The sequence below is a fragment of the Gossypium hirsutum genome, chromosome A13 (assembly GCF_007990345.1).
Source record: "Gossypium hirsutum isolate 1008001.06 chromosome A13, Gossypium_hirsutum_v2.1, whole genome shotgun sequence".
In the NCBI taxonomy this organism is placed as follows: Eukaryota; Viridiplantae; Streptophyta; class Magnoliopsida; order Malvales; family Malvaceae; genus Gossypium; species Gossypium hirsutum.
Genome location: NC_053436.1, coordinates 80,302,837 through 80,374,925, shown reverse-complemented (window position 1 = coordinate 80,374,925; position 72,089 = coordinate 80,302,837). Strand labels below are relative to the sequence as shown.

The 72,089-nt window shown below is 33.5% G+C and overlaps 4 protein-coding genes and 1 long non-coding RNA gene across 8 annotated transcripts; 1 reads left to right on the top strand and 4 right to left on the bottom strand.

Annotated features, from left to right (window-relative positions):
• Positions 1-21,106: 21,106 nt before the first annotated feature.
• Positions 21,107-25,810, bottom strand: LOC107893741 (uncharacterized). 3 transcript variants are annotated; one of them, XR_005908039.1, is made up of 5 exons: positions 25,430-25,810; positions 24,930-25,036; positions 24,306-24,454; positions 22,289-22,330; positions 21,107-21,406 (listed from the first exon to the last, which is right to left on the bottom strand). It is a non-coding gene; the product is annotated as an uncharacterized lncRNA (long non-coding RNA). The 3 variants fall into 3 exon arrangements; XR_005908038.1 differs by having other exon boundaries at positions 22,289-23,914; positions 25,430-25,795; XR_001682945.2 differs by lacking the exon at positions 22,289-22,330 and having other exon boundaries at positions 21,114-21,406; positions 25,430-25,809.
• Positions 25,811-42,868: 17,058 nt separating this feature from the next.
• LOC107893742 (alkaline/neutral invertase A, mitochondrial) lies at positions 42,869-46,161 on the top strand. The gene is made up of 6 exons (XM_016818810.2): positions 42,869-43,740; positions 44,341-44,500; positions 44,574-44,785; positions 44,865-45,358; positions 45,448-45,496; positions 45,591-46,161. The coding sequence occupies exons 1-6, from the start codon at positions 43,078-43,080 to the stop codon at positions 45,915-45,917; spliced, it is 1,905 nt and encodes a 634-aa protein (XP_016674299.2). The 5' UTR covers positions 42,869-43,077; the 3' UTR covers positions 45,918-46,161.
• A 105-nt stretch (positions 46,162-46,266) lies between these two features.
• On the bottom strand, positions 46,267-47,514 carry LOC107893744 (uncharacterized). The gene has a single exon (XM_016818814.2). It carries the CDS (start codon positions 47,008-47,010, stop codon positions 46,558-46,560), a length of 453 nt encoding a protein of 150 aa, XP_016674303.1. The 5' UTR covers positions 47,011-47,514; the 3' UTR covers positions 46,267-46,557.
• A 402-nt stretch (positions 47,515-47,916) lies between these two features.
• LOC107893743 (intermediate cleaving peptidase 55, mitochondrial) lies at positions 47,917-54,224 on the bottom strand. 2 transcript variants are annotated; one of them, XM_016818812.2, is made up of 14 exons: positions 53,821-54,224; positions 53,173-53,247; positions 52,674-52,937; positions 52,296-52,388; positions 51,956-52,162; positions 51,574-51,677; positions 51,362-51,428; positions 51,132-51,239; positions 50,761-50,853; positions 50,049-50,139; positions 49,836-49,906; positions 49,531-49,586; positions 48,875-48,935; positions 47,917-48,393 (listed from the first exon to the last, which is right to left on the bottom strand). In XM_016818812.2, the coding sequence occupies exons 1-14, from the start codon at positions 53,866-53,868 to the stop codon at positions 48,298-48,300; spliced, it is 1,434 nt and encodes a 477-aa protein (XP_016674301.2). In that variant the 5' UTR covers positions 53,869-54,224; the 3' UTR covers positions 47,917-48,297. The 2 variants fall into 2 exon arrangements, with proteins under 2 accessions (XP_016674301.2, XP_016674302.2); XM_016818813.2 differs by having other exon boundaries at positions 52,674-53,082; positions 53,821-54,177.
• A 356-nt stretch (positions 54,225-54,580) lies between these two features.
• Positions 54,581-58,138, bottom strand: LOC107893745 (rhodanese-like domain-containing protein 6). The gene is made up of 9 exons (XM_016818815.2): positions 57,881-58,138; positions 57,617-57,778; positions 57,338-57,443; positions 57,006-57,204; positions 56,650-56,731; positions 56,387-56,469; positions 56,090-56,222; positions 55,798-55,963; positions 54,581-55,436 (listed from the first exon to the last, which is right to left on the bottom strand). The coding sequence occupies exons 1-9, from the start codon at positions 58,028-58,030 to the stop codon at positions 54,694-54,696; spliced, it is 1,824 nt and encodes a 607-aa protein (XP_016674304.1). The 5' UTR covers positions 58,031-58,138; the 3' UTR covers positions 54,581-54,693.
• Between the last annotated feature and the right edge of the window lie 13,951 nt (positions 58,139-72,089).

The window sequence follows — 72,089 nt, the reverse complement described above, 5'->3', positions numbered from 1 at the left end:
TATATGCTATGTTTAATTATTTCTTTTATGTGCTATTTTATGATATATATTGTTGTATAATTTTTTGCATATATTATGTTTTCTTTTAGTTTACTCATGTTTTTATTTGTTTATTATCTTATATTTACCCTAGTATGATTTTTTTCATTAAACGTATGTTCATGTTATTTAGTTTTGTCATAATGATATTATTTATGTTTGTATGGAAATGTTAGAATATTTTGTACATCTATGCTTCATGATGCATTAATATGTCATTCTAAAACGTCATTTAAAATAATATTCCAAGGTTTTTTTAAAAGAAAAGAAAAGGCAATGCTTGATGTTTGGAAACTTCGAGAAAGGTAGTGCCCTAACTTACTGGGTTGCGACTTTTCTCGTTGAATTCAAATAGTCAAGCACCCTTCTAAGTGATTTTGAGTTTTCAAAACTTAAACAATTATTTCGAGATTTCAAAACATAGTGTCCTAACTTACTGGATATGGCGTTTTGTTGTTTCGAGATAGAAATTTTTGAAAGACGAGCTTAGTTTCGAAGGTTTTAAAATGTTGCGTCCTAACTTACTGGATGTGATGTTTTGACTCGTTTAAAATAAGTGAGCCTTAATTTTCAAAATTGAGACATTCTAATTAAAAGAGGTTTGCATCTTAAAACTTTCAAATTTCCGACATTAAAGACACTTGATAATCAATTAGGTACCAATTTTTGGGCGTTACGAGGGTGCTAAACCTTCCTCGTACGTAACCGACTCCTGAATCCGTTTTCTCGACTTTTGTAGACCAAAATTAATGCTTTAAAACAAAATTTTATAAGGTGATCCAATCACACCTAAAAAGATTGGTGGCGACTCCCGTTTTTGTTTTTCTTAAAGTCGATTCCCATTTTCCAAAACTCGATTTAAAAATGGTTTCGACATGGGGTGTTTGAAATCTAATAGCTTTAACACTTTTAATTCAACCCTTCCAACGAGTATTAGATAAAAATTTCATAGTTAATTCAAGGACATTATCAACAAAATTTTTCATCTTTTTGTAGAACTCGAAAATAATGAATATATAATTTGAACAATTCCAAAAAATGAAATAGCTCTAATGTAAGAATGTGACATATCACTAAGAGTAATATTCAGACTATGACAATCACAAGGCATATATAATGCTCTTGGGTTTATTTCAAGAAATCGCTTTTGAACACCTTGGTGCTTCCCTTTCATATTGGAACCATTATCATAACCCTGACCCTTTACATCATCAGCATTAAGATTAAGAGACTTCAAAACATCTTGTAATTCATTAAAAAGTCTCAATCCAGATGTATCATCCACCTTCAAAAACTCTAAAAAGTACTTTTCAATTTTTATTTTATTATTTTGCATATTCACACATCATACTATTACAGTCATTTGTTCTTGATGACCAATATTAGGGGTACAGTCAAGAATTATAGAAAAACATTTCTCCTCTTTGGTGGTCTTAATTATAGAACTTTTAACACTATCGACCAAAAGGGAAATCAACTCATTTTCAATTTTATGCCCAAGATAATGATAATGAATTTCACGGTTTGAATGCGTATAACATGATCTTGCATTATCACATCAAAATTTACAATCATTTCAATCAATCCTAGGAAATTACCATTGCTATCTTGATAGAGCTTTTCATTGGATCCTCGAAAAGCCAAATTATGAGTAGTAAGACATTTCACAGCTGAAAATATTCTAAGTAAAACTTACCTGCATCGCTCTTTCTCTTTCATAATTTGTTCTTGCAAGCTTTTATCAATTGTCTCATTTTTATTCGACCTTACTCTCATTTCATTCCAAGTATTCATATTAGTCATATATTCATCAATGTTTTCATGTTGTTTGAGCCTCTCTCTAATATGTCTCCAATCACTTAAACCCTTATTTGCTAACAAAATTATTTAGTAATAAATTTAAACAACTTACAACAAAAATAAAACACTTTGTCAACATGTTTGGAATAAACCAACCATTTTCTATCATTAATCTCATCAATGCTAAACTTCCTAGAAAAATAAGCATATGAAAAATGCCTATTATTATTGAGAGGAAAATCTAGATTCATTTATCTTATAGACCCCTTTTCAACTAAAATGTCCCTTATTTTGTTATCAAGATTAACCCAAATTCTAGGATCATAAATATCCAAAAAAAGGAATTTTTTGTTCTTCATCACTGTCAATATCAGGAGGAATTGTTTGTTTTTCTTGAAGACCAAGATTTTCTATATTGGATACTGTTAGAGTTTGTCTGACCTGAATCCCGTCACTTGTTGAAGAAATAAATACAGTGGAAAAATAAGGGATCTGTGGGGGCGAGAGGTCAAGGGCATAAGCTCAAGTTCATATAGATGTGTAGACCATACCACACAAGTTGAGTCTGTATAGAACTATACTTCTACTATTTGAGTTTGATTATAATAGGGTTTTCAACCCTTAAATAGATGTAGTCAAAACTCCTATTGTATCATTCGTTATTTAACATTAGTGAATTTTTCTCTCCTTTAGCTTTGGTTTTTTCTTCGAAAGGGTTTCCACTTAAAATCTGCATGTTTTTTTCTTTTCTCATTGTTTTGCGATTGTTCTACCGTCATTATTGACATTTATTATAACAAATTGATGTTAGAGCTTTTTAGGTTTCTTATCTTAATCACAGTAATGGCGTCATTGAAGTATGATATTCCGCTATTAGACGCTACACCAGATTCGCTTTGTAGCAGGAAATGATACAAGTAGTTCTTGCGCAGATGGATTTAAAGGATCCCCTGCTAGGGGTAGATAAGATGCCTTCGACATTAACCAATGAAGAGAAACATCATAAGGATCGAAAGGCTATAACGCAATTACATCTGCATCTGATGTGTTGAAGGAGAAGACAGTTGCTGCATTATGGGCAAAGCTGAAGCAGCTATGCATGTCGAAAATATTAACTAGCAAATTGTATTTAAAGTAGCGTATTTATTCCCATCATTTGGAAGAATATACGTCTTTGGTCGAGCACTTAACTTTGTTTAATGAAATTATCTCGAACTTAGAAGCCATGGAGGTTCAGTTTGATAAAGAAGATCTAGGGTTAATTCTACTTTGTTTGTTGCTTCCGTCTTATTCAACCTTCAAAGATATGATTTTGTATAGTCATGAATCTCTCACAGTGAATGACATCTATAATTCCTTAGCCTCGTATGACAAGATGAAACATCTTGTGGCTGAATCTGACTTTCAAGGAGAGGGTCTCATTGTTCTTAAGAGAAAAAAATAAATACTAGTGATAATTGTAGGAAGACATAAGAACAAAATCCTAGTAATAAATCTAAGGGTAGATCGAGATATTCAAATAAAGGTAAAACTTGTAACTTCTGTAAGAAGAAAGGACACATTAAGTCTGAGTGCTATAAGTTACATAATAAGATCAAAAGAGAGGCTACTAATCAAAATGAAAAATAACCAGAACAATCTGATGAGGCTGATGTATTAAAAGACTACATCAATAGTGAACTCCTAGTTGCTTTTTCTATACACTCTAAAGTGAACGATGAATGGATCCTTGATTCTGATTAGGCATTCTATATGAATCCCAATCAGGATTTTACAACACATGAAACAGTGTCTGAAGGTGTTATTTTGATAGGAAATAATGTTTCATATAGAATTGCAAGTATTAGCATGATCAAAATTAAGATGTTTGATGGAGTCGTAAGAGCATTTAGTGATGTACAGTATGTGCTTGAATTGAAAAGAAATCTAATTTCATTGAGTACTCTTGAATTAAAAAAGTACAAGTAAACAGCTGAAAGTAGGGTCCTAAAGATTAGCAAGGGTTCTCTTATGGTGATGAAAGGGCAAAGAAAGACTGCCAAATTATATATTTTGTAGAATTGCCAAGTTCGATTCATCAGATGAATCTACAACATGAAGCAAATGCTAGATTATATTCATTCAGATCTTTAGGGACTATTTAGAGTGCCTTGAAGGGGTGACACTAATTATATGTTGACGATCATTGATGATTTTTTCAAAAAAGTTTGGCCATTCTTCCTAGAGTAGAAAAGTGATGTGTTTCCCATGCTTAAGAATTGGCAGATTATGATCAAAAAGTAAACAGAAAGATAGATAAAACACCTCTACATAGATAATGGTTTGGAATTTTGTTATGATAAGTGTAAAGAGTTGTGGGAATAAAAAAGTATCATGAAACACTTGACAGTTCGTCATACTTCACAGCAAAACGGTATTGCAGAATGAATGAATAGAATAATCATGGAAAATGTTTGATGTATGTTGTCGAATACTTGTTTACCAAATTCGTTTTGGGCTAAAATGGCTTCTACTACATTTTTTTGATTAACTGGTCTCCATCTATTGTCATTGAGAAAAAGACTTCACAAGAGGTATGGTCTGGTACTCCTGTTGATTATTCTGATTTAAAGATTTTTGGGTGTCCTACGTATACTTATGTTGATAATGGTAATTTGGAATCTAGATCTATATTAAGTTTGTTTTTCTTGAATATAAAGCTGGTGTTAAAGGGTAAAAGTTATGGTGTCCTGAAAATAGAAAAGTTATGATTAGTAGAGATGTTATTTTTGATGAAATTGTTATGCTACCTAACTTACCTCTTAAAGACTCTTCTGATAAAGACTAGTAGAAATCAAATAGTAGAAATCAAACACACATGTGAAGTAGGTGGACCTTCAGATTGATCCAAGATCGACAATAGAGTCTACTACTTAGGTTAGTACAAAAACTTATAGTAGAGTTGCTTCTTCAAAACAATCAGCATCATAATATTCTATTGCTAAGAACAAACCTAGAAAAGAAATTAAACCTTCAAAGAGTTTTGTCGAGGCTGATCTAGTTGCTTATGCTTTAAATGTGGCTGAAGATATAGATACAAATCAAGAACCATCTACTTATTCCAAGGAAAATAGCTGAGAAGATTCAGGAAAGTGGATGATTGCTATGCAAGAAGAAGGTTACAGTCCGGTTCTAGGTGTAGACTTCACATATGTCTTTTCTCCAGTTGTTAAGTATAGTCCGATTCAAGTCTGGCTTAGTATTGTGGCCATATATGGTTTGGAACTTGAGCAATTAGATGTAAAAACAACATTCTTGCATGAAGAACTTGAGGAAGATATTTACATGCAACAACTAGAGGGATTTTTAGTCTTAGAAAATGAGGACTTTGTTTGCTTCCTGAAAAAGTCCCTTTATGGCCCAAAACAGTCACCTAAGTAGTGGTACAAGGGGTTTGATTCATTTATGACTACTCATGATTTCAAAGAAGCAATTTTGACAGTTGTGTTTATTTTAAGAAAAATTATGGTGGTTCATCTGTATATCTACCCCTTTTTGTTGATGACATATTGATAGCAACCAGAGATAAATAAGAGATAAGAAATGTCAAAACCTAGCTTAGTAAAGAATTTGAGATGAAAGATTTGGAATAGCAAAAAAAACCTGAGATGGAGATTCTCAGAGATAGAAAAGCATGTAAATTGTACCTAAATCAGAAGGGGTACATTGAGAAAGTTCTTTGTAGGTTCAATATGCAAAGTGCCAAGCCTGTTAGTACTCCATTAGTAACCCACTTTAGAATTTCATCGGCTTTTTTCTGCAACTAGATGATGAGATTGACTACATATCTCGTGTTCTTTATTTTAGTGCAGTGGGATCTCTAGTGTATGCTATGATTTGCTCACGTTCAGATTTATCATTTACAATTAGTGTAGCTAGTAGATACATGACGAATTTTGGTAAAGAACACTGGAAAGTAGTTCAGTAGATTTTCAGATACTTATAAGGTACTACTGATGTTTGCTTACAGTTTGGAAGAACTAGAGATGGAGACATTGGGTATGCTGATTCTGATTTTCCTAGAGACCTTGATAAAAGAAAGTCACTCACAGGGTATGTCTTTACTATTGGGGGTTGCGCTATCAGCTAGAAAGCCACTTTGCAGACTACAGTTGCTTTGTCTACTACTGAAGCTGATTAAATGGCGATTACTAAGGCTTGTAAAGAAGAAATTTGGTTAAATGGACTCTTTGGTGAACTCAGTAAAAGTCCTTCAGATCAATATAGTGTTTTGTGATAGTTAGAGTGTGATCTTCCTTACGAAGGATCAAATGTTTCATGAGAGAACAAAGAACATTAATGTTCAATATCATTTTGTGCTTAATATTATTGCTTATGGTGAGATTATTGTGAGCAAAGTTAGTACTCATGATAATCCTACAAATATGATGACTAAGTCACTTCCTATAACCAAGTTTGAGCATTGTTTAAACTTGGTTAGTGTTCATTGTTGAAGAATACCTCTTTAGGGGTTTTGTGGAAGAGGTGGAGAACTTGTTCGTTGAGAATTCGTGTCAAGGTGGAGATTGTTAGAGTTTGTGACTCGAATCTCGTTACTTGTTGAAGAAATAAATATAGTGGCAAAATAAGGGTCTATGGGGGGGAGGTCGAGGGCCGTAATGTAACACTCCTAACCTGAATTCGTCGTTGGAATAGGGTTACAGAATATTATCAGAGTTTATAGATCAAGTAACAGTCATTTCATAAACCTTTAGCATTCATATCAGATTTTGATCAAATTTAATCGTATAGTCCCTTACATGAGCTCTCGAGGCCCAAATCATTCATTAAAATCAAGTTGGGACTAAATCGGGTACTCAGAAAATTTTCCTATTTATATTAAAATTTTGCCAAGGTGTAGGGGTTACACGCCCGTGTGCTAGGCCGTCTTACCCACATGGCTGAGACACACGCCCGTGTCTCTACCTGTGTGCTCAATTCTGAACATTCTGTTTCTAAAATTTAAGATGCAGGGGACATACGGCCAGACCACACGCCTATGTGCTAAGCCGTATGTCACACACGGTCAAGACACACGCCTGTGTGGACAAAATAAAGCCATTTCCTAGCTTTCACCCCTTTTAGCCTTGCACCTACACCAACACTTATACACAATTTATCATATTCACCAACCACATTTTCATACCAAAATTTAAGTCTTATACATGTTAATTTATACTCATATTTATCTAGAAACCATGTTCACATTTGTGCATATTGTATCAAATATGCTAATTTAATTCATTCATACAAATCTCATTGTGATTTCTATTAATCAATCATTTTCAAACATATACCATGATATAGTCTTTTATACATAAACACCAAAACATGTTCATAACTAGCCATTCTAATAGCTAGTCATTAACAAATATTTATATATCATTTCTTGGCCAATTTAACCTATACATGCCATTATAACCACAATTGTTTTACCCTATATATCAAGTTGAGTCGATAGATAGTGTGAGTGATCTCCTTCGAGCTTCCAATCCAATGAGCTTCCAATTTACTATTGAACAGGGAAAAATAAAATAGAGTAAGCATATAATGGTTAGTAAGTCTGTATATAACTTGATAATTAACTTACCAACTATTCATATTAAAGATAAACATGTAAATCACAATCAACCATTCGATCCCAAGCCCTAACACATATTCTCATCACTCTTGTTAGTAACTTATTTCATATAAACATCAAGAAACACATATATGAGCTCAACAATATTTGGAATCTCATACACATGTTTTCCACCTCATGTATTCATATAACATATATACAAATTATTTCCATATTTTTCAGGCACATTCTATAATAATTCATCTCGACTTTTAATATATTTCATGTCGGAACTTTGCTCATTATTCAACTGAAATATTGATAATCACACAGATAATACACTCAAGATGTACAAATCTATTCTCATAGATGAATGTATTCATCAAACAAATTTCCATGTTCATATATCATAATTTCATACTTCTGTATTTCATATAACATCATTTTCATGTACTTCAGGCAGATACATGTAAAAACCCATTTCTTTTCATGTCAGGATTTTACCCGTTGAATTTTTTAAAATATTGATGGATACTTAGGTAGTACACACAAAGTGTACAAATCAGTAAATCTGTCAATTCATATTCAGGAGTACCCATTAGGGCACTTAATCAGGAAACACACTCTCGAGCCACATATCATATAACAGGATTACCAGTCCAGGCTAAATCCTTTCTGTAACATATGCTCGAGAGAGATTATATTAGGATTACCAGTCCAGGCTAAATCCTATCTATAATGAGGTCAATAGGATTACTCGTTCGAGGTAAATCCCGTCAGCAACAAATGCAGGACCTCATTCATTTCGGGAAATCACATATCCATCGATTTTTCATTTACTCAAACAGAATTTGACATTTATCAGGCAATTTTTGGGTATGTGATCAATCTCATATATTTATGCATTTATGCAATTCAAATATTCACATTCAACTCAAGTATAAAAATAACATTTTTATCATTTATCACTTATCGGGTATTATCATTTATTTCAAACGCTTTCATTTATCATGCTTTAACAAATATGTGATCATTTCACATATTTATGACATTTATACAATTTACATACACAACATTCAATTCAAGCATATAAACATATACAGTTTAGTTATACGAACTTACCTCAATAAGTGTTCGTGTACATAAAGTCTACTAATCCGACATTTTCTCCTTTCTTCATTCTAACTCCATATTCGGTTTACCCCGATCTATACGAGTAAATTTAACATCAATTTAATGTGATTCATACTCAATTTAGTCCAATTTACACTTTAGGAAAATTACTATTTTGCCCCTAAACTTTTAAAAAATGACGATTTAGTCCCTAGACTTTGAAAATAAAATTCATGCAATTTAATCCTTGTTCCGAGCCTAACCAAATTTTTAATATAATACTTAAAGCCCATATATTTCATAAAATTAGAAATTTTTAATGGATTTTTCATTTTTACAATTTAGTCGCTAAATCAAGTTTTCATCAAAATTCACTTTGTAAAAGTTGTTTATCTATCAACAGCCTTTCATTTTCTACAATAAATTTCATAATTTCAGCCATAAATTTCATAATTTCAGCATATTCATCCATGATAAAAATTCTATACTTTAATATATTTTCAAATTAATCCCCAAAATAAATAGATTAAGTTGCCTCGATCTCAAAAATATAAAAATTACTAAAAACGGGGCTTCAATACTTACCTAATTTGACCAAGAAAGCTTGCTTTCTCTTTCCTAGGGTTTCCATGCAAAATATTTGGGGAAGATGATGATAAATGATAATATTTTCATCTTTTATTATTTATCACCTTTATTTTTTTATTCTTCCAATTTTGTCCTTTTCTTTAATTTTATTTTCCATGGATGAATCATCATCCTTAATGACTAAGCATTTTTAATGGTCTAATTACCATAAAGGGCCTCCAATTTAAAGTTCTATAGCTATTTAATCCCTTTAGCTATCAGAACTCAACTTTTGCACTTTGTGTAATTTGGTCCTTTATTGATTTAAGCATGTAATCGATAAGATTTGTTTATGAAATTTTCACACAACATTATTATCATATTATAGACCATAAAATAATATTAAAATAAATTTTCTTTCTGGAATTGGATTTGTGGTCCCGAAACTATTGTTTCGATTTCTTTAAAAATGGGTTGTTACACGTAAGCTCGAGTCTGTATAGATGTATCGACTATGCATACAAGTTGAGTTTGTATAAAACTATACTTCTACTATTTGAATTTGATTAGAACATGATTTTTCAACCATTAAATAGATGTAGTTGAAACTCCTCTTGTATCATTCATTTTTCAACTAGTGGTTTTTTCCCTAAAAAGGTTTTCACGTAAAATCTATATTTTCTTTTCTTTTCTTATTGCTTTGCGATCATTCTGCCATCATTATTGACGTTTATTATAACAGATACATTTGACACATCATTAGGCTCATTTGGATAATTAATTTCATCGTTCTCATTGACATCATTATGCAAACTTTCATTTGATTGATCCAAATTTTCATAAAAAAACTACTTTTTGAAAAACAAATTTATCAATAGCATTTTTTTAAAAACAAATTTATCAATAGCACCTTACTGTGATTTTTTAACTCTTCAGCACGTTTTCTTTTTTTCCTTTTTTCATTTCCAGATAAATATTTTTTAGGCAACATTATATATAAAAGATAAATCAGATACTCAAGTAACACAAGAAAATAAAACAATAACACCTGATAGAAGAATTCCAAGTTGAATAGCTTTTACATTTGCTAATTCCAAAAGTCAAATTGAGTCACTGGAAATCTATAAATATAATTATAATAATCAATTATAATTAGACACTATAATTAACAATATCCAATTAGTTGTGAGGGAAATGCAACTAAAAAATTAAATGAGTAACAAAAATAATTAAAATTCAATTGCATAAAGTCATAAAAAATGGTATGTAGTAGTATATTGTACTATGGTTCATCAAAAAAAGGAATTAGGGGGAGAAGCAAAATATAAGGATGACATAATGACTTTATTAGTTAAAACCCAAAGATGTCATCAAACTAAGAATGAAAAGATTACAAGAAAGAAGAGGAAGGGGGGATAATTATACCTGCAACAATGGTATATCCAATAGACCATAGACGGGAGGCTCTCAATTTCTAAGATATAAAGTAAAAATTAATAACTTTAATTGATTGATTTTGATGACTGATGAATGATGTATTAATAAAATGAATTTTGACCCTATTTAACTTGTAGAAAATTTCTCTAGTTGCCATGGTTATGAAATAACAGAGAATGTTGAATGCTAGTAACCATTGATTATTTTGGGAAAAATTGAAATTCTCCATTAGTTTTAATGGTAGGAGTTGGAATTTGGGAACTAGAGGAGGTTTGGAGAAGCCAAGAAGTTGGAGATGAAACATTTATGGCGAAGAATTGAAAGTCTCTTTTCTTTTCTTTTTTCCTGCCTATAATGAAATGTAGATTAGAAGACTTAAAAGCTGAAGATTTTTTTCCCACATTAAAAGCTGAAGAAATAAATTTTTTGAGCCCATTCTAGCCATGGGCCCTAGGCGGCCGCACTCCCAAACTACCCCCAAAGCCGAGCCTGAATATATATAGAACTTCTAGAGATTATTTTTCCTTTCTTTAATTTATTTGTTATATAAACTTTATAATTATTTTATTATTTTTAAAATATATTATTTTAAATTTTAAACTTGCTACTTTATATTGGTTAAAGTTAAAAACTTAAAATTTAAAGTTTAATATAATAAAAAAAGCTAAATTTGATAGAAGAAATATAATTATATTTATTTAATATTATTCATGCACTAACAGATGCAAGCAGAATTGAACGAAATGAGCTAATGTCTGGTATGAACTGAAATTTTAGTGCTGGTATGAGCTGAAATTTTTACAAGTAAAAAAAAGAGAATAACCATTCCAATTTATTATTGGAATGGTACGTATCGACTGGTGCAATCAAAACTGATGTGGGACTGACTAGTTTGGATAAAACTCTTTCAATATTATTTTATTCATTCACAAAAATCAAAATTCAATATTTTACTTAAAAAAAATTTAAACCCTTTACCATTTGATTCAATTTGTTAAATTTGAACACAAATTTTAAGCTTTAACTCTTATTGCATGTATTATAATTAAGAGGCACTATAGCAAAATTGACTTTTAGCGGCGTTTTTCCCACAAACGCCTTTAAAAGTCATGACCTTTAGCGGCGCTTCTCCCAAAAACGCCGCTAAAGGTCATAAAATTTAAAAAAAATAAAATATTATAAAAGTCATGAAAAATATAAAAAATTTAAAATTCAATATAAATATATATCCCACCAAACAGAAAGTTTATCAATAACAATCAAACAAAATACCGCACTTATCATACTACACCAGAAATCTAACAAATACAAATAGAACAAAATAAAGATAGAATGCACACTTTAAGATCAACAGTTAGCTCAAACAAGTCGTCACTATGCATGAATTCAGCTAATCCTAGACCATGCATCCAACAAAAACTCAAACCTGAGAAAAAAGAAACAAAAGTTAATAAATGACATACGAAGGCAAGAACCAACCAAAATAACAGAATCAGATTCCAATTACTATGAAAGTAGATAACTTATCTTAAGATAAGGTTCTTCTAAATTCAAAACCCTAAATCAGATTAATAATAAAATATGCAATTAACAAGTCAACATTAACGCCACATATAACATCAAATTGCACAACTTAATATACTTAATACATTAGCATAAATAACATCACATTGAACAATGAATTTAACAAATTCAAATAGATCAATTTTAAGCTCACTAATGGTTAATTTAGCATGTGAACAGCATATAAATGTTTTGCATTTACAGCATGGTTTAATCAACTTCAAGCAGGAAATTAAATACTGCAAATTTCCAGCATTCAAAATCATATATGGAAAACATTAATATGACATTTTAGAGCATCTTAAAGACACATTTGGAAATTTTGAAGAACCATTTGAACAACCACATTCGAATATCTTAAATACAACTAAATTTTGTCTTGTTTTGGACAACCTTATAGGTCAGCAAGGCATGTATTAAACCACACCTAACATGTTTATTTCATCATGCTTTGAACAACAATAAACAACCATTAAGCATTATATTAAATCAACTCTTTAACACATTCGAGCAACATAAAATACATCATTCAAATATCATAAATCACAACTTTCAGACACCATAAATTGCAGCATTTAACACATAAAATGGTTTTCTCCTTATTAAACACTTATATGACCCTCAAAGCCTAAGTATGCACCTATAAGCCAAAGTCAGGCCAGTAAGGAAATCACTTATACGACCCTCAAAGCCACATATGTCAAAGCACATTAACTGATCTCTTTGAATTATGATAAGGAAGGATAAATTTTTAATAATGCCACCATAAAGCAAGAATCAGAGTTTGTTTCAACGAAAGAAAAATAAAACATTGTTGCTAATAACCGAATAGAACAAAAAAAAATGGACAATAAAACTGCACAGGCTCAGGAGCAATAGGGAATTAAAGGAACTAACCTCTATATCTAAGAATATCCTTTTGCTGAAAAGAATCTCAATTGTCTGCAATAAATGCATCACCAAATACATATATATGAGAAAATGAAAATAATATTCCATAGTTAACTCATATCAAGAACAGAAACATACTGCACTACTATTGTTTAACGTTATATAGAAATTATTCTTTAGTTCTAATATCTAAAATTACAAGCACAAAAGGCAATATCAGGGTCTGATGAACAGTTAGATTTGAGAAATATTCATTGGTAATATCACTTAAATCTGTAATCAAACCAAATATATTTCTAAACCAACTAAAAAGGACTATAGAAGGACCAATACAGAATGAGAAAAACCACACCAAATATTTTGAGAAACTTGAATGAACAAATAACATTAAAAAATTTCTAATTAAGTAATGCTATGGCTAAAGACTTGATAAACTATGAAGTCGAAATAGATTCTAATTAAGTAATGCTAGTAAAATGGGAAAGCTCTCTTAAAGTAATCATCTAATAACTCCAATCATGCCCAAAACCTCAATTTTTGCATTAAGTGTATCATCAAAATAGTTTCATGCTATAGATTATGGAAAAAACACTCTTGGCAATCATCATAGAAGGACAAGTTTTATCATCTCAAGAAAGTTGCATGAATGTGCTAATGGTATTAGGTCCCAAATATTTTAATAGTGAATTGATGGACCATAGATGAATTTATTTAGGTAAGTTGTAGAGTTGGTTCATCATCAAAAGTTGTAACACCCCTAACCCGGCCCAGACGTTAAGGCCGAATACGACGCGCCACTTTGAAGCGTTCAAAACATTTTATATTGTTGATCCAGAAAAACTTACTTAGTGTTTTAAAAGATAATTTCATTATAGGTTAAAGTGAATGGAAGCTGGGCACCAGGTAGGTATCCATAACAGAGGAGGTATGCCATGAAGGCTACTTAAGTACCAAGCTCTCCAATTGGATCCAATCCTAGACATGCCCACATCCATTGCCACACTTGGTTATAACAAGTTGAAATTTCTTTGAGTGATTATCTTTGGGAAATCGAATATTCGTGACGTCGTGTTATTTTAAAAAAAAAGTATCGTTTTGAAATCACGCCCTAAGTCTAGCCCATTTGAATTAGTATCCATCAATTTAAAGTTGTTTTTAATAATATAATCCCAAAAAAATCAAAGAAGAAAATAAAGTTAAAATGGCCTTATTACAACCCAAAAATTAAATAGAAATTAAAAATAACTTAAGAAAACCAGTCTCTTTTTCAAACCCAAAAGTGTTCACCATGGCCACTTTGAATCCCCTCCGACTCCAATTCACCCACATCAAGGCTCACCTGCAAGGTTAAAGAAGGGGTGAGTTTGGGGAACTCAGTGTGTAAGGAAAACCCATTCAAAGCCCAAGTCAGCTCAAGCCCATTTAGGTAACAGTGGTACTGGGCCAGAGCCCTTTCAGATTACAATAAACTGGGCCTTAGCCCCTTATTTAGATAACAGTATGGCCCATAGGCCCATTTCAAAATACATGCAACATCAGTAAACATATGCAAGCCCATTTGGGGAGACTACTAAACCCACCAACCTCTACACTCCACCCGTACCAGTCATACGCTCCATGTGGGGAATAGCTCAACCCACCCAGCCCAACACTCCACAGTTGCAGCATTGCTGCTCAGTTAACACTAAATTGAGGCAAAGCCTCCAGTACGTGGACAAACCACTTTCAGTACTTCCTGTCAATATCCCAATCCCATGCATCAGATAATAACAACATGGCATGCAGTAAATAACAACAGTCAAACATGCATTTAGGTCAATTTAACCCTAGGGGTATTTCGGTAATTTATCTACTAGGGGTAAAACTATAAATTTTTTACTTTTAAAGGCATTTCAGTAATTTATCTATTTTAGGGTTTTTCATGCATATTCCTACCTTTCACATACTACAGAATCACGTAACGAAGGTTCTTACCGAATTGGGCCCGTTGGCCCATCATTCTAATTTTGGCCCATTAAGCCCAAAAATATCGAGGGCACAAAAATCATGCACTTTGCAGTCTAAATTTTGTAGCTTACCAAAAACATTAATCGATTTACCTCACGAGCATTCGCACACTCGCAAATCTACAAAATACCAGTTTTTGGCATTTCGGCTTTTCAACTTTTACCCATCCAAACTAAGAAAGAGGGTGTTAGTTACACACCTGTTTGCGACGATATGCTGACGAGATCCACACACGAACCGCCTACAATTGGATTACTAACACGTTAATTTAACTATTCAAATACAAACTACGTATTAACCCTTTACAATATTCGGCCAACCACACCTACAGATCATAGTAAGCTTATAAGAAAACAATAAGCAACTCATTAACAAATTTTTGTCAATGTTTACCACATAATCATAATTTCACTGCAAGCTGTCTTCCAGAGCAACAGTCACTAAATCATTTATAACTGGAGCTACGAAACTCCAAATCAAGTTCCGTTAATTTTCCTTGAAAATAGACTCATATATCTTCTATCCATAAAATTTTCAGAATTTTTGGTTTAGCCAATCAATACCAGATATTTCTCAAAGTTTCCCATGTTTTACTGTTTGACTAATCTGACCACTCTTCATTACGAATCAAATTTCTTATTGTACAGAATTCAAAATATGTTCTTGTTTATTCCATTTGAAATTAATTACATAATTTATGCAGCTTCTAACTCATCTCCCACAATTTATGGTGATTTTCCAAAGTCACGTTACTGCTGCTGTCCCAAGCAGATTTATTACCAAATCACTCTTTCACACCTAACTTGCATGCTTGTTATTTAAACATGTATATCACCAATCGATCATCACATATCTATGATTTTACTTAAGTATAATCTCCATTTCATCATTTTAAAGCACAACATGTTAGCCGATTTTTCCCTTTAGCATCTAAGGCACATGCATGCTCATTTGTTTGGCTCAACTTCACCTATCTTCCATTTTTCATCAAAAGAACATGAAACAACAACCATTTCCTTCATTTTAATTCATGACTAAATGCTCACAACACAACTAAAAACCAAAATATGCTTCAAGAGTTAAGGTAAAATCAAGAAGAACTCATGAACATCAAGATAGAAGCAAACTACCATGAACTTACCTTCAATTTTCTTCCCCAAGTGACCGAACATTCAAGAGCTTTCTCCTCTCCTTTCTCTTCTCTAACTTTACGCTATGATGAACAAAGATGGACAAAACTTTGTTCTTTTCACCCCCTTTTTTTTAATAAAATTTCATATTTCATCCATTTAATTCTTTAATACAAAAGACATGAAATGCCCATCATGGAATATTTACCTAAACCATTATCATGGAACATTTACCTAAACCATTATCATGGAACATTTACCTAACACATTATCATGGAATATTTACCTAATCCATTATCATGGAACATTTACCTAACCCATTATCAATTTGTACCATGAATTATGGATATCAAGTGCTCATATTGTCTACAACAACATGATGGCTGGCCACTTCATGTAAAATGGGAGGTTTGTCATGCAAATCCTCCTATTTTGCACTCCTATTTATTTGGCCACTTCAATTTACCCTATAGCATTTTCAAACATTTTCATATAGGTTCTATTTCATAATTTCACCCCCTTTTTCTTATGGAACAAAAATTAACTAAAATTGCCGGGTTCTATCTTAAGCTTGGGCCTTCTAGAGGCCCACTAACATAATTAAACCTATGCCAACATTCACAGAATTCCCGAAAATTGAGGCGTTACAACTCTACCCTCCTTAAAAAAATTTCGTCCTCGAAATTTACCTAATCCAACTAGTTGAGGGTATTGTTGACGCATAGTCTCTTCTGATTCCCAAGTAGCTTATTCCCTTCCATGATTATGCCAAAGTACTTTCACTAACGGGACAGGTTTCCTTCTGAGAACCTTAACATCTCGAGCCAATATTTGCACAGGCTCCTCCTCAAAGGTCAAATCAGTCTGAACTTCAATTTCTGCAACTGGCAGGACATGAGCAGGGTCAGAACGATAACGCCTTAATATGGAGACATGAAAAACATCGTGAATCCTGTCTAACTCTTGAGGCAATTCCAACTGATAAGCCACTGGGCCTACTCGCTTCAAAACCCGATAAGGCCCAATGAACTGCGGACTCAACTTGCCCTTCTTACCGAACCTTAATATCTTCTTCCAAGGAGAAACCTTTAAGAAGACCATATCACCTACTGAGTACTCAATCTCCTTACGCTTCAAATCTGCATACAACTTTTTCCTATCAGATGCTTCTTTTAACCGGTCCCTAATTATTCTGACCTTATCCTCAGTATCAGCTACCAACTCTGGTCCAAGAATTTGTCCCTCTCCTAGTTCAGTCCAACAACTAGGTGTACGACACCTTCGTCCATACAGTGCTTCATACGGTGCCATTCGAATACTCGCTTGGTAACTGTTATTGTACGCAAATTCTGCCAACGACAAGTAATTCTCCCAACTACCTCGAAAGTCAATCACGGATCCCCTCAACATGTCCTCTAGAATCTGAATAACCCTCTCTGACTGACCATCAGTTTGGGGATGGAAAGTCGTACTAAAGTTCAATCGCGTCCCCAATGCCTCATGCAACTTTTGCCAAAACCGAGATGTGAATCTAGGATCCCGATCAGAAATAATCGAAACTGGGATTCCATGAAGTCGTACAATCTCTGCCACATACAGCTTGGCTAACTTTTGAAGCGAAAAGTCAGTACGTACAGGTATGAAATGGGCTGATTTGGTCAACCTATCCACAATCACCCACACCGAGTCTTTCTTTGATGGTGTCAAAGGCAACCCACTCACAAAGTCCATGGTTACTCTCTCCCACTTCCAAAATGGTATCTTCACCGGCTGTAACAGTCCAGAAGGTAATTGATGTTCAGCTTTCACTTGTTGGCATGTCAGACATTTTCCTACAAACTCCGTTACTTCTCGCTTAAGTCCAGGCCACCAGTACAATTCTCGCAAGTCGTGATACAACTTATTCCCTCCAGGATGCATGCCACATAGTCCTCCATGAGCTTCCTTCAATATTGTCTGCCTCAAATCAGAGTCCTTCGGAACATAAATTCTTCCTCGGAAACATAAAACTCCTTCGCCATTTAACCCAAACTCAAAAGTTTCCCCTTCCTTAACTTGTTGGAAACGAGCGACCAAAGACTCATCGTTCAACTACTTTTCCTTAATCTGATCCACCCAGGTTGGCCTCACTTGCAATTCAGCCAACAGACTTCTATCATCATACAGGCTCAGACGAGAAAACATTGCTCTCAGATCAGATACAGTTCTACGACTTAGAGCATCGGCTACCACATTAGCCTTGCCTGGTGATACTCAATCGAATAGTCATAATCCTTAAGCAATTCAATCCATATCATTTGCCTAAGGTTCAGCTCCTTCTGAGTCAACAAATATTAAGACCCTTGTGGTCTGTGTATATAATACACCTCTCCCCGTACAAGTAATGTCTCCAAATCTTAAGTGCAAATATCACTGCCGCCAACTCCAAATCATGAGTAAGATAGTTTCCTTCGTGAGGTTTAAGCTGTCGTGATGCATATGCAACCACCTTACCCTCCTGCATTAACACGCAGCCCAAGCCTACATGTGATGCGTCACTGTACACAGTAAAATCCTTCCCAGACTCCGACTGAATTAACACAGGTGCTTTAGTCAGAACTTTCTTCAACTTCTCAAAAGCTTCTTGCTGCTTCTCAGTCCATACAAACGGTACTCATTTCCTTATGAGTTTTGTCAAAGGTGCTGTCATCACAGAAAAACTTTCCACAAACCTTCTGTAGTATCCTGCCAGTCCTAGGAAACTCCGTATTTCTGACACTGACCTAGGGGGCTTCCACTCCAAAATCGCTTCAAATTTTCGAGGGTCCACCTTAATCCCCTCAGTAGAGATCGCATGTCCTAAGAAGGTTACCTCCCTCAACCAAAGTTTAGACTTGCTGAACTTCACAAAGAGTTCCTTCTCCCTTAACACTTGCAGCACTATATGGAGATGCTCATCATGTTTCGCTTCAGTTTCAGAATATACCAGGATATCGTTAATAAAGACGACTACGAACTGATCAAAAAATGGTTGGAACACACTATTCATCAGATCCATAAATGCTGCAGGAGCATTCGTCAGTCCAAATGGCATAACCAGAAACTTGTAATGACCATACTGAGTCCTGAATGTCGTCTTATGGATCTGCCTCCTTGACTCTTAACTGATGATATCCAGATCGAAGGTCGATCTTAGAAAATACAGAAGCCCCTCTAAGTTGGCCAAATAGATCGTCAATCCTTGGCAATGGATACTTATTCTTAATCATCAGTTTGTTCAACTGGCGATAATCAATGCACATTCGCATCGTACCATCCTTCTTTTTCACGAATAGCACTAGTGCTCCCCATGGAGACACGCTTGGCCTAATGAAGCCCCTATCCAAAAACTCTTGAATTTGAGTCTTTAACTCCACTAACTCCTTCGGTGCCATCCTATACGATGCGATAGACACAGGCGCCGTTCCAGGCTACAAATCTATTCCAAACTCAACTTCTCGGTTCGAAGGCAATCCTGGAAGCTCCTCCGAAAAAAACATCTTGGAACTCCTTTATGGTCCTCACCTTATCCACTGTCAGTCCCTCCTCTTTTGACTAACTTACAAATGCCAAATAGACCTCACAACATTTTCGAATCCACTTTTTGGCCCTTAATGCCGACACCACATTGGACAAATAATCCCTTCGCTCACCTATCACCATAACCTCCTCATCCTTTGTGGTCCTTAACACCAGTTGTTTAGCAGCACAATCCAAGGTCACCTTATGCTTAATAAGCCAGTCCATTCCCAAAATGAGATCAAACTCTCCGAACGGTAACTCCATTAGATCTCTAAAGAAAATCCTACCTTGAGTTTCTAAGGGTACATCCCTATACAGTTTGTCTACCCTAACCGAGTGACTCAAAGGACTTAGTACAGATACCACACTCACAATCTCCTCAGAGCAGTCCAAGTTGTCCATAATTCGTTCTGTGGCCTCCAACCAATATCCGCCACATTCGGGGCTATACCAGGTACGCCCCTAAAGATCTTCATTCCGTTAGCCCGAAGTCGTTCAGAAATAAATCCCCGAACTCCATTGCCCGCACTTGCCCTGGCAACCCTTTCTAGAACACGAAGCATTGCCTGTGACAAGGCATCATCCTTGGCACCGCGATCATGAGACTCTACCTATGTTGCCGGTGGTACCGGTGCATCCACCACCGACATATGTCTCGAAGACGAAGATCTCGCTCGAGCACTTACTCGGCTCCATCCAAGGCCTCTTGTACTCATATTGTATTATCTTGATTACGAATTTTTATGCATTAATTCAATATTCCAATGTTTATTACAGATGCTTTATGAATCAGACAATAGTTCAGAGTTTGTTTTCGTAGAATCGAAGTCTAGCTACAGTTTCAGTCTCTTATCAGATTTTCCTATGGTTTCAGTATCATCCTATCTAGAGTATCCTAATAGGGTTTCAGTACAGACAGATAAGTCAGAAAAATATTCAGAAGAGTTCAAAGTAATACTTACAGACTTGAGTCGGAGATTCGAAATACCACCTTCTAAAGATCTAAATTTTAAAAATCGAGTTTTTCGCATTCTTTATAAAATTTTCGCTTTCAAAAATCTTTGTTTTTGTAAACCCATTCCACAGCCATGTTGTTGCAACCTAGGCTCTGATACCACTAAATGTACTAAATGTAGCATCCCCAACCCGGCCAAAACGTTAAGCCGAATTCGACGTGCCACTTTGAAGCGTTCAAAACATTTTATATTGTTGATCCAGAAAAACTTATTTAGTGTTTTAAAAGAATTTCATTATAGGTTAAAGTGAATGGAAGCTGGGCACCAAGTAGGTATCCATAATAGAGGAGGTGAGCCATGAAGGCTGCTTAAGTACCAAGCTCTCCGATTGGATCCAATCTTAGACATGCATACATCCATTGCCACACTTGGTTATAACAAGTTGAAATTTCTTTGAGTGATTATCTTTAAGAAATCGAATATTCGTGACGTCGTGTTATTTTAAAAAAAAAGTATCGTTTTGAAATCACACCCTAAGTCTAGCCCATTTGAATTAGTATCCATCAATTTAAAGTTATTTTTAATAATATAATCCCAGAAAAATCAAAGAAGAAAATAAAGTTAAAATGGCCTCATTACAACCCAAAAATTAAATAGTAATTAAAAATAACTTAAGAAAACCAATCTCTTTTTCAAACCCAAAAGTGTTCACCATGGCCACTCTGAATCTCCTCCGGCTCCAATTCACCCACATCAAGGCTCACCTGCAAGGTTAAAGAATGGGTGAGTTTGGAGAAACTCAGTGTAAGGAAAACCCATTCAAAGCCCAAGTCAGCTCAAGCCCATTGGGCCTAAGCCCATTTAGGTAACAGTAGTACTGAGTTAAAGCCCTTTTCAGATTACAATAAACTGAGCCTTAGCCCCTTATTCAGATAACAGTATGGCTCATAGGCCCATTTCAAAATACATGCAACATCAGTAAACATATGCAAGCCCATTTGGGGAGACTACTAAACCCACCAACCACTACACTCCACCCGTACCAGTCATACGCTCCATGTGGGGAATAGCTCAACCCACCCAGCCCAACACTCCACAGTTGCAGCATTGCTGCTCAGTTAACAGTAAATTGAGGCAAAGCCTCCAGTACGTGGGCAAACCACTTTCAGTACTTCCTGTCAATATCCCAATCCCATGCATCAGATAATAACAACATGGCATGCAATAAATAACAACAGTCAAACATGCATTGAGGTCAATTTAACCCTAGGGGTATTTCGGTAATTTATCTACTAGGGGTAAAACTGTAAATTTTCCACTTTTAAAGGCATTTCAGTAATTTATCTATTTTAGGGTTTTTCATGCATATTCCTACCTTTCACATACTACAGAATCACGTAACGAGGGTTCTTACCAAATTGGGCCCGTTGGCCCATCATTCTAATTTTGGCCTATTAAGCCTAAAAATATCGAGGGCACAGAAATCATGCACTTTGCAGTCTAAATTTTGTAGCTTACCAAAAACATTAATCGATTTACCTCACGAGCATTCGCACACTCGCAAATCTACAAAATACCAGTTTTCGACATTTCAACTTTTTAACTTTTGCCGATCCAGACTAAGAAAGAGGGTGTTAGTTACACACCTATTTGCGACGATATGCTGACGAGATCCACACACGAACCGCCTACAATTGGATTACTAACACGTTAATCTAACTATTCAAATACAAACTACGTATTAACCCCTTACAATATTCGGCCAACCACACCTACAGGTCATAGTAAGCTTATAAGAAAACAATAAGCAACTCATTAACAAATTTTTGTCAATGTTTACCAAATAATCATAATTTCACTGCAAGATGTCTTCCTGAGCAACAGTCACTAAATCATTTATAACTGGAGTTACGAAACTCCAAATCAAGTTCCGTTAATTTTCCTTGAAAATAGACTCATATATCTTCTATCAATAAAATTTTCAGAATTTTTAGTTTAGCCAATCAATACTAGATATTTTTCAAAGTTTCCCATGTTTCACTGTTTGACTAATCTGACCACTCTTAATTACGAATCAAATTTCTCATTGTACAGAATTCAAAATATGTTCTCGTTTATTTTATTTGAAACTAGACTCATTAAGATTTAATTACATAATTTATACAGCTTTTAACTCATCTCCCACAATTTATGGTGATTTTCCAAAGTGACGTTACTGCTGCTGTCCCAAGCAGATTTATTACCAAATCACTCTTTCACACCTAACTTGCATGCTTGTTATTTAAACATGTATATCACCAATCAATCATCACATATCTATGATTTTACTTAAGTATAATCTCCATTTCATCATTTTAAAGCACAATATGTTGGCCGATTTTTCCCTTTAGCATCTAAGGCATATGCATGCTCATTTGTTTGGCTCAACTTCACCTATCTTCCATTTTTCATCAAAAGAAAATGAAACAACAATCATTTCCTTCATTTTAATTCATGACTAAATGCTCACAACACAACTAAAAACCAAAATATGCTTCAAGAGTTAAGGTAAAATCAAGAAGAACTCATGAACATCAAGATAGAAGCAAACTACCATGAACTTACCTTCAATTTTCTTCCCCAAGTGACCGAACATTCAAGAGCTTTCTCCTCTCCTTTCTCTTCTCTAACTTTACGCTATGATGAACAAAGATGGACAAAACTTTGTTCTTTTCACCCCTTTTTTTAATAAAATTTCATATTTCATCCATTTAATTCTTTAATACAAAAGACATGAAATGCCCATCATGGAACATTTACCTAAACCATTATCATGGAACATTTACCTAACACATTATCATGAAATATTTACCTAATCCATTATCATGGAACATTTACCTAACCCATTATCAATTTGTACCATGAATTATGGATATCAAGTGCTCATATTGTCTACAACAACATGATGGCTGACCACTTCATGTAAAATGGGAGGTTTGTCATGCAAATCCTCCTATTTTGCACTCCTATTTATTTGGCCACTTCAATTTACCCTATAGCATTTTCAAACATTTTCATATAGGTTCTATTTCATAATTTCACCCCATTTTTCTTATGGAACAAAAATTAACTAAAATTGCCGGATTCTATCTTAAGTTTGGGCCTTCTAGAAGCCCACTAACATAATTAAACCTATGCCAACATTTACAAAATTCCCGAAAATTGGGGCGTTACAAAAGTAGTATTTGGTATTCAAGGTCATCAATATTGCAATGTTGCTCAAACATGATAACCTATAAAATTCAAGTAATATTTTATTAATATAACTAAATTATAATATTAAAATTAAAATACTAAATAACATTTTAATTTGAAAGCAGAACTAAATCTATTAAAATTCTGAAAAATAAGAATTATAATATATATAACAAATTTTTTTATAAAGTTAAAAGAAAGCATGGAATTTAGTTTTGAATTTGATTCAAAAATATAATTCTGAGAAGGTAAGATATGATATGAAACAATTAAAAATTTGAGAGGAAATTTTAGTTACTGAAAGAAAAACCTTGCGTGACGCAGTAAAGCAAATATCAGTTAATGAAAAATGGAAAAGAATGATATACAAAAAAACCACTATTAGCATTTCCCATGGAACAATCAAAATAAAGTAACATAAAATTTTACCTCTTAAATTTTCGATAAATTGAACGACTTCACACAATTCATTGATGATCTTAAACTGAGTAACCCAGCCTTCATGCAACGGCTTGACCACTTCAAGTATTTCCTTGAGAGTTGACTCCACTTGATTTTGTGAATTCATCTTTTTTTTACTATATAACAATATCACTTAACAATAAAAATTTTCTCCCTTTAAACTCAAAGTTCATAATTGGAACATAAAAATTTAATAAATAAAAAAACACAAAAGCCCTCATAAAAAACATTGATTAATGACAATAAAAAAGTATGAGAACTGGTCACATAGAGATCATATGGATCAATAATCATAAGTATTAACAAAAAAACAAAATAAAAAAGCAAACCTTTATTGACTTAATTATCAAATTGTACAAATATATATATATATATGCAGGCATTGACAAATTCACAAGTTATAATAGAAATAAATGAACCTAAATTTACAGAACATTAGAAGAGAAACTTTGGGTTAAATTAAACCCAACAAATCAAAATAAATTCTTTTTTAATAATAAAGCTAAAGTCTACACTCAGGCACTTAAACAAACACTTAGAATAAATAAAATAATCGCAGAGAAAAATAAAGAACAAAAACAAAGAATTTACCTTGAAAAAATCAATAAAAAATCAACTCCCAACTCCCATTAATCCTCATCTTTTAGGGTTCTTTTTCTTTTTTTGGATTGAATTTCTTCTCTCAGATTTTGAAGATCCTGCACCATCAAAAGAAAGAAACACACATATATACCTATAAAAGACAAAACCCAGAAATATTTCCCATTGCTCTTTCATAGAAAATAACAAAACAAATTACTATTATTTGACTATGGACATTAATTGTTTTGTATAGGAAAAAGGTGGGTTTTTTTTTCTTTGATTTTATTTCCTTAAGGAAGGGGTAATCTTTTTCTTTACCTTTATGGAATTAAAGAATGATTCGGAATTTAGAAGGAAAGAGAGAAAATTAAAATAGAAAAAAGGGGGAAACTAAGACAGATAAATAGACAGCCAAGAGTCAATATTAGTGCTTTGCTGAGTGGTAAAGCTTGTAAAGAAAAAACGGATAATGATTTGATGACGATGATGAGGTAAATCCTAGTACGTACCTTGGGTCCTCTTTCAGTATACTTGACAGCATATCTCGACGGAGATACAGAAGCGGGCTACTGACAGAGATGCAGAGGGCTGCCGATTTGGGGAAATTGGGGGAAAAAATAAAGGGAATCGGGGTAGGGGGGAAATGGTTTGGGAAAAATAAAATGGGGAAAAAAGAGAAGAAATTTCAGGTGAAATTTTAGGATTTCATTGGGGAGGGAGGAGGGAACCGATTTTGGAGAAAAAAAAGAACAGATTTCATGTCAAATTTTGGGATTTCGGGGGGAAGGGGAGGCACCGATTGTGTGAAAAAGTGTTAAAGCGTTTTTTATAAAAAGGCCACTATTTCTTATCTTTTATTTGCTTTGCACAAAATGGTGCCATTTTACTCCGCTAAAAATCCATTATTTTATTTTAATATATATAAAATTTATCATTATTTCTTAAATAATTTAAATTATATTGATAATTTTAATATATTAAAAGGAATATTATCTTCTTTACAATTGTATAAGAAATTAATTAATATATAAATTAAAAAAATCAGTCATATACCCAAAATTATTCTAATTAATAATATTTTATCTTTTTCATTTTTGACATGTATTTTTCTATGTTTTTACTTTCAAAATTTTTTCAAATGTTGCTTCAATTTTTCAATAGTAAACCCTAAACCTTAAATCTCAAACCATTAACTTACACTCTAAATCCTAAATATATATATTAAAAGGGATAAAAGTAACTATATATGAATTTCGGTTTAATATATAAATTGTAGACGTGAAATTCTAATTGTGGTTTAAATGTGTAGTTGAAACTTTAATTTTGATTTAACTATACATATTTTAAAAAAATAAATACATAAAAAAATTTTATATTGAATAAATATAAATATTTATGTATGCAATATATAAATATAAAATGATGTTATATCAACAATTGTGTTAATAATTCAGAAGAACTGGATCAAATTAAAGTTCATGTATACAATTGCACACTAAACCCTAAACCCTAAACCATAAATCTTAAAATCGTAACTCATAAACCTTAAACCCTTAACCATATACCCTAAATCGTAAACCCTAAACTATAATGATAATTAATTCAATATTTTAAAATTAATACTATAAACCCTAAACTATAATGATAATTAATTCAATATTTTAAAATTAATACTATCTCTTTTACAATTATATTAAAAAATACAAATTAATCTAATCCCTAAACCCCTAAACCTTAAATCTTAAAACATAAACTATTAACCTTGAACCCCTAACCCTTAACCCATAAACCTTAAACCTCAACCCCTAAACCATAAACCATAATTCATAAACTCATAATCTATAAACCTTAAAATAGGAACTCATAACCGTTAAACCCTTAACCATATACCCTAAACTATAAACCCTAAACTATAATGATAATTAATTCAATATTTTAAAATTAATATTATCTCTTTTACAATTATATAAGAAAATATTTAACATACAAATTAAAAAACAATCAGTCATATACCAAAAATCTTTAAAATTATTTTAAATAATAGTATTTTAATATTTTTTATTTTTAACACATATTTTTCTATGTGTCATTTTTTTTTCTTGAAGAATTTAAATATTCAATTAAAAATAAATTGTATTTTAATATAAATCAACCAGTTAAATTATAAATAGACAGATGAAATATTTTTTTCGGCGTTTTTTAAAAAGTGCCGCTAATACTCGAAATAAAGCGGCGTTTTTAAAAAAGTGCCGTTAAAGCCACTAAAAGCAATAGAGCATTAGCGGCGTTTTTTAAAAAGCGCTCCTAAAGGTGTACATATAGCGGCATTTTATAAAAAAGCGCTGCTAAAGCCACTAGAAGCTCAATACAAAAGCAAAATTTTTTGTGGCGTTTTTTGAAAAGTGCCACTAAAGATAGAACATTAGCGGCGTTTTTTAAAAAGCGCCACTAATACTCGATCTATAGCGGCGTTTTTTCAAAAGACGCCGCTAACGCTGCTGAAGCTCAATATAAAACGCTAATTTTTTGTGGCGTTTTTTTAAAGCGCCGTTGAAGGTGACCTATAGCAGCGTTTTTCAAAAAGCGCCGCTAATGCTAATATATAAAACGCTGCTAAAAACGCCGCTAAAAACCTGTTTTGGTATAGTGAGGGGTTAATTCTTTCAAGAATCTAGATGCTGATTAGATCCCGATCAACCAAAATTATTGCTCTTGTGTTGAGATTTTGTCTTCTGTTTCTGTCAAGAGACGTGTATGGCTCACGGAAGGAGCCAACTCCCTTAGTGATAATATGAGAGACGACTTGCATAGCTCAAAGTAGCGGTATCAATATAATGTGTAGAATCAATATGGTATGTAGGTTACTTAGGTGTGAAGACTCAAACCACCAACTTGTAAGGGATATAACCAATATACATATGATGCTATTTGAGCTAGACATTTGGAAGAATTCTCCAAAATGATTTGAGACCTCAGAAGAGAAAACAACTCTAAAGACTTGAAGATGAGAGTTTGAGTATCAAAATGTTTTCGATGGTGATATAATGTCAACTTTTGAGGTCTCTAAATATTAATTACCATAACAACATTCCTTTCTAAATGCTATTTAGCATGATTCAACGTAGTAATAATTCTTAAAGGAAAAGAGAGGAAGAGAAGTAGTTGATTAGAGTAGCAGAATTTTTGCTGCTTGAGGTCCATATTCGGAGAGCAGACCATAGGCAAGCCTTGTAGCTGCTTTTTGTTTCTTTATTTGTAGTTTATGAAGAGGGTTGATCAGAATCTTGTGAAGATTTAATGCAGTTTGACACAAGTAAATGAGGAGTCTAATATCTGCTTCAGCCCCTATAAACCCAACTATTTGCACCTCCCTCAGCCTTATCATCTTGCCTCCTTTTCTCTTCTTAACCATCATCTCCACTTCCTCAATCACATCCCTATTAACTGATTAATGTACCCACATCAACCTATTAAAGAACCAAAAAGTAAACAGAGACTGGTCAACGCTTACTTGCAGATGTTTGAAAACGAAGACTGGTTAAGAAGTTCATTAGGGTAAACTACACCAACCAGTAACATTCAATGTCACAAAGTTTAGACTACCGGTGACAAGCTGCCATAAGTCTCGCCACTGCCGTGAAACGACACTGGTTCTTGCCGCTTCTTTTAGGGATAGCCAAGATAAAATACGCACAAACTATTCTTCAGGAAATTCACTTATCCCGTCCATCAAATTCTCACAATGCTTCTGCAAAAAGATTGCTTGATTCTTCAATACACAAGGCAGCATAAAGATACTTAGCATAAGGGTACAATTCTCAAACACTTACTTAATTTGCATACAATTTGACAAAGCAGGCACATATATACGAAGAAGATATAACAGCTAAAAGAGTTCATGTTTATTGAACTTACTGCAACCACATTAAACAAGGGAAATTAAGAAACAATTTTTATGACATTTCACACTTGATAGACATCAATTACATGATAAAAACACCAAAAAGATATTTGGTCGTCACAGAATTGTATATATGTTTTTCGAATATCAATTCACCATCCTTGTCATGTGTTCATTGGTTTTACAGCTACATCTTAATATTCGCGGTTTTCAAAGAAATGTTTGAAGTCTTGAGAGAAAAGTTACTTTGTGGGTTTAGGGTTTGATTTTTTTTATTATTAAAGGTATTTTTGGTTGTGCTTGGTTTAGTTGAGGTATAATATTAACCTAATTTATATTTACTGCTCAAAATATAATTTTAAAATTTTTCCTAAATTTAATCTTATTTTAAGTTTGTTTATATTTTTATTATTTTTGAAAAATATTTATATTATTTTTAATTAAATATTTAATAATTCTATATTTGTTATTTGTTAAAATTATATATATATACTAGAAATCTTATTACATGAGTATATGCATATGTGTGGAAATTAAAAGTTTAAAACATAGACGTGTTTAAAAATAATATACAATAAATAATAAAATATAAAGTTTGAAATTAATAATAATAATAATAACACATATGCAATATGTACGAAATTAAAAATAAAAATAATTTACATGTCAGTAAAAGAAAATTGAGATATGTAAATCCATCATATTGAGAATATTAAGTGTACTTCAATTGTTTATCATGATATTGTCATTTTTATATAGCACGTAAAAAAAAATTAAGTTAGTGAAAAGAAAATTAAATATTAAAATTTTATTTTTTAAAAATTAAATATTAAATTGACTTGTGACGTCAACGTAATCATTAACATTTTTTTTTCAATCAAAATGAAAAAGTATTAAAGTTTCAAATTGAAGACTAACCAAAAGGTTAGTACAACATGAACAAGAAGCAAACCCAAAGTAACACCCGATTAAAAGAAAAATACAAGTTTGAACTAGAAAAACACACCTAAAAGAGAAAATAAAATACTAGTAAGCTGTTAAGAAGGCACCATCTTTAAGCCACCAAGCACCAACTAAAGCTGCCTCACAAAGCCAAGAAACATGCCAAAAAATCGATGGAAAGGAACACAACAACATTGTGGAACACAGCGAAAAAGCACCCCAAGATTTTTTTGGCAATATGCATAAATTTGTTGAGAGAAAAATTTTTATGTTAAAAGTTAATTTTTTTTTAAATTTTGCTTAAGAAATGTTATTTGTATAGTGGTAAAGAATTTGTTTATAATTTTAGTAAATATGAGTTTAATGCCTAGACAAGTTAATTTTTAGTTCTTTTAATTAACAACTATATAAAAGTATCAAAAGATAAAAGGACCATCAAAATAATAATAGTAGTTATTAATAAAAGGATATATTAATCATTTTCTAACCGATTTGGCACTTGATTAACTCGTAATACAGTCAATGGTTTTATTAATAGTATAGATGCAACATAACATTTTCTTATTATTTCTACATTATAATATAATATATTATTATAGATTTAATTTTTGTGTTATATAAATTACATACTATATAGAATAATATAATATAGGGTAAACTGCCTGGGTGGTCACCAACTTTTGGATAGGTTTTATTTTGATCACCCAACTTCAAAAACTTTTAATTTCTTTATCAACGTTTTCAAAATTTAAAATTTTAGTCACCCATGTTTAATAACTAAACGGAAATATTGACTTGGCTTTTTTAATTAGGGTAAACTACACCAATTGTCCCTAAATTTTTATTAAGATTACATTTTGGTCACCCAACTTTTGAAATTTACATAATTGTCACAGACGTTATTGAATTGTTACACTTTGGTCCCTATATTCAAAACAAGCCAAATATGGTGCATAAACCTCAATGCTTTTCATGCAATTGTGAAAAGATATATACAAGTGTTTCAGCCTCAGTGATTAGGCACCAACATTTAGATTCGTAAATTGCATTGAGTGAGACACATGCATTGTTTCAAGCAAGGGACAGTTTGAAAGTAAAGACTCTAGAACCTGACCACTTACTTACACATGTTCGAAACACAGACTGGTTAAGAAGTTAATTTAGGATGAAGCACAAAATTTTGGTCCAAACCAGTAACACTCAATGTCCTTTGGATGCATGTTGTGAAATCTAATTCTAGCATTTTAACCTTTTTCTTTAGTGCAATCTCAATTCATCTATCAATATTAAGCCTATGTTGTATGGTTAAATCAAAACAAACTCTCAACTCATCTATGTTTGGAGCTTTATGTGAGTTTAGAACTCAATTGATCCATTCTACATACTCATCTCTTTCTTTTTACAGCTTCTTGGAACTCAACTTTGATGTCTTTGCAGCTTCAAAGTTTAAACTAATTGCCATAAATCTTGCCAGTTCCATGAAATGACACTAGTTCTTGTTGCTTCTTTTAGGGATAGTGTTGAATATTGGCCAGCCATGCAACAACAACAATTTTTTTATGCACAACCATGCAGCTGAAGCATGGTTACATGCAAGTATGACAAAATTGCATGACAAACTAGTCTAGTTCAGTTGTAACTTGTTTTAATGATGTATAAAGGCTAGTTAGTTGATATGTTTATATTTAGGTATCGATTTGGCTGATAAGTCAGTTAAGCGTAAATAAATGTTTTGTAAGTTTCCATGCCGTTAGTGGGAGTTGTTATGTATTTGGTAAAGTTTGTAACTTAAGGTAACAATTCCTTTTAAAATGGATGATGAAAAAGATTTCCTGCTTCTTCTTATTTTTTTAGTTTCTCATTTTTTCTTTGTTCTTTATCTTTTGTTGCTGATAACCCTAAAAAATGGTATTGAAAGCCTATCATCTTTGAGGGCCTTTATTCTTTGTTGTTTACTAAGAAAGAAAGAAAGAGAAGATACTTTGTTGTTACTGTAAAACATGAGTTTTTCATCATTACCACCACCATCTGTTTTTGTTGGTGAAAACTATTATATATGGGTAGTGAAAATGAAGATATTTTTACAAGCTCATAATTTGTAGGATGTGGTTGAGACAGACAAAGAACCACCTTCATTGAGAGTTAATCCTACAATAGCTCAAATTGGACAACATAGTGATGACTGTGGTAAAAAAAATACAAGGCAATGTCTTGCCTGCAACAGGGAGTCTCTGATGTGACTTTCACCAAAATTATGGCTTGGGACACTCCAAAATAGGCTTGGGAGAAGCTAAAGGAGGAGTTTTAGAGATCTGATAACACAAGAAAACAATAGTTGATCAATTTAAGGAGAGACTTTGAGAATTTAAAGATGAAAGAGTTTGATCAATCAAACAATACTCTGATAGGATAATGGCCACAGTCAATAATATCAGATTGCTTGGAAAAGAATTCAATAAAAGAAAGATTGTTGAGAAAGTAGCAACTCTTCTAGAGAAATATAAGTCAAAGATCTCTTCATTGGAGGACTCGAGGGATTTGTCAACTATTTCATTGTTAGAGTTTATAAATGCCTTTTATGCACAAGAGCAAAGAAGAACTAACAGATTGGATGAGCATCCTGAATGAGCTTTTCAGACCAAAAGGAAGGATGGCTCGAGCTCAAGCTATAAGGGAAAGAAACCATGGTCAAAAAAGAAGGAGAAGCCAAAAATAGATGCTGGAAAAAAGTTCCCGCTATATGCTCACTGTAAACAGTCCACACACTTGGAAAGATATTACTGGTTTAGACTTAATATCTAGTGTAGAAGTTGTAAACAACTAGGCCATAAGGAGAAAGTTTGCAAGAACAAAGGAAGGCCACCACAACAACAACAGAATCAAGGTCAAGGTCAAGGTCAAGCTGTTGATGACAATCAAGTTCAAGAAGAGCACATCTTTTACTGCATCTTGTTTTGCAACTTCTAGCAGGGTAAAAAAAGGATTGGTTAGACAATAGTTGTACACATCATATGGCATTAGATGAAAGAATGTTCAGGGAGATTGATACTAGCTTTGTTTCAAAAGTCAAGATTGGGAATGTGAAATTCATTGAAGCCAGCGGAAAAGGAGATGTTATAATTAACACTCTCTTAGGTACTAAATTGATTTCATATACCCTCTTTGTACTTGAAATTGACCAAAATTTACTTAGTGTTGGATAGCTGCTAGAGAAAGATTATTCTCTTATTTTAAAAAATAAAGCATGTATGACTATGGACTCATTTGGTCAAGAGTTAGTAACAATGTCCATGGTTGATAGATGTTTTGTCCTAGATCTGAATCAGTTAAATTTGAAGGCTTATGCTAGCTTAGTTGATGAATCATGTTTATGGCACAAAAGACTAAAACATGTTAATTACAGATATCTCAGTTTGTTGGACAAGTTAGATCTAGTTGAAAACATGTCTAAAGTTAATGATAAAGGTGCAATTTGTGAGGTTTTCCAACTTAGGAAGCATATTAGATTTCCATTTTCAGTTAACAAAGAATGGAGAGCTCATGAGAAGCTTCAATTGGTCCATACTGATGTTTGTGGACCTATAAAGACTTCCTGTCTAAGTGGTAGTAGGTATTTTGTTCTATTAATTGATGACTGTAAAAGGTTCTGTTGGGTGCATTTTTTGAAGCAAATTAAAGTCAAAAGTAGTTGATTTCTTCTGGAAGTTTAAAGCTATGGTTGAAAATTAAGCTAGCTATAAGCTCAAGATACTGAGGTCAGACAATGGCACTGAATACTCATTAGAAAAGTTTTAAAGATTGTATGAAGAGGCAGACATCTTGCATCAATTGACCAACGTCTATACACCCCAGTAGAATGGTGTTTGTGACAAGAAGAATAGAAAAGTGATGGATATGGCTAGATGCTTGTTATTTAAGAGAAAATTGCCAAACAATTTTTGGGTTGATGTAGTGAATACCTCAGTGTATCTGCTTAATAGATTGCAAACTAATGTAGTATCCTGACTTGGACACAAACCATCTGTTTCAAACTTGAAATTGTTTGGTTACCTTTACTATGCACTTGTACTAGCTAATAAGAGAAACAAGTTAGAGAGAAAGTCAATGCCTAAAATTTTTGTTGGCTATATCAGCATAAAGCAAGGGTACAAGGTTTTGATCCTTCCACCAAGAAGATTATTATGAGTAGGGGTGTGAAGTTCAATGAGAACAGTGGATGGAAATGGGATGGTACTGATGCCAATTTTCTTGAACAAGATCAATAAGAAGGAAACCTACAGCCAGCTGAAGATGAAGTTCAAAGTGATGAAGGGTTTGATGACACACCTATTAAAGGTACAATGCCTATAATTTGTATTTATCAAAAATGTGATTTGGCCATTTTAGAGCCTTCAAGTTTTGATGAAGTTGCCAAATATGTTTATTGGAAAGAAGCTATGAAAGCTTAAATGAATATGATCCATAAAATGATACATGGGAACTGGTTGATAGACCAGTCCATAAAAGGGTCATTGGTGTAAAATGGGTATCTAGGACCAAATACAATGCTGATAGGTCTCTGAATAAGCATAAAGCAAGATTAGCTATGAAGGGCTTTAACTAACAACATGGAGTTGATTTTCAAAAACCTTTGCACCAGTTGCAAGGTTAGATACCATAAGGCTCTTATTTGCTTTAGCAGCTCAAAGGCTGTGGAAAATACATCAATTAGATGTAAAATCTACTTTTTTGAATAGTTTTCTCAATGAGGAGATTTTTGTTGAACAGCTAGAAGGGTTTAAAGTGGCTAGAGAGGAAATCAAAGTTTACAAACTTAAGAAGGCCTTGTATGGCCTAAAATAGGCTCTAAGATCCCGGTATGACAGAATTGATGTTTATCTGTCTAAGCTTGGGTTTGAAAAGAGTATTAATGAGTCAACCTTTTATGTAAAGAAGTCTAAAAATGAAAATTTTTTAATTGTGTCACTATATGTAGATGATTTGCTTGTGTCTGGCAGTAGAAAATAGTTTATTAATGAGTTCAAGAAGTAGATGCAAGTTGTATTTGAGATGTCTAACTTAGGGGAGATGACCTATTTTCTTGGCATAGAAGTAATCCAGACTCAACATGCTATTTTTATAAGTCAACAAGCATTTTCCTTGAATATTTTGAGAAAGTTCTGTATGGAAAATTGTAAACCAGCCAGCATTTCAGTGGCACAAGGTGAGAAGCTTTCTAGCGAAGGTGACTATGAGAAAGTGGATAAAAAGAGGTATAGAAGCCTTGTAGATTGTTTGCTTTATTTGACATCATCGAGGCTTGACATTATGTTTACAGTCAGGCTTCTATCAAGGTTTATACATTGCTATAATGTAGTCTCACTTTAAAGTAGCTAAGAGGGTCCTAAGATATGTCAAAAGAACTCTTAGTTATATGGTTAGATTTGTGAAATCTGAATAAGTCAAGCTGGTTGGGTATTCGAACAGTGACTGGGCTGGTTCAGTTGATGATATGAAGAGTACTTCAGGGTATTTTTTCACTTTAGGCTCAAGAGTTTTTTTTAGAGCTCGAAGAAGCAACAAACAGTGGCATAATCAACAGTAAAGTAGAGTACATTGCAGTAGCTGCAACTGTTAATCAAGCCATTTGGCTTAGAAAGCTTTTGAGTGATTTGAATTTGAGTCAAGGGGAAGCAACAGAGATCAAGATTGATAATCAGTCTATTGTTGTAATTACAAAAATTTTAGTGTTTCATGGCAAAACAAATCATTTGAATATTAAATTTCACTTGTAAGAGAAGTTGAGCAATCAAAAGAAGTCAACCTAATTCATTACAGTTCATAAGACAAGTTTACTAACATTTTAACTAAGCCCATTGGGATTGCTAGGTTTGTGAGCTTGAGGAGAAATATTGGTGTCTACTGCATAGAGCCCAAGAAGGAGTGTTGAATGTTGTCCAGCCATGTAACGACAAATTTTTTTTTATGCATAACCATGCAACTGAAGCATGGTTACATGCAAGTATGACAGAATTGCATGATAAACTAGTTTAGTTCAGTTGTAACTTGTTTTAATGATGTACAAAGGCTAGTTAGCTGATATGTTTATGTTCAAGTACCATTTTGGCTGATAAGTTAGCATGTTTAAGTGTACAAGAAATGTTTTGTAAGTTTCCATGTTGTTAGTGGGAGTTATTATGTATTTGGTAAAGTTTGTAACTTAAAGGTAACAATTCCTTTTGAAATAGATGATGAAAAACATTTCCAGCTTCTTCTTTTTTTTTTCATTTTCTCATTTTTTCTTTGTCCTTTGTCTTTTGTTATCGATAACCCCAACAGATAGCCAAGATAAAATATATATACAACTCTTTAGGCAGTTCACTTATTCGGTCCATCAATGTTTCTACATAAAAATTAATTGATTCTTCAATACACAAGGCAGCATAAAGACACTTTAAGGATATAGTTCTTAAACACATAATTAATTTGCATATATACAGTTTGAAAAAAGAGGCACAAGATATAACAGCTAACAGAATTCATGTTTATTCAACTTACTGCAACTACATTAAACAAGGGAAATTAAGTAACAAATTTTATGATATTTCACACTCGATAGACATCAATTACACGATAAAAACACCAACAAAGATTTGGTTTTCACCGAATTGTATATATGTTTTTCGAATGTCAGTTCACCTTATTTGCTATGTGTTCTATTCGTGGCTTTCAAAGAAAAGTTTTAATGTTTTGAGAGAAAAGTTACTTGTTAAGGTTTAGGGTTTGATATAGACCTCATCATGGGCCGAGAAATCTATCCTGGCCAGAAGGCCCGCACGAAAAGTGGGTGAGTTTGGAAAAAAATATAGGTTCGAAAAATAGACTTGGACAAAAAATCGAGGCCCATTTCTAAATAGGTCGGGCCTCGAGTAAGATTTTTTTGGCCCAGCCCGACCCGAATTTAAAAAAGAAAACTGCTACTGTTTCCAATTGTTTTGATGTTGTTTTGCCACTGTTTTGTTGTCATTTTGCTATTATATTTTTACTATTTTATTACTATTTAGAGGCATTTGCTTGCTAAGTTACACCTAAGAGCATACATATTAAATATTTTTTAATTTTTTCTCAATTTGTTGGAAAATATTTATTTTAATGTTTTTAGTGTATTTGATTTATTATATTTTTTAAATTTGTTTTTATATAAAAATAATAATATAAAAATTAATAAGGGCGAGTCAAGCTCAGGTTTTAGAATTTTTATCCGGGCCGGACTTAGACAAAATTTTAGGCTCATATATACTTAAATATTTGAATTAACTTCAACTTGGATCAATCGATTTCTTATACTGATTAAATCATTAAAAACTGATTGAATTACATACATATTTGCGTATTTATATGTAAATATAAATTTTAAAATTATTAATTAAGTTGAATAATTTAATTAAATGATAATATTTTAATTTTAACTATAACTATAAAAATAATTAAAGATAAATAAATATAAATGAATTTAAAATAATAAAATCTTATATGAACAATAAGTATTAATACATGTGGATATTAACAGAAATGAAACTAAACACACAAAAAATTTGAACTTAAAACTAATTTAAGATTAGAAATATATTAATTATCATAAAAAATAAAAAAATAAACTGGGAATCACTATCATTAAATCTCACAATTTGGAGTTGATGTATGCACTCAATGAAAAGTATCATAAGGTGAAGTTTAATAAAATTTTCAGAAAAGGGAACTAAGCTACACAGTGAATGGCTAAAAAGTTTGTGAATTAGATTGTATCTATTCCTACAACTCCAGTGTTAGAATTAAGTGACTCGAATCCTTATTTAAATAAAATACAGTGGTAAAATAAAATAAAAGACGAATCCATATAGAATTAAATTTATTTTATTTTATTTTAGAATAAGATTTTTTAAACCTTATTAAATTCCATCTATTTGATATTAATTAGAATAAGGTGTTTCAATCTTACTAGAATATGGCTTTACAAGCCTATAAATAGACATAGTCTTTTCCTCTTGTAATCATTTGAATTCGACATAGTGAATTTTCTTCTCCTCTGCCCGTGATTTTTTTCCCGAAAGGGTTTCCACGTAAAAATTTGTGTGTTCTTTATTTTATTTTATTTTTATTTTATTTTTCACAAATGGGTATTAGAGTTTCCAGGTTATTCATCTCGATCACGGTAATGACGTCTTTGAAGTATGAAATTCCGCTGTTGGATCGCAATACCAGATTTGCTTTGTGGTAGATTAAGATACAAGTAGTTCTTGCGCTGGTGGATCTGGAGGATGCTCTGTTAGGGATAGATAAGATGCCTTCGACATTAACAGATGAAGAGAAGAAACTTAAGGATCGAAAGGCATTAACACAATTACATCTGCATTTGTCCAATGAAATTTTACAGGATGTGATGAAAGAGAAGACCGTCGCTGCATTATGGAAGAGGCTAGAACAAATATGTATGTCGAAAACTCTAACAAGCAAGTTGCATATGAATGTCGAAAACTCTAACAAGCAAGTTGCATATGAAGCAGCGTCTTTATGCTCATCGTTTGGAGGAAGGTGCGTCTGTACACGAACACTTAACAATGTTTAAAGAAATTCTCTCAAACTTGGAGGCCATGGAGGTTCAGTATGATAAGGAAGATCTAGGGTTGATTCTACTTTGTTCGTTGCCCCTATCTTATTCAACCTTTAGAGACACGATTTTATATAGCCGCGAGTCTCTCACAGTTGATGAAGTTTATGATTCTTTGACCTCATATGATAAGATGAAACATCTTGTGGTTGAACAAGACTTTCAGGGAGAGGGTCTCATTGTTCGTGAGAGACAAGATCGAAATGCTAATAATGATCGTGGAAGGACACAAGAATAGAATCATCGCGGTAAATCTAAGGGTAGATCAAAGTCTTTAAACAGAGGTAAAACTTGTAACTTCTGTAAGAAGAAAGGGCACATTAAATCTGAGTGCTATAAGCTACAGAACAAGATTAAAGGCAGACTGCGAACCGAAAGGGAAAACAACCAGAAAATTCTAGTGAAGCTGATGTTGTAGAAGACTACAGCGATGGTGAACTTCTAGTCGCTTCGGTCAACAATTCTAAAGTAAGCGAGGAGTGGATACTTGATTCAGGCTGCACCTTCCACATGATTCCTAATCGGGATTGGTTTACAACTTACGAAACAGTGTCTGAAGGTGTTGTTTTGATGGGAAATAATGTTTCATGTAATATCGCAGGTGTTGGAACAATTAAAGGAGAGTGTGGTCAAGAGAGAGAGAGAAAGTGAGTGACGTAAGCCCCCCGAGAGGGGTATGGGGGGTAACGGTACATCTGACCCATCGAGAATTTTGTACAAAAAGTTGTCGAAAATCCTCGACAATTGGATACAAAAAAAGAAATCTTTTTTTCAGAAGGTACAATTCAAAATTCCTAGTCAGCAAGAACAGTGGCCTTTCCGCTGCTAGGTCTAGTTGGCAATTTAGCTGATAGGATGAGGGACACGAACGCATTAAGAAAGCAAGTGAACTTACCATGAGCAGATTGGATCCATTGGGCAAATATGGGTTCGATCAAGATTTGTTTCTCCGGATGGAGTTGTCAGAACACTTAATGACGTACGACATGTTTAAGAATTGAAAAGAAATTTAATTTCGTTGAGTACTCTTGATTCAAAAGGTTACAGATACACAGCTGAAAGTGGGGTTTTAAAGATTTCCAAAGGTTCCCTTATTGTGATGAAAGGGCAGAGAAAGGCTTCCAAGTTATATGTTTTGCAGGGTTCTACTGTTACTAATGATGCAGCTGTTGCTTCTTCTTCCTTGTCAGATGATGATATTACTAAACTTTGGCATATGCGCCTAGGGCATATGACTGAGAATGGCATGACAGAATTGAGCAAAAGAGGACTTCTTGATGGGCAAGGAATTTGCAAACTGAATTTCTGTAAGCACTGTGTTTTTGGCAAGAAAAAGAGAGTTCGATTCACTAGAGGAATCCATAACACGAAGGGAACGTTGGAGTATATTCATTCTGATCTGTGGGGGACATTCAGAGTGCCTTCAAGAGGTGAAGCTAATATATGCTAACCTTTATTGATGATTTTTCTAGAAAAGTTTGGGCGTTCTTCTTGAAGCAGAGAAATGATGTGTTTTTCGCATTTAAGTCTTGCAAAAGTATGATTGAAAAATAGACGGGAAAACAAATAAAATACCTCCGCACAGACAATAGCTTAGAGTTCTGTTCTGATGAGTTTAATAGATTATGCAAGTCAGAAGGGATCGTGATACACTTGACAGTTCGCCATACTCCATAGCAAAATGGCGTTGCAGAACGAATTAATAGAACGATCGTGGAGAAGGTTCGATGTATGTTGTCAAATGCCAACTTACCAAAGTCGTTTTGGGCCGAAGCAGCCTCTACTGCATGTTTTTTGATCAACCGATCTCCATCGATTGCCATTGAGAAAAAGACTCCACAAGAGGTATGGTTTGGTAATCCTGCTAATTATTTTGACTTAAAGATCTTTGGGTGTCCTATGTATGCTTATGTTGATAATCAAAAATTGGAACCGAGATTCATTAAATTTGTTTTTCTTGGTTATAAAGCTAGTGTAAAAGGGTATAAGTTATGGTGTCCTGAAAATAGAAAAGTTGTTATTAGCAGAGATGTTGTTTTTGATGAAACTGCTATGCTACCTAATTTATCTCTTAAAGACTCTTCCAATAAAGAAAATAAAAAACAGGTGGAGCATCAGATTAATACAGAGTCGACTCCTCAAGCCAGTAAAAAAATTGAGAATAGAGTTGCTTCTTCACCACAATACTCTATCGCCAAAAACAGAACTAGAAGAGAAATTAAACCTTCAAAGAAGTATGCCGAGGCTGATCTAGTTGCTTATGCTTTAAATGTGGCTGATGATATAGATGCAAACCAAGAGCCATCTAATTATTCTGAGGCAGTTAGCTGTGAAGACTCAAAAAAATAGATATTTGCTATGCAAAAGGAGATTGAATCACTTCAAAAAAACAAAACATGGGATCTTGTGAAACTTCCTAAAGGTAAGAAGACTGTTCGTTGTAAATGGGTGTTTAAAGCAAGGTTTGTTGCAAAGGGTTATAGTCAAATTCCAATAGTGGACTTCACAGATGTGTTCTCCCCAGTTGTGAAGCATAGTTCGATTTGAGCTTTGCTTGGTATTGTGGCCATGCATGATTTGGAGCTTGAGCAGTTAGATGTAAAAACTGCATTTTTGCGTGGAAAACTTGAAGAGGATATTTACATGCAACAACTAGAGGGTTTTATAGTCTTAGAAAAAGAGGACTATATTTGTTTGCTGAAAAAGTCCCTTTATGGTTTGAAACAGTCACCAAGGTAGTGGTACAAGAGGTTTGATTCCTTTTTGACTTCTCATGATTTCAAAAGAAGTAGTTTTGACAGTTGTGTTTACTTTAAGAAAAACAACGATGGTTCTTTTGTGTATCTACTTCTTTATGTTGATGACATGTTGCTAGCAACAAAAGATAAATGAGAGATAATAAAGGTTAAAGTCCAACTAAGTGAAGAATTTGAGATGAAAGATTTGGGACCAGCAAAGAAGATACTTGGTATGGAGATTCTCAGAAATAGAAAAGCAAGTAAATTGTACCTAAGTCAGAAGGGGTACATTGAGAAAGTTCTTTGCAGGTTCAATATGCAGAGTGCTAAGCTTGTTAGTACTCCTTTAACAGCCCATTCAGACTTTTATCTGCTTTGTCTCTACAATCAGATGATGAGATTAAGTACATGTCACATGTTCCATACTCTAGTGCAGTGGGATCTCTCATGTTTGCTATGGTTTGTTCACATCCAGATTTATCATATGCAGTTAGTGTAGTTAGCAAATATATGGTGAATCCTGGTAAAAAACATTGGAAAGCAGTTCAGTGGATTTTAAGATACTTACAAGGTACTATTGATGTTTGCTTACATTTTGGAAGAACTAGAGATGGAGTCATTGGGTATGTTGATGCTAATTTTGCTGGAGACCTTGATAGAAGAAGATCTCTCACAGGTTATGTCTTTACAATCGGAGGTTGTGCAATCAATTGGAAAGCCACTTTGTAAACTACAGTCGCTTTGTCTACCACTGAAGCTGAGTACATGGCGATTACTAAGGCTTGTAAAGAAGCCATTTGGTTGAAGGGACTCTTTAGTGAACTCAATGAAGACCTTCAAATCAACACAGTATTTTGTGACAGTCAGAGTGCCATCTTTCTTACAAAAGATCAAATGTTTCATGAGAGAACAAAACACATTGATGTTCGGTATCATTTTTTTCGTGATATTATTGCTCGTGGTGATATTGTTGTGAGCAAAATTAGTACTCATGAAAATCCTGCAGATATGATGACCAAGTCACTTCCTATAACCAAGTTTGAGCATTGCTTAGACTTGGTTGGTGTTTATTGTTGAAGTTAAACCCTTCAGGGGTTTTATGGAAGAGGTGGAGAACTTGTTCGTTGAGAGTTTGCGATGAAGAACTTGTTCATTGAGAATTCGTGTCAAGGTGGAGATTGTTAGAATTAAGTGACCCGAATCCTTATTTAAATAAAATACAGTGGTAAAATAAAATAAAAGAAGAATCCATATAGAATTACAATTCTTTTATTTTATTTTAGAATAAGGTTGTATTAAATTCCATCTATTTGATATTGGTTAGAATAAGGTGTTTCAGTCTTACTAGAATATGACTTTACAAGCCTATAAATAGACATAGTCTATTCCTTTTGTAATCATTCGAATTCGACATAGTGAATTTTCTTCTCCTCTACCCATGATTTTTTTCCCGAAAGGATTTCTACGTAAAAATTTGTATGTTCTTTATTTTATTTGTATTTTATTTTATTTTATTTTTCACATCCTGTAATCTTACATTATTAGAAATCTAAATAAAATCAATTTTTTTTTCACTCACCGCAAAAAAATAGTAAACTTTTGTTAGAAATTATCCAAAAAGACATTTTTGTTATGAAGGAGAAAGAAGAAAGAGAATTAGCCTACTATTAGCATTACAATGATACTATATATAAATCTCTTTCCTTCTAACATATTCATGCATTACATTACATGATTCATGTTCCCAGCCTTCTCTTTTCCCCTCCTCAAGCAACCACATAAATCTCTCTCCCTCAAAACTCTTTTTCCTCCACAAAATATCAATCCATTTCTTATTCAACTCTCAAAACACAAGAACAATACATAAAAAAATATTCATGCTTCACTCTTCTCTATCTCCATATCTTTGTTAAAGTTTCAGCTGTCGATATGAACAACCTCGTTTCCCTCTGCAATTCCACAATGAAGCTTCCTTCAAGGGTCCTAACCCTCAGGAACGCATCAGTTGTGGGGTTCAGACATTTGTATAATACCCCTTGTGATCAAAAGCTTACTTTCAAGAGCAAAGCTTCTTTCAGTTTCAATCAAAACTCTCAATTCCACGCCTTCCCTTCTCCATTCTTAGCCTTTCAAGGCGTTATCAACAATACACAGAAGTTGATTTGCTTAACAAGTTCAAGTTTTGGCCTACACAGTACGGTTTCAAGGCCTTATGGTGTCCCTATAGAAGCTAGTGCGGTTGAAACCGACAAGAATCCCGAGAGACTTTGTGTGAAAAACTGCAACAATGCGAAGCCACAAGAAGACGAGAACATTGTTGGAGGAGAAGTTCCTGGCGCTGAATATGGAAACAGTAGAGCATCACTTGAGAGCGAAATTGACAAGGAGGCATGGAGTTTGTTGAGAGATGCAGTTGTGACGTATTGTGGATTCCCCGTTGGTACCGTGGCTTCAAATGATCCAGGTGATAAGCATCCTTTGAACTATGACCAAGTTTTCATTCGCGATTTCGTGCCTTCGGCTTTGGCTTTCTTGCTTGGAGGTGAAGGAGAGATTGTCAGGAATTTTCTCCTCCATACTTTGCAGTTGCAGGTACATACGCTTATTTGTCATCTTGGATAATAATGTTCTAGCAGCATTAGTTGTGCATTTCCCTTTTTTTTCTTTTTTTTTTCTTGTTTAGGTCATTCCATTGAATAAATGTTTAATCACCATTTATATGTCACACAATTATGTCATTTGTAATTCATAGACAGACTGTACAGATATGAAAGGATATCAACCCATCAATCACATATTAAAAAGTGATGATAGTTGGTATTCTTTTTATGTTTATTTAAGGTCAATCCAGGTTCAATTTTTGGGGGGAGCACTTCAAGAGTAAAATCCTGAATGCACCAAGTCAATGCGTGAGAGTGCACCTTTAAGATTGCCTAGATAGGGGATTAGGTCGAAGCAAAGCAGAGAGTTACCCTGGCTATATTACCACACATAAAGTTGGTACATTGTGCCTTTTAGATTCCTTTTGATCTCTGTAGAAGTTTGAGAGTTTGTTAGTTATGTAATAATTTCATGCCTCTTTTGCACATGCTAGAGGCTTGAGACACATCCACACACATGGATATGTGGTTTACTATTTTTCCCTGATCAAGCTTGCATAATTATCCATTTGAAACTTGATGTTCGATGTAGAGTACGGAGAAAACTGTCGACTGCTATAGCCCCGGACAGGGCTTGATGCCGGTAAGTTTCAAGGTTAGAACTGTACCTCTGGGTGACAATAAGTTTGAGGAAGTGATAGATCCACATTTTGGTGGATCAGCTATTGGCCGTGTTGCGCCAGTGGGCTCCGGTTAGTTTATTTGCTACTTTGTTTTCCTTTTACTAAAAGTGACTTAAGTTCATTGAGGTGATGCTGTTGATAGGACTGTGGTGGATTATATTGTTGAGGGCATATGGGAAGATCAGTGGCGACTATAAATTGCAAGAGAGAGAGGATTTTCAAACAGGGATTAAAATGATCCTCAACTTGTGTTTAGCTGATGGATTTGATATGTTTCCTTCTCTGTTAGTCACTGATGGATCCTGCATGATTGACAGAAAGATGGGTGTTCATGGTCATCCCCTTGAGATCCAAGTGGGTTCACTTATTTCTAGTTTTTAAACTCTCTCTGTTTGACCTTGTTATGTTTTGTTGCCTCATGTTTGATCTACAGGCTTTGACTTATGCTGCTCTGCGATGCTCTCGTGAGATGCTGACAGTAAATGAATGTTCCAAGAATTTGATGACAGCCATCAACAATAGACTCAGTGCACTATCATTTCACATTAGAGAATACTATTGGGTGGACCTGAAAAAAACCAATGAGATATACCGATATAAAACAGAAGAGTACTCCATGGATGCTACCAACAAGTTCAATATTTATCCTGAACAAATTCCTCCATGGCTTATAGATTGGATACCTGAAGACGGTGGGTATCTAATTGGCAATCTACAGCCAGCTCACATGGATTTTAGGTTCTTTACGCTTGGTAACCTCTGGTCCCTTATTTCATCACTGGCCACTCCAAAACAAAATGAAGCTATTCTCAAATTAATCGAAGCTAAATGGGATGATATCGTGGGACATATGCCTCTCAAGATATGCTATCCTGCATTAGAGAACGAGGAGTGGCGCATAGTTACTGGCAGTGACCCAAAGAACACGTCAGTACCTTGTCTACCTTTATGACCAGTCTCTATATATGCATGCATGTATACCTACTGACACTAGTGTGCTTAATGGACTTGTGCAGGCCTTGGTCCTTTCACAACGGTGGATCATGGCCAGCACTTCTTTGGCAGGTAAACTTAATTATCTAGTTTTGTTGTCTGATAGGCTTTGTTTGAAGACTTGAATTATAGTGGCAGGCTCTAAATCTTTAAATTACTGCGTTAGTTCACATTGGCATGCATCAAGATGGGCAAAATAGAACTAGCACAGAAAGCAGTTGGTTTGGCAGAGAAGAAGCTTTCAGTTGACCGTTGGCCTGAATATTATGACACCCCAAGTGGGAAGTTTGTTGGAAAACAATCTCGAATTTATCAAACATGGGCTATTGCTGGTTTTTTGACCTCTAGAATGATGTTGGAGAAACCAGACATGGCTTCCTTGTTATTCTGGGAGGAGGACAACGAGCTTCTTGAGAACTGTGTTTGTGCTCTTACTAAAGGTGGCCGCAAAATATGTAGTCGTGATGTTGCTAAATCTCAGATACTTGTGTAGTATAATATTTTTAACGGAACACCATTGGTTGCTGCACAGCCACGAGTTTAGAGTAGAGTAATTTAAGAGATTGATAAGCAACATTCATCTTGGAAGTTCATCATACAAATATGAAATTTGTGTTACAACTTACAAGCTGGTGTAGCCTAGAAATAGCCATATATGTAATTTTTCCAAGTAGTCTTCCAAGTTGATTGGTATTGAAAGTGGGAATAGGATCAAAAGAGAACAATATAATATAATATATATATTCTCTTTAACCCCAATGCCTTTTTTTACGTGTATATATATATTCTCTTTGACCGATAAAGAATAAATGAGAATTGAAAAAGTAAAGAACGAATAAACATAGGCAAACAAGACAATAGCATATTTTTAAGTTAAAAATAATTTGGGTTGCTTCCAATAGGTTGAAGCAACAATGCATATGTTGTAGTACTAACATGCAATGCAACAAGTTTTCCGAGATTGAAACTGTAAACACCTCTTTTTTTTAATTGTTATATATTGATTGATTACTAGAAGTAATGCTACTAGTTAAAGACACTCAACAGGAAATGACAGCAATCCAAAACCATGAATATTAAATTAACCCAGAGATGAAGGGTTCTTCTCCTAATGGAAATTGGGACACCTTGTCCTAGTTCTTCTCCTTGGATGATTCCTCGCCTTCAATCTCAAAAGCAGATACAGGGTAAGATCTGGACAGCCCAGCAGGGGTCTTGAAAGTGATTTTGCCAGTGGCTGGATCATCAACATAGATATCACTCAGTGTGACCCAAATCAAAAGCTCCTTGCTCTTAACCCCATTCAGCTTCTTTATCCTGTTTTTCTCAATCACTGCAGTGACTTCAGTTGCATACGAAACAGGCTTCCCAATCTTTTCAAACTTGTGGGTTATGCTCTTCTTCTGTTTAAGCCACACGAACCCTGTCTCCTTCACATATCCACATTCTTCAATGTCTTTCAAGGGCAAAAGCCCTCTGGGCATGCCCATCTCCTCCAGCAAAGACTTGGATTTCACTTGACAGATCTCATCTCCATGGTATACTTCTGAAGCACTGGCTTTGATCTCTTCTGTCACCAAAGACATCTTTTTTCTCCTCTCTGTAACCTGAAACTGGTGTATACTTGTCTTGTTAGAGAAGATGCTTAATGGCTGAGTAAGGGGCAAAAGACGATGGGCGTTGATATAGTTGTCAAGCTATTTATCCACCCTTGTGGGAGGAGAATATTTCGATAATGCCATTATGGCAAGTGGCAGGCATGCATGGCCTCCAAAATGACCTGTTCAAATTAAGGCTGGGCTTTGGGGTAAAGCCATAAATAACGGCTGGTCCATTCTGGCAGACTGCTGCTTATTGCTGGTTTAGGTGGCAGTGCTTAGGTGAACTAACTGGTACAGCCGAGAGTAATTTAGGTGAACAGAAAGGGGCATTAGATTCTGCGTAGCTAGTAGCTTTCTTAGGTATTAATGAAAATATAAGATACACATGGAAACTTCCTGCAGAAATTAGGAGGATAAAAAAGGATTTTTGTCAAGGAAATACGCCAAGTGTGAATTACGTGGGATGGGGATTCCAGTTTTTGAAGTAACATATCGCGTCATAAACATGAACCATGAACCATAAAAACTTGTGGGAGCTCCTAAAGACCAAACATTTACCCCATTCAGTAAACTTTCACTGCTAATACATATTTTACCCACTTCGTTTGTTGATATTAAAACAAAGAAAATTGAAAATGACATGATCAGCCTGTACGTCCTTGTATCATCATTTCACCATCCCAAAGCACAGCAGCAGGTGAAAAACATTATCATACAAAGAATTTACTCAAATGGTGGAAGCAGCAATCCCTAATATTTTGCTCTGCCACTGGGAAAGTTGTGTCTTAGCTTTGTACAAGCAGGTCATTGATGATCACAGTAATACAACTTTGTAGTAGTGTCACCATTCTCCTCACCCAGAGCCGGAACTATGCTAAGTAAATGAAGAGCTTAACCTTTGAAAGCTAGTATTATTCAAAAGAGGGATCTATTTCCCATGAATACAGGTAATTTCATTGACCGTCGATATAAAACCATTAGTAGATGTTGACAAAGTTGCAGATCAAAGGTGAAAAGAATTGGCTGATAGCCCTTGTTTACTGGAAATATTGAGCACAAAATGGAAAACATGGAGCACTCTCATTGACAAGAGTTTGGGTATAAATAGATGCACGCATGACCGGCCAGTTCTGCAGGAAAACTGGAATAATATACAAAACGATATTGTGTCTCGGGTTCAAAATATACACAGGCTTAGAAATGATCTCCTTTTCTGACAGGTGGTGATCTGTGCCCAACAATTTTCAAGGAAGAATCAAATGGTTGCAGCTTTTATACTGTTGCGGCCTCCATACCCTTTGTATAACTGTAATCGTTTAGCAAGGATTCAATGTGTTTGATCTCTTTCGGCATTGATCCAGTGAGGACCTGTTTCAAATTTCAAACAATCAGAAGGATTACTGAATGCAAGCTACTAATGTAATAATGATTGTGACACTTTAGTTATAACTAGGCTAACCATGAGAAAAAAAAAAAACTTCATATCGATATTAACCTCTGGTAAAATCCCCCTCCCCCCTTCCCCTGGGAAGCTTGAAAGATTAAGCTTTCATTAGATAAGATTCTGCTCTTTTTTCTCCAACCACTTTAAATTGGTTTATGTATAATGTTTTACTGAATATGTAAGCATCAAATAGGAAGATATCCTTAAGAACAAAAAAAGAAATTGTATCGAAAGCCACCTTCGAGTGATTAATATCAGCAACAAGTCACATCAAAGACAAAATTACCCTTAAGAATGAAATGGCAAAACTAACAATAATCATCTTCGAGTGATTATTATCAGCAGAAAGTCCCACGAAAGATAAAACCACCACATTTTATATAGTATTGATACATGAGTTTTTACCTCACAACCGGTCTCTGTAATCAAAACTTCATCCTCAATCCTTATGCCTGTGCCTTGGTACCTGCAATACGTCCTCATTAAGCAACTTTCAACAAGTGTCTGATCCTTTTACTCTACGTATGACAATCTTAGTAAGGACTCTTTACCATGACAATGACTTTGAATGCAAAGACACGGACATTTCCAATCAGATGTCCTTGTATATACAAATATATTTTATTCTGGTAGAAAAAATTCATAAAAATATATAAAACCCAAATCTTATTCTTTCCAAGTTGTAAATGAAAGCTTCTTAAACAAAGTAACGAAATGTTTATCATCTACTGACATCTCAGTCAAATGTGAAGTGTTAGATTCATAAGACAGTCAACAAAAACCACATTAAGTATATGCACTCAAAAAGCCGTAGATTCATCTTGCTTATGGCAGTTCAACCAATGACATAACCACCACATAAGATGTATATGTCAAAAGAAATGATCATTAATCAGGTAGTGCACCGTAATAGAATTTTTCATGAGAGATTTTTCAAACTATGGGTTGCCATGATCATATAATTAAGCATAGCATGTGACATCAAAGGCATGGTTGGTAGGAAGCTTCAGGTTAGGTTTTGAATTTAAAAATGTACTTTTATTTAGGAATTCCATAAATACCTCTCTGAACCATCAAAACTAGAAGGGACATAGATTCCAGGCTCAATGGTTATAACCTGCAATGGGCAGTAAATTCACATCAACATTCTAGAAGATAATACCGATATTACCAACGCAAACACCAAGGAAACAATTACTCCTATTGCATACTGTGTCATTTATTGAAAGTGCAAAAAATGATATTCCAGCATATAGCATGTAAGAACAGAAAACTCTAATATCTAAAACTTGCTACTCCCAGCTAGTGCAAAACGTGAAGTTGGTTGAAAACATTGAAAAGGGTCTCACTGAAAGAGATAACTTACTACTCCTGGCTTCAAAGGACAGTCATAGCTGATCATGGAACTATCATGGACATCCATTCCTAGATAGTGACCTGGACATAAAATTTATCAGGCATAATAATTGTTTGAGTCACAATTTCTAAAACCAATACAAACGATAATAATATAGAAATCTTCTATGTCATAACAAGGTAAGGTTTAGTAAAACGCTTGCCAATTGAAGCTTAGTCTAACCTATAGAAGTTGGGTTCAATTGGTGATACAATCTAAATGCATCCCTTTTCAGAATCCCAATTTCCTTCAGTCCTTTGCATAGCAATTCAACCTATAAAAGCACACAACTTTACATGATCAAAACATTCCATTACAGCCCAATACAGCTTACAATTCAAGCAACTTTCAGGTAGATATTTCCACAAGAAAATGAAAACTGGTAAGGTCAAACAAACAAGCAATTAATAAGATCAAAGGCTCATCTGAAGTATACACCATGAATATTAAAGAAGTAATAATTGTTATTTTTCAGTTGAAAGCTTACAAAAGAAAAAATTGGAAACAATATGGATAAAGTACCATAAGGTAAATATGTGACTTGTTCTTATTCAGAATAGATTATAGCTATCGTGAACTTTAACAAATTACCTAACAAGAAACCTAACAATTATAAGGATGAAAACTAGCTACATGGGTGTATGTGCATACTAAATTCCTTTTATAAATTGATTATTTTATTTTAAATTGCATATATAGTTAAGATGTGCTCATAAGAAATGAACATTTCTTTCTAAACTTTGGGAGGTAGATTGCTCATCATTTCTGAAAGAACCAGTATATTATCCATTCTTGTGGAGAAACATCGGCACCCAAAAAAATGACAGATGGATAATGAAAAAAGTAAAATGCAAGAGAATTTGAAAAACTATGATTTTGAGTTATTAAACCATACCGAATAGTTGTGTATTTGACGGATGCTAGCACCAGGTCTGCAAAGCCTTATACATTCCTTGTTTGTTTGTAGTATGAGATCATAAAGCTCCTCCTGAAAAATTGAAACCCATAGCTATAAGCCTCTCTGCTCGGGTCATATGGCAAGTAAAATAAGAAACTTCAACGTGCATGTATTTATCCCAGAATTACTTAAGAAATCATCTATAAGACGTTAATAAATAGTATCTAATAGATAAAGACATGTTGCACATTTCAAACCCATCACACCAATTAAAAAGAAAATACCTCCAGAGAACAGTTTCAATACTAGATTTCTGTATGCGAAGGATACAAATTCAAGTGAAACAAATCGATCATACAAAAGCATACTTGTATAGAAGAAAAGCTTCCACAGGGTGGCCATGTACGAGTAAGATCACTGCAATAACCATGCAGCTCACATCCAACATCCATCAAAACTAGATCCCCATCTTTGATCTAAAAGACAAACAACAAGTCAAATCTTAAAATTGATCATCGTCACAAACACACATAAAATCTTATTTGCACTTGGTTGGTGACTTAAAAACAAAATAACATCTCACAATAATTAAACTTACTTTCTGATCATTTCGAGAATAATGTATAACACTAGCATTAGGCCCACCACCAACCACAGGGTTAAATCTGGTGAAGGGCAATGAGACTAATGAGTTAAAACTATTTGGTAGATAAGTTCACAATGATACTAATGATATTTGTTGCTACACCAAACATATTTGGCATTAAAAAAGGGCATGCTTTCAAGTCTTTTATAAAGGCAAAAGCTTACGCCATTCTCTGAGCACCTCTCATTCTGCATTCATATTCAACCTTAGCTGATAGCATGCTCTCATGAGGATATGTTTTGGAATGCAACATTGTCTGCAAAAGAGCCTGTCCAAGAGCAAGCTATATGTTAAATATGAATACCAGACAGGTAATTACCTTCTCCAGACACAAAATATTCCATAACAGAAGGGGCATCTATTTTAAGTGCAATCTCAGTAATACCATAAAATAATGTTGATTTACCACCTGATACTAGGATATTTCTAACCTAAAAAAGCTTGATAGCCGAAACCAAGTAATGTAAAATAGACGTGCATCAGACATTAATCACATTATACAAAATTCAGGTCAAGAGGGACCAACAGGGTTGGACAAGAAAGTACCTGACAAGCAATTGCTGCGGATTCTTTCATTAACTTAAGTTCAGAAGGAGATTTTACCCATCGTAGCTCATGGGTGAAAAGAGAAAGGTCACTCACTTTCCTAACATGAGCTGCATTTTGAAAGGTTTCCAAATCTGTGTAGGTCGGTGTAGCCGTCAGCTTGTTGTGGAACAATTTGGAAGATCTTTTTATCATATTTGGAAGGATCTGCCAGGCATTATTTTAAAAGTATTTAAGAAAGAAATAGAAGGAGAAACAAAGAAGTTACTTTCCTTATCATATCATATATGATAAAGCAAGACATTTGAACTATCATATCTACAACGGATTATCATATCACCTTATCTAATTTGCTCACTGGATAAGCTTCTTCAGCTTTGAACATCTCTAGTGCTGCATCAACTCCTGCTATTTGTCCTTGCCAAACAGCATCCTACATAAACCATAACTTCATAAAATTTTGAATGAACTTAAAACATGTCATGCATAACAAAAGAACAAGAAGAAACTAGATCATTTCAGCCTTACTGAAATACTAAAGAATTAGAAATAACTTGATGTTTACAAGTCAACCTACTCCATGCCCAACGGAAAAGTCCAAATGAACCATCCATCTTATAATTAAAAATGAAAAGAAAAAACTAAAGCCTTCTTACTGCAAAATTAGACAACAAAAGCATTTAGTATCAAAATATTCAGTTACACAACCTCAACATACATGAGGTTTTGGTTCTGGCATGAACATGCATAAACCACACTCATGACTTAATACTGCCACCCCACCAGGTTGCTGGCAACCAGTAAGATACAAGTAATCAGCATCTTGTTGAAATGTATAAGGCACAACATCAGTCATCATCTTTACAGGGGCAGCAGCAATGATGGCCAAGCTATTTTCAGGAAGAAGTTCCAACAATCTTTTCTGTCTAGAGATGTATTCTTTGGTAGCTATACCAGGTGTAATCTCCCCTTCCTTCATTAACTGAGAGGTAAACATGAAGAAAAAATGCCTTAGAACAAGAACCAAACTAAACTTAAAGCATACTTAAAACCTTCTTCTCTTTGTCCAGGAAGCTGACAGCATCAAATTGCCATTTTACCCATCAAAGCCTTGTATTATTTGCAGACTAATCATACAAAAGCAAAACCATCAGAATTCTCAAATCTCTACCATGTTTCCTAACATCAGAGTGATGAGGACATGTTAAGAAGCACACCTGAGGATGAGATGCTGAAGTAGGTTGTCCAAAATCTGAGACTTTCCCAGTAGAATATGTACAGCGACGGATAGCCTATCAAGTAAGTTTTTTAAAATGATATTAACAGTCGTAGAACAATCACTCTTAGATTGAGCAACAACAAAAAAGAATCAGTCATAGTTTTCCAGCAACAATTAATAAGTACTCTACATCTCTGATTAAACACGTGATAGTATGAACTCAATAAATAAAGGTAGTACCCTTCGGTCTTCATTCAAAGAAAAAGAACAAGGAGGAAAAGATAGTAAAATCTTCGTGCTAGAAAACTTGTCATGTAGATAGAAGGTGGAAGTATAATAACCCGTTCATAAATCAAAACGTTGTAAATAATTATGAAAATAAATAAACAAATAAAAGCAAATTTAATAAACATAAGCATCGTTAAGATGCGAAGATCGTAAAGCAAAGTCCTCAAAATTCACAACCAACTTGAAAATTCAATTAGCGATCATATACTAATGTCCCAAAAGAAGGAAGATAATAGAAAGATGTTTAATTGAAGCAAAAATGTTGAGCACCAAGCATTTGAAAAGTACCCACTTGATAATTCATTCCAATAAGCATAAAACCATGAGTTAGTTGGTAAAGGAGGAAAAAGAAAGATACTTGTTTGAAGGATAATTGGTGCAGCAGTTTCCTACTCAAAATCTTCATTGTTCCTTTCCTGTTTGCTTCCTCAGCTGGGTTAACAGCTATGCGTTCCTTCCAGTGTAGTTCAGAATTCAGACTATAGATAATTGGTTCAAAGAGTTTGTGTTGGAGCCTTTTGGGAATCAAAAGTTAGTTTCAGTTTAGGATTTATTCCTTGAAAAGCATTCCCAATCCCCCACACTTACTAACACTGTTCCCGGACTAGTTTAGGGTTTAAGAGTTCATCATCTATGTTTTTTAAATCCAACCTGTGGTTGACACCAATTAGTTGGTTGGATCGATTCAACTTAGTCCCATTAAAATATTATAAATTTTTTAAAAAATTCTGTTGAATTGATAGTGTAATTAATTTTTTTGCCAATTCAATCAATTTGTATTCATGGATCCAAACAATATAGATCCGCATGCAATAGAGTAATGCTCATATTAATCCTTGGTTTGAAAAATCAGATCTATGCTACAATCAACTCTAATTTTAATTAAATAAATTATTATAAATTCATAAATCTTTTAAATTATAAAACCAATTCAATTGGATTTTTGTTTAGGTTCAATTAATTCCAAGTGCTTCACTCAAACCGGTTCAACCCAACGATTACTATGGGTACAGTTTTGATTCCGGGAACCATGTATTAATCCATAACAATGGACTATTGCATCATTAAGAATGGCTAAAGTTTCTGACAAAAAATTAACTAGCTGATTAGCATGCACATGGGACAATTAGCTCATTTTGAAAGACTAAATCTCTTCAGTTCCAGTGTCGGGCCTCATTTCTAAACAGAGAAATGAAGAATAAAAAAACTAGTCAAATACATATCTAATACATCAGAGAAAACGTCGAAGAAAGTCCTTTATATTGTCCATGTATGGAGACCGAGTTGGAATGATGTGACCAAATTCATGTTCAATAATAACAGAGCAACCATCTTCAAATCTTGATGCCAGGTATCTGCTGGTATGGCTTGTTATCTGTCTGTCCTTGCGGGGATCACTACCAAATATATGAAGTGATGGGCAATTAATGGGCTTTTGCCAGAAATCTGCCAATGGGAGAGCAAATCCAGAGCACAATATCACAAATCTGAGATCAATTTCAGCCTTTAGCTTGTCTCCTTGTGCACAAAGTAAAGCAGCCATTGCTGCTCCTTGTGAAAATCCCAAAATCCCATCAAAGGGTCCTTGCTCGGAGAACATTTTTTTCAAATAGGCTAGTGATACATCAAAGCCATCAGTTTGTCCCTGGTACTGAAGAGGGTCGAATGGCTGATTTGCTATTTTCCAATCAGCTTCAACCTTCCCACCAAAATCAGATGCAACCAACCATGCATACTTCCTTTTGCAGTTCTCAGGTGGAGGAGCATGTTGTCCAGTAGGTGGAGCACAACTATTTTTTGCTTCTGTACTAGACTGGTAAATGAATGGCAACTCATGGGGTGCATCAATAAAAACAAGTTCAGCAATGCTTTTAAGTTTCTTGGCTAGTGACGCGCTTCTTCCTTTAAAACAGGAGGCATTTTGCCGAAAACCATGCAAGCATAAAATTCTTAATTTCCTTGGAGCTGCATTGCCTAAGAATAGAAGTTATAACAATTTTAGGACCAGCAAAAACAAAATCCATATCAATTTTTACAGTCAACTTTAAACCACTCAGGATATCAAGGTAATCTAGTATTCAGTATTAAAAATGCAGGTTTCAAGATAAATCCCCTAGCAAATGAGTTTTACACATAAGTTGCAAATCTATTTGCAATAAACAATATGTATGCTTTTGTAAATAGATGCTAAAAGTGGCATATCATAGACGAGATTTAACAATAATAGAAAAAAAGTGTAGAGTATCCCCAACACCAATTAAATTAATCAGTTAATTACTTAACATTTCTTGCTTAACCTAAGATTTACTCTTATATAAGATATTACAGACCTTACCATTTCTTGAAGGCAGGTGAGATGAGATTTTGGAATCTGAACAAACAGTTTTCAGATCATTTTTGTCCAATACTGTTGCAAGCTCACCATCTTCCACAGATGGAATGGATCCAAAATCCATACCATGTTTCAGGCACAACTCACAAACATATGCATCACTCTTTATCTGCCACCCAAATTGACAAAGTTCAGAAACACCAATGATGAATATAGAAAATAAAAGGTGTACCAGAAGAAGCATAAACAGTATCTTGTTAAAAAAGATGGCTCAAGAGATAATTGTAGAACATACCTGACAACTATCACAGATCAAGACAAGTATTCTGCAGTGAGTGCAGCGGCAGCGTGAAGAATAATTGTCGTAAGAGGAGCCACAAATGAGGCAGGCACCCATAATACTAGTATCTGAACTCCCAACTGAAATCCTACCAGCAATACAAAGAGATATAAGGAAAAAACATCAGCTTCACAATTCATGAATTGAACTATTATGCTAGTATGCAATTTCTATTACCATCCTAAAGTGATCAACAAATACGATATCAATAAAGTTTTCACAACAACATGTTGACAAACTACGAAAGCATACCGGTGATCGAAAACAAAGTTCTTTCCTCTGAAGAAACCACCATCAGGAAATTGTTCCAAATAGCGTTGTATTCCCCCATATAACTGCAATAAAGCCAATAAAGCCAAGACTATCACCATTGCCCTCATCATATGAAGGGTTGAGCTTACTTGCTTTGGGTGGTATTATCCGAATAAATACACATCAAACTTATAAATTATTCCATAGATAAACAAGAAACTGAAGCTGGTGACATGATTTTCTATTTGGTTTCAGAAGCTGACCTGAAAGACATTCTCAAACCCAGCACCTTTTGACCTAATATAAGCTGATGCCATCTCACAACGGATTCCTCCAGTGCAATACCTGTAACAGAAATCTGTTAACACAGGATACTCAAAATGGTAGAAGATGAACATAATTAGCATAAGCTCAGTTTCTATCATTCAGAGAGGGTGAATAGTTGCAACATTCTTTAATCAGACCTTCAACCAAAAAGAATATCATTTAACAATAAAGGGATATAAAATTGCAAGTGAAGAGTTGCTTGATAAAATATGAATCCAGAGACAATGATTTACAGGCATGAAAGAACTGGAATAAACATCGACAGAACATTATCAGGATTTAGAATACTTACATGAGGACATGTTTTCCTCGCAACTGTTCCGAATTATCATCTATCCAAGAGGGCAGATCACTGTACTGCCTGATACCTGGATCTAGTGTTTCCACACTTGGAGCATGAAATTTGCCTATTCTCGTCTCATATAAATTTCTTGCATCCAATAGAACCAGCTGGTTATCATCGGTAGGACTTCCATTCTTCATAAGTTGCCCTGAGAAGCACAAAAATTACCATCAATAAACACATAATTAGAAATCACAACAATTAGCCAACATGAAACATATATGATTAAGTAGAAAAATGTAACTAATAAGCCATTAGAAGGGATAGACCAAAGTCCATACCAGCACTTTGAAGAACAGAATGGAACTCGGCTGCAGAGAGATGCCTCCCAGCATTAGAAACCTCCGGTGGATTTAAAAGGGGATAAGAACTAAAAGTAACCAATTCCTAAGAACAGATACAACAAAAATATTACACTCGCAGGAAAAATCAAGATAGAACGTGCAAGTTTGGGATGATAACAGTACAAAGTCTATAGAAGCAAGTGAAGGACAAAAGTTACAATACAAGTTTAGCAGCTGAAAATGATAATAAAACAGGTCCTGAAAGGTTGAACAAACCTTGACAACACGAATGGAAAGAGATGTAAAGCCACACTCAACAGCAACCTTGTCGTTCAAAGGATGATGCGAAGAAGCAACCTTGAAGTCAGTTCCTTGGAACAAACTATTGGACTTCACGGCTTCTATGTGTTTTTCCAATGCCAACAGCAAACCACCAACCTGCTTATTAAGAAGAAGAAGAAAAAAGACCGAATCATCCTTAGAGTAGAAGGAATGCAAGTGTAGAGAGAAAAAGATTGGAAATGGGCAGGCAGAGGTTACGGTGACATTGACGCCATTAGGAGAGAGACGGACTCGGCCGAGAAGACCCAGAGAGTTGCAATTGGAGTGGTAGAAGGAGAAGAGAGAATTGAGATCAGGGATGGAGGCGAATTTGTAATACAGAAGCACTCCAAATTCATCCTTTGACATTTCCTTCAGTTTCAGAGTAATGTGGGAGTTTCCGTTTGGACTTCGAGCCCCAAATCCTAAAATACACAAGACCCCGCCCTTAATCTTTGCCTACGCACTGTTGTGCGCTTTTTTTTTCTCAGCATTCAAAAATGGTTATGTTTTTCCGAAAATATAATTTCTAAAAAATAAAAGTAAATATTTTTGTTATTTGAATAATTTGTCTAAAATATTTTTTATTATTTGATAGACTTTTTAAAAAATTTCTTAAAATTGTTTTTAATTAAACAAATATTCATTTGAAATATTCTTATTTATTTTATTGTTTAATAGAATTTATTTTATATCTATAATTTTATATTTTATATTTTTTTCATATATTGCAATGATTTATTTATAAATAAATACATCAAATTAAATATATAATATTAATCAATTATTAAACTAGAATATGTCATAAGTTTTTGTACTCTTCGTAAATTTGAAATTTAGTCCATATACTTTTAGATATCAAAATTCAAGTTTAGCTATTAGTACTATTAAAAATATTTTATTAAATTCATATTAATTATAACGTCATTTTTTAAATTACATTACTACTAAGTGGGTATTTTTTTTGTTTAAAAATGTGACATTAACAAAATTGGCGAAAAAATTGAACAATGTTAACCATTATACTTGATTTTCAACTAAAAAACGTAGAAGGACTAAATTCAAAATTTGTGAAGAGTAAATGAATTTATGGCATATTTTAACCTTTATACTACAAAACATTTATTATTAATATATTTATAATTGTAATAAATATTTATTATTAAAATAAAATTAAAATATTGAATAATTTGTTAAAATAATAAATTATATTAATAATTTATTATATGATTAGATATAGATAATTAAATATGTATCTTTAATAATATTAAAAATCATAATTTTTATATTATTATATTATTAATTTTAAATATTAAATATTAAAAAATAAAAATAAAAAATTATTTTTAATATAATAATATTGAGTTAATTTTCATATAAAAATAAAATTATCCATAAAGAGTTTTTTTTTCCAGAAAATGACTTACGTTTTTGAAGAGAGCAAGTCATTTTAAAGGAAAAATGACTTATTTTTTATTGACCTTTAAGTCATTTTCTGTTGACCAAGCTATTTTCCATGAAACAAACATAGGAAAATAACATTTTTCGTAAGTCATTTTCCGTGAAACAAACATTTTCCGTAAGTCACCCTTATGTTAGTTGCGTCAAACGAGTAAGGAAAGGAAATGCTGACAGGAGCCTTCTTTTATTAGTTTAATAAAAAAATTTAGTTCTCTAATATTTACAAATTTTATCAATTTGATCCTAAAGATAAAAAATCAACAAATTTAGCTTTCAATATTGATAAATTTTGTTATTTTAATTCAAATTCTAAAAATTTTAATAAATTTAACCCTCGGCATTTACAAATTTTATCAATTTAGTTCTAATTCTAAAAATTTCAAAAAGTATATTTTCATTTAAAAAAAACATTTTCAGCCTTCTATCAACTCTTTCACAAGCAACTAAATTGATAAGAAATCAATAAAATCTTACACATAATTTTTTTCACTCACATCGTGAATGTATTATAATTTAGTTACTTGCAATACTTCTGATGCAATATTATATGGGCTACCAACAATGTCCTTAAATACATCACCTATTCAAAAGGCAAGGAGTTAAAAAGAAACTGAAAATTAATCTGACTTCGAAAATTTTAATGAACGGGGATTATTATGTTCGTACCTAGCTTGTAGCAAAGTGATAAATCAAAATCTGTAACCTTAAGTGGTGAATTTCCCTCTTTCTTCAGCAACAAGAAGTTTTCAAGCTTGAGGCCCCTGTGGAAACCCCCATATAATAACAAGTGTGGGTGATTTGGGGAGAAATTATTAACAAGTGTGGGTGATTTGGGGAGAAATTATTTTATGTACCATTTTTATTATATTATTCATGGTTCCGTCCAATTAAAAAAAAGACACATAATTTCTGAATTAAAAATTTAGTTTCAATAAAAATTTAGTTCAAATGTAAATATGATTGGAAAAAAAAAGATGATGTGTCTTCTTTTAATTGAACAATAGCATAGATGATGTGATAGAAAAGGTCCATAAAATAATTTCTTGTGATTTGGGTAATGGATTTAACAAAATAAGTGACCGTATGTTCTTATTATTTTTATACATTATTTTTAAAAAAAAGTTATTATTTTGAAATTTTTTGTAACAATCAAATTTTCGTTGGTGTCAAAAAATTCGTTTCGAGGTTGAAATTCTTAAACCGAGCTAACCCAAAATTTTTTAATCAAGTAATTAAGAGGTGAATACAAAACTAGAAAATATAATTATTTATTAAATAGGTCCTTAAGTATAGTACATGGACTAAAATGTAAGGTGATTAGATTAGTGAGAATTGATTAAGGAAATAACCAGGTCATTAGTATGTAAATATATCAAGGACTAAAGGGTAATTAAATCATATTTAAAATGTGTTAGTGGCCTAGCATGATCTAAACCATCCACTGTCATTATTATAATCCTAGATGATATTCATTGATTTTTGTTTTATTATATTAGTCAAGCTTAATTATGTATATATAAGTAAGTTACTGGGAGAGATGAAAATATATATATCTGTAACGACTCGATAGTTATGTATGTCGGAAAGTGTATTTCTAAGGATTCGTTACCGTAAATCGGACTCGTAAATAATTATTAAAAATATTTACGAAGCTAGTTGTGTAGTTAATTAGGTTTTAGTTAAGTAAATTTGCATGAATTAAGAGTAATTAGGTAAAAAAATTAAATTGCATATAAGGTGAAAGTTGAATTATAGATTAAAGAAAAATTTAAAAAGACTAAAGAAGCAATTATGCCATTGTTTCTTTATGAGGCGACATAAGGTAGATTATTTGTCAATTTATTATATATTATAGAATAAACCTTAAGTGTTAAGTATATACATATTATATTATATAATAATATATTAATTTATAATAAAACAAAATAATAAAAGAATGAATTAAAAAGAAACAAAGTAAAACGAAACAGAAAGAAAAGGGAGAAAGAAGGAGACGAAGGCTTTAGGGTTTCAAAACCTTTCAAGTTCAATTAGTTAGTCAATTTAGTTCTTTTTTCTTGTACTTTTATGTTTTTGGAATCCCTCTGTTAAATACTACCCGACCCATGTTGAAATTTTAGAAATTATTGAGTTTTTAAGTGTTGTCTATGCTGAATAATTTTAGAATTAGAGATTAAATTGATAGATTTTTAAGTTAGAAATGAAAAAGGATTAAATTGTAGAATAAATTGTAAATTTTGAGTAATAGGGACTAAATTGTGAAAATTCAAAATTTAGGGATTTGAGTGAAAATAAGGAGTTAAATTTAGTTTAAAGTGGAGTTTGTATGAAAATATAAGATTAAATGTGATGAAATAAAATTAGTCTCGGTTTAGGGACTAAATAGGAATTTAGGCAAATATTGAGTAAAAATTAAAATATTCAATATGAAATTGAATTGTATTGTATTGATGAATTTTTTTTTAATTTCGTAGCTAACGTTGTACCGGAATCCTCAACTTAAAAAAGGAAAGATAAATTTGACGAGGAATAGCTCGGAATTTCTAGTTTGTATCTTTATAATCTGAACTTAGTTGTTAATTATTATAATTCAATTTATTGTATATGGTAAGTGTGGAGGTAAGTGATTGATATTTGATAATTGATTGAAATAGATTGAATTGGTAAATATATAATGATTGTATTGATTATTGAATTGAAAAGGATATATGCATATTTTTTAGATTATATAAAAAAAATTAGTATTTGATATTGTTTATATATAAAATGTGAAACTAAAACCCTATTAATTGTATCGGGCTGAGTCGAATATAGATGGCATGCCATAGGATTAGAAGAGTTCAATGATTTCTTCGACTTCGAGTGGATGAAACATTAGGTGTCAAATTATTACTTCAAATTATCCGATGAGGCACTGGGTGCCAAACTGGTGTGTTTTGGTTAGATCCGTGTATCCCTCGACTCCGAGTCTTGTTAATAGGGGTAAATGAATAATAAAGTTTTATAATTGATATTGAAATGACATGGTATGAGAAATGGAAGTGAAATAGTGAATTGAAAATAGAATGTGAAATATGTTGCAAATATATGGAATATATGAGTTATATACTCATGAAATGGATATGGAATGGATAATGCAATTGTGTAATGAAATGTGAAATAAATTGTGAAAAGCTATTTATATAGCAAGTATGATAATTGAGATATTTGTGAAACAAATGAAATATGATATGGTTGTTGTAATATTTAAATATTAATATGTGTTTATATTTCAATTGTATATTTGTAATTTCTTATTTTTAAATATTCGGATTATAGAAATACCACTGAGCTTTACTCAGCGTACGGTTTTGTTTTCCGTGCGCAGGTTAGGTACTTAATTTTGATTACCGATTTAGCATCTAATAATGATCCCGAACTCAAATGTGGTGATGTCTATCCTTTTGTGTCGACATGAACCTAAGGTGTCTAACTATTAATTATTTTGTGAATTTGATAGTAAATGAGGTTATAAATATAATGTTAGTTTGGTATATATATAAATATAAACATGTGAAATTAAGTTAATGTTTAAGTGATCATGAATTAGGCAAAATAGATTGAAGTTGGCATGTATACAAATTGGACTTGAATGATGTTTTATTGATATGAATTGATGATACAATTGTGGTACCTATGAGGGTACATTGGTTAGGCACCTAGGATGTTGGTTTTGATATGATTTGGATGTGTTTAATTATGTTTTGAATTGGTTAAACGAATAATTTTTGAGTTGCTTATTGTCCAAGCTTGTAGGGAACGATAAACTTGTTGTTTAAGGTACATTTTGAGTCCACACGGCTAGCGCACGAGTGTGTGAGGCCATTTCAAAAGGGCACATGGTCTGGCACACGGGCGTGTGGTTCGACTGTGTGACCTAAGCCAGAGAGTTACATGGGTATAGACAAGGGCTGGGACACGGCCGTGTGAACCTTACATCTTTGAAATTTTTTTAATATTTTTTGAAAAATTTTCCGAGTTTCTGAATTAGTCCCCATTTGTTTCTAACTCGTATTTTGGTCCTCGAGGGCTCAAATAAGGGACAGTGTGTATGAATTTAATTGGTTTCAGATCTGAATATTATATGATAGGAAATGTTTGAAATTTATGTCTGTTTGATCGGTAAACATTGGTAATGCTTTGAAATCCTATTCCGGCGACGGATACGGAGTAGGGGTGTTACATATTCATTCAATTTTTTCCTTCCCAATGAATAATAATGAAAAAGAAAGAAAGAAGGAAATCATAGCTTATAATATTAAATTATCATGACCTACTCTATAGAAATTTGAATTCTTAAGTATAGTTTAATTTACCATTATTGAATGTATAGAAAACTTGAGAGAAAAAGCTTGATCGTGGATGTCTAGTTGCTTTAAGCTTAAATTATGGTGAATATAAGCTTATAGGATAGTGGATTGTGTTAGGAATAAGTTATTATTAAGAAATGGTTAAGTGGCCATGGATGGATGTTTAAGTACTCAATGAGGAAAAAAGGTTTGAACTTTAAGAAATAATTGTATTTTGGATAGCTTGAGACTCCTAGATTATAGTTCTAAAGTTGAATCGAAATTCGAACAAGTAAAACTTGAGTTATGAGAATTTCAAACATTAGGGTTGTAAAGGACCTAAGAGAAAAGTATGAATAATATGTTTAATGTAAATGCTTTATAAGTTAAAGATGAATCTAATATCATTTCTATACTCGAATTACTGAACGAGGCTGAAAACGAGGTCAAAATGTCAAGGAACAAAAGAGAGGCAAAAATGGACAACGAGTAACAGATTCGGTTCATGCTAACTTAACTTGTTTTTAATTCATGATTTCATTAAGTAATTGTGTCTATAACATGTTTAATATTTAAAGGTAAGTAAATGTGTATTATGCTATGCTAAATTGGAAAATGAAATGATATTGGTATTTGATCTCATGAAAAGTATAATATGTGTGTTCAATTATGAATATAGAAGGTAAGTGGCTAAATAAGTGTATAAAGATTTCATTATGATGCTTAAAAGAATTATACTTGATAACTTGAAATGAACCTTGTTGAGTTATGTTATACAATTGAATGCAGAGCGTATATTCAATGATAGTTCTCTAGAGCCCTAAGGGTCGAGAATGTACCGTTCACATTTTATTTTATTGTTATTTAGAGCCCTATGGGTCAATAACATATCACTAGCTCTAGGATCCCTTGAGGTCGTAATCTTATATTGAAGTTACTTAGCACTAGGTGCATTTCTGAGGAGTGTTCTCTAATTCCATATTGGGTCAAGAATAGTTCTTTAATTCCCTATTGGATTAGGATGTATCACTAGCTCTAATCCCTTGTTGGGTCATAAGCATAATTTGACGTATTAATATGTGAAACCATCATTGAATCTGGAATCAACTAATAGGGGCTAAAACATAAGTTTATGTGGCTAAATGCTTGTTATGATATGTGATTATGATGAAACATAAATATGAACCATAAGTGATATAAAGAAATGAATCCAATTTATTCAATTTGTAAAATTGAGATTAAGATTTGATAAGCACGTGAAAGACCATACGAATACGAATTAAGAGCCTTGTGGGCCAAATGATGGGATTTATGTATTATCATCCAGTTATCATTCTTGTATAGACATAATTATCGGTTTATACAATGTTTATATGTATGTGTATTGAATTCAAATTATAGATGAATATGGAAGTAGCCAATGTGATTTTTATTTGTTATTGTAGTTTTCCTATGAAGTTAAAACCCTCATGGTCAAATGGAAATCTAGGTAGAAGATTCTTTGACTGTAGAAAGTATGAAAAAAGGTTTTGTAGTGGCTGTCATTTTTTTTTTACTTGGTGTGACTGATAGATAACACATTTTGCAAGAATTGTCCTCTTTAGGCTCTTAAGAATAGAGAAAACTTTAGAGAGAAAAAAGGAGAGAGAATGTTCTTGGTTTTGTCTTAGTTCATTTGCGTAGTCGTATGGTAAGTGAAGTAAAAAATTTATGAATAAATGTTAAATGGAGGCATTTAGGATATTTAATGATGAATTGTATTTTTGAAGTTTATTGAATATTATTTTATATAATTGTCAAGTGTTTTATATTTGAAATTTATTTAATTTAATTTTTTTGATAATTATAAATATTTTATATACATATATAAATATTTTTTAAAAGTAGCGATACATTCGAAATGATACACTTGGAAAAAACCAATACTAAACATACCAGTACTAGTAGAAAAACTATAAGTCCACTCATATGGTATTGACTACTTTAGGGCTAACAATTTTGAATGAGAAAGGCTCACCCAACTCAAGAATCCTATGCACTTCTCATATGGGAACCATTAGATCAAGTCCAAGTGTCATGCCCTATTAAGGTCCACTCGAAAGTCTTTCTATCACATCACAATAGACCTTTTATAACTTTTTTACCAATCCACACACTACTATATTACCAACTTTACATGTTAACATCTAAGGGCTCTCCTTAGCCTTGCAACTAACCTTTTAGGTTAGATTGCCAACCCAGTGAAAGCCACAATATATTCTTCCTCCATATAAGCTACCTTCTTCTCTAAGAAGTGACATGTATCACATGCTAGAAAGCTAAAGTCTAATTGAATATGGCTTTAGCCTTAAACATCTAATGATCAATATGCCTAAGTTCAACTTAAATGAGAGATAAAATGTTGGCTAAGTGAACTGTTGAAATAGAAAAAGAAAGCGTGGGAACAAGAGTGTTTAAGAATGCTTGGATACTTTATTAGAATGTATGTTATGTACAAGAGTGGGGTCTATATAGTTGCTGCTTCTTACATTTAACGACTAATATTCACCCAATTAGACGGTTAAGATAAATTTTAGCCTAAAGTATCTACACTAAGGCAGTTTAGCTATAGTAAGGAAATGGAAAGCCTTCTAAGGGCTTTTAAAGTCTTTGTTGGACACCTAAGGGTCTATCTCTCACACCGTCTAGGTGCCTCTAGTGCCTTATGTTATATGGGTATTCTATATAGACCTGGCAAGGCCTTCTAACCCTTTTGCGAGAACCTATCCGATCTAGTGGCTAAATTAGGTCTTGAACTGTGAGATCCTTAATCTAAGATGACAAATTATGCTAAATAAGTTCTTAAATAACTGTGGGTCATGTCATTCTCCCCTATATGATTCAACAATGCCTTTGTTGTTATTGTAACGCCCCTAACCCGTATCCGTCGCCAGAATAGGGTTATGGAGCATTACCAGAGTTCTCATTTCAAAACGAACAAAAATTATGAACATTTCAATTCATATAATCATTTCAAAAACAATCCATAACATGCATATCATCCCTTATACGAGCTTTCGAGGCTCTAAAAACACACTAAAAACAAGTTAGGACTAAATTGGAAACATATAAAATTTTTTAAAAAATATTGAAATTTTTCAAAATTGCAGGGGTCACATGGTTGTATGGCCAGGCTGTGTGGGCATTTGAAGCAGGGACACTCGGCCGTCTCCCAACCCTATCCATACCCATGTAACTCACTGACTTGGGTCACACGACCAAGCCACATGCCTATGTGCCAACTGTGTACCTTTTGAAATGACCTCACACGCTCATATGCCAGGTCGTGTACCCTTCAAAATGACCTCACACGCCTATGTGCCAGGCCTAGTAACATCCTGACTTGCAACCCTTTTGAAAGCTATAGGGGACACACGGCCGTGTCACCAAGCTGTGTGTCACACACAGCTGAGACATACGCCCGTGTCTCTACTTGTGTGGATGAAAAATAGGCCATTTCCAAACCATTTTTCTCACCCATTCATGCTTGTACCTACAATCACCTTTTCACAATTGAACAAGCCATCAAAATGCATCAAAACCATGCAACCTTTTTATTTCTCAATTCTTTCGTCTCACATGCAAAAATTCTAATCGATTCCTCATTGTAAGTCATGTCAGGCTGAATCTTAACCTCTGTCGGGGAGATAACATGTGAAGGATCTGACTGATACCGTCACAACATAAACACGTGGAAAACATTGTAAATTCTGTCAAGCTCTGGCTATAGGGATAATCGATACGCAACAGGTCCGATTCTTTTAGTGATCTCATATGGCCAGCTAAATCGTGGACTCAATTTGCCTTTACGGCCAAACCGAAAAACTTTCTTCCAAAGCTATGCTTTTAAGAATACCTTCTCACCAACCTAAAATTCTATTCTTTTCGTTTAAGATCTGCATAAGATTTTTGATGATAAGAAGCTATTTTCAAACTATCTCTGATCATTTTCACTTTTTCTTCGATTTCACGAATCAAATCAACTCCGTGTATCTTTTTCTCATTGAGCTTAGTCCAATACAATGGAGCTCTACATTTACAACCATACAGAGCTTCATACAGTGCCATTTTTATACTTGACTGATAAATGTTATTATATGTGAATTCGACTAATGGCAGATTTTTTTCAATTACCTTTGAATTCTAATACATAACACCGAAGCATATCTTCAAGAATCTGAGTCACACGCTTTTCTTGGCCATCAGTTTGAGGATGGAATGCAGTACTGAAATGTAACTACGTACCCAGAGCTTCTTGCAACTTGTTAAAGAATCGAGATGTAAATCGAGGATCTTTATCAGAAATAATGGAGACCGGCACTCTATGTAATCTAACAATCTCAGAAACATATAACTCTGCTAGTCTGTCCAAGGAGAAATCCATACATATCGAAATAAAGTGTGCAGACTTCGTTAAATGATTGACGATTACCCAAATGGCATCTTCATTTTTCAGAGACAGGGGTAATCTCAACATAAAATACATGGTAACTCTATCCCATTTCCATTCTGGTATCGTAACTAGCTGTAATAGTCCCGAAGGTACTTGATGTTCAGCTCAGCAAATCTATCCAAACACGGTCTGAGAAATGTACAACTCAACAAACTTATCAAGTGAATAATCTATGGTAACTCTATCCCATTTCCAAATGCACCTGCTGTTTTTATGGATTTGATGAATAGAATTTTTTGACCGTATTTAGATCAATTTGTTGTTGTATTCATTGATGACATTTTGATATATTCATATGATGAAACCGAATATGCCGAACATTTGAGAATAGTGCTACAGACTTTGCGTGATAAGTAGTTATTTGCAAATTTCAGTAAATGTGAGTTCTGGTTACGCGAAGTTGATTTTCTGGGCCATATTGTATCAGCGTCTAGTATCCGAGTTGATCCGAGCAAGATTTTCGCTATTTTGGATTGGACGCCTTTGAGAAATGTTTCTGAAGTCCGCAGTTTTCTTGGACTTACTAGTTATTACCAACGACTCGTAAATGAATTTTCTATGATTGCGACTCCATTAACGAAATTGCTTCAAAAAGATGTGAAATTTGAATGGTCAGAAAAGTGTCAGAAAAGCTTTGATCAGTTGAAAGCTCTATTGACAGAAGCTCCGGTGTTAGTACAATAAAAATCGGGTAAAGAATTTGTGATCTATAGTGACGCATCTTTGAATGGTTTAGGCTGTGTTTTGATACGGGAATGCAAAGTCATAGCTTATGCCTCGAGATAGTTAAAGCCGCATGAAAAGAACTATCTGACGCACGACCTTGAGTTCGCTGCGATTGTATTTGTTTTGAAGATTTGGCGTCACTATCTATTTGGTGAGAAATTCCAAGTATATTCTGATTACAAAAGCTTAAAATACCTGATAACACAGAAAGATCTAAATCTACGACAGCGAAGATGGTTAGAGTTGTTAAAAGGTTACGAGCTTGTAATTGATTATCATCCGGGAAAGGCCAATGTTGTCACTGATGCTATAAGTCAGAAATCATTGTTTTCATTGCACGTGATGAATACTCAGTTAACTTTGTCTAATGATGGTTTTGTTTTAGCTGAGTTGAAAGGGAGACCATTATTTATTCAGCAGATTTACGAAGCTCAGAAAGTGGATAATGATGGTTTTATGTTAGCAAAACAGGCTCAATGTGATTTGAGTATTGATTCAGAATTCCAAGTTGATGCTGAGGGTTGTTTGAAATACAGAGGCCGAGTATGTGTTCCGAAAAATCCAGAGTTGATTTAGACGATTTTAAATGAAGCTCATAGCAGTCGGTTATCTATTCATCCGGGTAGTACTAAAATGTATAATGATCTGAAATAGCTTTATTGGTGGCATGGTATGAAATGAGATATCTCGAAATTTGTTTCAAAATTCTTAATTTGTTAGCAAGTTAAAGCTGAGCATCAATTTTCGTTTGGGTTACTTCAACCGATTATGATTCCTGAGTGGAAATGGGACAAAACCATGATGGATTTTGTATCGAGTTTACCTCTGACACCGAGTAAGAAAGATGCAGTCTGGGTTGTTGTTGATAGATTGACTAAATCGACTCATTTCATTCCGGTTCACAAATATTATTCACTTTATAAGCTAGCTGAGTTGTACATTTCTCAGATTGTGAAATTGCATGGTGTACCTATTTCTGTTGTTTCGGATAGAGATCCGAGGTTCACATCACAGTTTTGGAAGAAACTGTAAGATGCGTTAGGTACGAAACTACACTTTAGCACTGCTTTTCACCTACAGACGGATGGTCAATCCGAACGAATTATTCAGACACTCGAGGATATGTTGAGATGTTGTATTCTTGAGTTTGAAGATACGTGGGAAAGATACTTGCCATTGATTGAATTTGCATATAATAATAGTTTTCAATCGAGTATCAAAATGGCTCCTTAACGAAGCTTTGTGCCGTTGCAAATGCCGAACACCTTTGTATTGGACTGAGCTCAATGAGAATAAGATTCACGGGGTTGATTTGATAAAAGAGACTGAACAGAAAGTAAAAGTGATCCGAGATAGTTTGAAGATAGCTTCCGATTGTCAGAAATCTTATACAGACTTAAAACGAAAAGATATTGAATTTGAGATAGGTGACAGTGTTTTTGAAAGTATTTCCGTGGCAGAAAGTACTTCGATTCGATAGAAAAGGCAAATTGAGTCTGAGATTCATATGGCCGTATGAGATCACCGAGCGTATCAAGCCGGTTGCTTATAGATTGTTGTTGCCACCAGAGTTAGAAAAGATTCATAATGTGTTTCAGGTATCGATGCTTCGACGATATAGATCCGATCCCTCACATGTGATTTCTCCGTCTGAGATTGAGATTCAGTCTGGTATGACCTACGATGAAGAACTGATCTATATTTTGGCTCGCGAGGTTAAAGAATTGTGAAATAAGAAAATTCTGTTAGTTAAAGTGATGTGGCATCGACACGGTGTTGAAAAGGCTACGTGGAACCCGAAGATGCTACAGAAAAACAATATACAAGCCTATTCATTGGTAAGATTTTCGGGGACGAAAATCCCTAAGGGGAAAGAGTTGTAACAGCCCGGTTTAGACCCTAGTTAGAATAGTGATTTCAGGACCACGAATCCGAGTCAGAAAAATATTTTAATATTATTTTCTATGTTTACAGTATGTGGGAAGTTTTGTATGAAAATTTTGTCATTTGTGTGCTTAATTTGATAAAAGGACCTAATCGCGTAAAATGTAAAAGATGTGCTCTATTTGCTAAAGTGTCAAATTGCTATGGCTTTTTAATTGTAAGGTCCTTATGTTGCTATTATTTCATTGAAAAGGTTAATGGACATAACTGATCTAATGTATAATGGTTTATTAATGTTTTAATGTAAGGGCAAAATGGTAAACTAATTATTAATATGTGATTAATTAAAGAAAACATGAAATAAGGCCATTTTGTGTTCATCCTTGTCGAAATTCAAGGAAAAAGAAAAGAAAAAGAGATAGTTAGGGTTCGGCTAGTTCAAACATCAATTAAGGTATGAGTTTTGTTCGGTTTTTGATAATTTCTACATTTTTGTGATTGTTGCTTAGTGTTCTATCAAGCCCATGTCTCAATTTTTGAAATTGTTGATGATTTTGAGTTTGATCCATTGATGAAACTATAAGTTCTATTAAGTTTAATGATAGTATATGGAAGCTTGATGTTAAGTTAACATGTTTTGTCTTTGAATTTTTGATGAATTTGAGTAAATTGGGTTAAATTATGAAAATGGCAAATTAAGGGACTAAAATGTAAAATAGATGGAATATATGGGTTTATATGAACTCTATGAACATTTGGCCTAACATATGTAAAAGGAGATTTTGTGTATTTTGTGATTTTGTGAATTAGGGACTAAATTGTCAAAATGAGAAAATGTGAGGGCTAATTTTTAAAATGTGCTAAATATGTGTATATGGATTGAATTGAATGATTTGTTGAATAAAAAGGTTAATTTTGAATACATATAGATCAACAAAAGAGGAATTCAGATTTAGATCGGGGGAAATCGAAGGTTATAGAGTAAATGATCCGAATCGTCAATTCCCTTTACGAGGTAAGTTCGTAGGTGATAAATGATATTACAATTTATGTTTTAATGTTTTGATAATATATAAATTGTATATATTTAAGCTTGGTTTGAACATGATGAAAAATCGACTATGTTCGGCACTAAGTGTGCGACTCAAACAACTTCGGCTATAAATAGCACCAAGTGTGCGAGTTGGAATAGCTTTGGCTATATGAGGCACTAAGTGTGCGATACCGAGATAATTTCGGTTAGTTGAGATGACACTAAATGTGCGAGATCTTTATAGCTTTGGCTAATCATTAATGCACTAAGTGTGCGAATTCTTAAAGCATGGAAAAACTTTCGAATGAATTAATGTATTCGAACGAGAGGTGAGAATGAAAATGAATAAATACGAGAAAGTTCAGGTATGTACGAAACCTATGTGGCAGATGATACTATGTGTATAAAACTTGATAAATTAGTATGAACATATTAATTTTGAAGGAATAGAATTGATGGATGATTTGAGAACTACTAAGTGTTTATTAGTTGATGTTTTGTATT

What these genes read in the sequence shown, in the direction of transcription:
- LOC107893742 (XM_016818810.2), top strand. Translation starts at nt 43,078, where the DNA reads ATGAACAACCTCGTTTCCCTCTGCAATTCCACAATGAAGCTTCCTTCA. An exon ending in GGCAGTGACCCAAAGAACAC is followed by an intron (nt 45,359 to 45,447) that starts GTCAGTACCTTG and finishes GGACTTGTGCAG; the next exon opens with GCCTTGGTCCTTTCACAACG. An exon ending in GGCCAGCACTTCTTTGGCAG is followed by an intron (nt 45,497 to 45,590) that starts GTAAACTTAATT and finishes TTACTGCGTTAG; the next exon opens with TTCACATTGGCATGCATCAA.
- LOC107893744 (XM_016818814.2), bottom strand. Translation starts at nt 47,010, where the DNA reads ATGTCTTTGGTGACAGAAGAGATCAAAGCCAGTGCTTCAGAAGTATAC.
- LOC107893743 (XM_016818812.2), bottom strand. Translation starts at nt 53,868, where the DNA reads ATGAAGATTTTGAGTAGGAAACTGCTGCACCAATTATCCTTCAAACAA. An exon ending in CTTCAGCATCTCATCCTCAG is followed by an intron (nt 52,938 to 53,172) that starts GTGTGCTTCTTA and finishes TTTACCTCTCAG; the next exon opens with TTAATGAAGGAAGGGGAGAT. An exon ending in AGTTTTGATGGTTCAGAGAG is followed by an intron (nt 48,936 to 49,530) that starts GTATTTATGGAA and finishes GACGTATTGCAG; the next exon opens with GTACCAAGGCACAGGCATAA.
- LOC107893745 (XM_016818815.2), bottom strand. Translation starts at nt 58,030, where the DNA reads ATGTCAAAGGATGAATTTGGAGTGCTTCTGTATTACAAATTCGCCTCC. An exon ending in TTCTGTTCTTCAAAGTGCTG is followed by an intron (nt 57,205 to 57,337) that starts GTATGGACTTTG and finishes TGTGCTTCTCAG; the next exon opens with GGCAACTTATGAAGAATGGA. An exon ending in TCACCTGCCTTCAAGAAATG is followed by an intron (nt 55,437 to 55,797) that starts GTAAGGTCTGTA and finishes TTCTATTCTTAG; the next exon opens with GCAATGCAGCTCCAAGGAAA.